At 36.4% G+C, this 72,089-nt stretch overlaps 4 protein-coding genes across 5 annotated transcripts in view; all 4 read right to left on the bottom strand.

The window, feature by feature from the left end:
- Positions 1 to 1,202, bottom strand: part of LOC149831291 (glutamine-dependent NAD(+) synthetase-like) — a 19,948-nt gene extending 18,746 nt beyond the window's left edge. The window contains exons 1-2 of the mRNA XM_090012984.1: positions 942 to 1,202; positions 128 to 658 (exon numbers count right to left, since the gene is read on the bottom strand). Coding sequence (XP_089869110.1) covers positions 128 to 658; positions 942 to 1,202 — 792 coding nt within the window. The remainder of the gene's footprint in view (positions 1 to 127; positions 659 to 941) is intronic.
- Positions 1,203 to 9,710: 8,508 nt separating this feature from the next.
- Positions 9,711 to 32,202, bottom strand: LOC149831290 (glutamine-dependent NAD(+) synthetase-like). Its single transcript, XM_090013800.1, has 13 exons — positions 31,834 to 32,202; positions 30,001 to 30,306; positions 28,869 to 29,092; positions 28,584 to 28,687; positions 25,366 to 25,500; positions 23,932 to 24,100; positions 23,211 to 23,346; positions 17,271 to 17,409; positions 15,631 to 15,807; positions 15,302 to 15,469; positions 10,863 to 10,958; positions 10,388 to 10,516; positions 9,711 to 10,060 (listed from the first exon to the last, which is right to left on the bottom strand). Exons 1-13 carry the CDS (start codon positions 32,025 to 32,027, stop codon positions 9,836 to 9,838), a joined length of 2,202 nt encoding a protein of 733 aa, XP_089869926.1. The 5' UTR covers positions 32,028 to 32,202; the 3' UTR covers positions 9,711 to 9,835.
- A 5,500-nt stretch (positions 32,203 to 37,702) lies between these two features.
- Positions 37,703 to 47,993, bottom strand: LOC149831289 (hyperosmolality-gated Ca2+ permeable channel 3.1-like). Its single transcript, XM_090012983.1, has 5 exons — positions 47,913 to 47,993; positions 40,544 to 40,819; positions 39,434 to 40,260; positions 39,075 to 39,330; positions 37,703 to 38,213 (listed from the first exon to the last, which is right to left on the bottom strand). Exons 1-5 carry the CDS (start codon positions 47,991 to 47,993, stop codon positions 37,863 to 37,865), a joined length of 1,791 nt encoding a protein of 596 aa, XP_089869109.1. The 3' UTR covers positions 37,703 to 37,862.
- A 1,303-nt stretch (positions 47,994 to 49,296) lies between these two features.
- LOC149831288 (glutamine-dependent NAD(+) synthetase-like) lies at positions 49,297 to 71,776 on the bottom strand. Of its 2 annotated transcripts, XM_090013798.1 has the most exons (13): positions 71,408 to 71,776; positions 69,575 to 69,880; positions 68,443 to 68,666; positions 68,158 to 68,261; positions 64,935 to 65,069; positions 63,516 to 63,684; positions 62,795 to 62,930; positions 56,860 to 56,998; positions 55,221 to 55,397; positions 54,892 to 55,059; positions 50,449 to 50,544; positions 49,974 to 50,102; positions 49,297 to 49,646 (listed from the first exon to the last, which is right to left on the bottom strand). In XM_090013798.1, the coding sequence occupies exons 1-13, from the start codon at positions 71,599 to 71,601 to the stop codon at positions 49,422 to 49,424; spliced, it is 2,202 nt and encodes a 733-aa protein (XP_089869924.1). In that variant the 5' UTR covers positions 71,602 to 71,776; the 3' UTR covers positions 49,297 to 49,421. The 2 variants fall into 2 exon arrangements, with proteins under 2 accessions (XP_089869924.1, XP_089869925.1); XM_090013799.1 differs by lacking the exon at positions 64,935 to 65,069 and having other exon boundaries at positions 71,408 to 71,775.
- Positions 71,777 to 72,089: the final 313 nt, after the last annotated feature.

Here is a 72,089-nt window from a genome sequence, read left to right as displayed (position 1 = left end):
ATTTAACCCCCTTTATATAGGCTATACAAGACTCAAAAGAGTAGTTGGGATGCTCCCAACAGCTATAATTATAGCAGTTGGGGAGGTCCCAACACTCCCAACGACTATATTGGATAAAGTCCAGCACCATCTTAATCGTCGGTTGGTCGACAATTGGCTTCAAGAAAGGCAAGTACTTCCTCAAATTCGAAAGAGTGGTGAATGCAGAGACAAATCCCATCGGTATCGTGTAGAAGAAGATGACGAGGAATACAATGCCATAGATCACATACTGCCTGATTTGCCTCATGAAATATGGGATGGATAGATTTTTCCACAGCAACTCACGAGGCTGAGGAGCTGCCGTCACCGTCCATTTTTCGACCATCTGTGCATGGATGGTCTGGGAGGCAGATACAGCGGCTCGCCAGCTGTTAAAGAACACAAGAGCAGAAGCGAGCTGCTTGTCCTTGACGGTGGTCTTCTGTTCGGCCTCTAACTTTGGAGCTAATTCTTTGATTTTCTGGTTGCAGTACTTGATCGTGTCAACTTTCTCACCAATGAGTCCCAGAAATCCAGTCCTGTGCTGCGGCCTAGTTTTCGGGTTTTCTGCAAACACGGCTTCTGAATGAGCAAGTTTCTTCTTGCAACTTTCCAGCTCTTGCCATATTTTGTTGGCCTGTAATAAATACTTGTCATTGCTTATTTACTAAAAATACATGTTTTGATTGAATATTCTGTCACTGTGAGACATGAGCTGTTGATTTTAAATCTCTTCAACAAATTTGAACCTGAATATACCTCATCTAATACATGTTTTTGTTTTCTACCGAGTAAACTATAATAAACACATCTAGAGGTTCAGATTGATCCGAAAAGGCAAAAACAACGGCAACTATGATTCTTAGCAAGATCCTAGTTTATACATATTCCATGTAGGAAGGAGCGAAGAAAAGTAGTACCTCTTTGTTGTCAGTGACCACCATAGATCTAAAGAAAGAATCGGGATGGAGCCTCCTGAAATATGAATCGACCTGCTCTTTACGTGTTTGTTCTGGAGGAAGAGAAGGCATATCTCTAACCAGTACTGCAAATCGTTCGGGCTTAGTTTCATCCGCTTCTAATCGTGCCGCTCTTAGCTCAGAGACATGTTTGTATGCTTTCCATAGTATGTAAAACGTAACAAACGACACCCAGTAAACTGCTAATAAATGTGCCCACATCCTGGAGCTTTTTGGCTGCGTATTGAACACACACCAGTTCACAACAAAGAAACATGATAGGAAAAAGTATTGCATTTGAATCATGTGATGATGACAAGTAATTAGGTTTTTAAAGGGTCCAAAAATCAACGGCTCAAAATGTGCCAAAATTTCTGTCACTCAAAAGATCACATTTTTACATTAGAAAAGCACAACCCAAGGCTTGATACTTGCAAACAAACCACGTTGAACACATTTATGTGTTTAGATTGAGTCGATACAACTTCACCTTATGATTTCTAGCTCATTAGTTCCTTATCTTCATTAGTAGCAAATATTATATATATATATATATATATATATATGAGAGAGAGAGATACATGGCTTTTATAAAGATTCATAAGTCCATAAATTTGTTACCTAAAAAAATTTAAAATTGATCTTACGGTTTTGATGCACATAATATATATATATATATATATATATATATATATATATATATATATATAGAGAGAGAGAGAGAGAGAGAGTCACTAGAACATGAGAACTAGAAATATGGGCATTTTCAATACTTTTTTGCAAATTCAACCATGTGCATGTGCTTGGCACGGTGAGTTGCTAGGAATCAACCATTGGATGGTGTATTTTTGATGAAAAAATATGATTTTTGAATACTTGAATATTTATGAAGATTATGAGCCACTGATTTTAAAGCCTTAAAACATCTGCTTTATGCATCAAAATAGAATGATTCAATAATGGGTTCTTATAAAACCATACATGTAGATCACATCCTTATGGTTAGATTCAAGAGAAGAGAACAAAAAATCCATAAAAATCATGGTTCACACATTAGTTGTCATATTCTAGTGTTTATATATATATATATATATATATATAGAGAGAGAGAGAGAGAGAGAGAGTTAACTTGCATTGCCTTTTATATAAAGATTCACGATCCATAAATTTGTAACCTCAAAAAATTAAAAAAATGATCTTATGGTTTTGACGTATTATCATCATTATAAGAAATTAGTTATTTTATTACAATATTATGGAAATATGCAACATTGTTTAGTGCATTTTTATTTAAATTTTTTATCAAAATGCTCATGATATAGACAACCGATGCATCAAAACTACCATTAACTTGAAAATGCATCAAGTGTATAATTTTGTGCTGGATATAAGTTTGTGGTGAACTTGTTCACAAAGGGCCATGAGAGAGAGAGTCTCGTTGCAAGGGCAAGTTTTTGTCTTGCATAGATTTCTTTTTTACATTCTATGTTTTTCCTTACATTTATGCACGAGTACCCTAAGAATTCTGTTGGTCACTTAATGAGGAAAAGAAAAAAGAAGAAAACATATAAAATATTTTCTCTGTTCCAATGAGTCATCTCTTCACAGTGCTCCTGTTGCTCCATTCCTAGTTTAACACATCTACCTTGTTAAAGAAAGTGTGGAGGATACGTGAGACCTCAAGAATCATGTGAAGGTGTCCATTGAAGGAAACAAGACATGTAATGAAGCTAATGAAGATAGAAATCTAGTTTCCCTTTCTAAATCTATTCATAATTGTGATAGGACTTTTACAATTGATAAGAGTCCTAAGAAAGAATCTTCTGGTGATTGTAAACCTCCTGTAAAATCAATGAAAACAAGGCCACCTCTCCATTGAGTGTGTGAGGTTTCCCACCGTGGATGTAGGTTCTCGAAAGGAACTGAACCACGTTAAGAGTTTGTGTCTGTTTCTCTTCTTCTCATGCAAGTCATTTATGATATCAGAGCTGTAGACGATATGAAGGAGATGGATCCTCCAAAGAATGATAACACTACCAATGGATCAGGTGCCTCACCAGCTTCTACAAATCTCCAATATTTTTTTACTACAAAATCATCGGATGATAATTTTCTGTTCTGGGAATCTTAATTCATCCCCTTGTTAAAGAGCTATGATCTCATTGGTTTTATCGGCGAATCTAATCCTTGCCAAAAAAAGAGGTTTAAACCGGCTGAACCTGAAAAAAACCTGCTTTAAACCATGCCTATATTCAATGACATCAGCAAGATCAACTTCTGTTAAGTTGGCTGGTCTCCTCTCTCAGTGAGACGGTTCATAGTTAGGTGATTGGCCTGACTACTTATGAGGTATGGATGGTTCTTAAGAAGTACTATGCTACTTGATCTAGAGCTCATGTTCAACAGTTAGAGAGGTCAGTTTCATTATCTTAAGAAAGGCAACGATAGTCCTATTTTCTAAAAGCAAAAGTGCTTGAATCTCAACTTGTACTTGCTTCCAAACCAGCCTCAAATGAGGACTTAATCATGCAGTTCTTGGTTGGTCTTGCTGTTGCAGAATATGGTTCTATTAGGACATCTACTGATACCCATTCAGATCTTGTTACTCTTGATGAACTGTTCAAACTTTTATTGACTCATGAAGCTGAACTTAGTGTGAATGAACAACATGAAGTTGTGACTCCTACTGTCCAATATACCCAAAGGCAATTCGGTAGGGGCCGCAGAAATAAATCTGGCGGTTGTTTTTACTAGAAGAAGCAAATCAATAAGGGTCGGTTCTCTAGAAATCGAGGTGGTGGTTATGATAACTGGTCGTTTAATGCTGGTGGACAAAATCTGTCTCAAAATCAGCATACCAGAGGTTCTTCTAATTCTATTTCTTGCTAAGCATGGTGACAAATCTAGCCATGGGCCCTTCAATGTAGGATTTTCAAGTTTTATAAAGGTCCTGAGGGCACATGGCTGCTCATGGTGGTGATTCGTTTTGCTAAAGCTCATAAGATGAATTTTCGTGGCGCTCAATATTTTTTCTTAGGATATAGTGCTCAGCATAAAGGATATTTGTGTTTAGATATGAAATTGAGCGTATGGTTGTTTTTTACAAGGAGAAGTTTCCCTTTCTTAAACCTATGGTATCTCCCATACTCCCCCACCTACCCCTTCAGTTGGTGTAGCGCCCTTGTCACCCTCACCCCCAGTTGTTTTGACTATGTCTCTGACTGCACCCGCTCCCACTCTCGTAGACCAGCCTTCATTGCCAACCCCTCCTCCTCCTCCCTCGTCGACACCTTCTTCCCAACCTGGTTCAATGCTTGATGAGCTTTTAAAGATTGATTCGTCAGTTTGCTCATCAAAGTAGTGGCAAGGATTGATTGATTGATTATGACTTTGTAACCATGTAATCTTAACTTCTTGTATGTGGTAAAATCTCCAAAAGGTGATTATCATGGGATTAAAAAAAAACCACCTTCAAACAGTGCGGATCCATGGTGATTGAAACCGCGAATGGCTTTGTTGGTACTAGCACTTTTTAATAGACAAAGTCTATTTACATTAGGGGTGTCAACGGGACCGGTTTAATTCGGATCCAAATGAAACCAGATTTGGATAAGATTTTCAGGTATGGTATCGGGTCCAAACCTGGGTCTAATCAGGTCCATTATAAGAAAAACCATATCTGGACCTAATAAGAACTACATGAACCAAACCCGGACCATACCTGGTAAACCATATTTTTTTTATCATTTTTACATTGAAAAATTATGGGTTTTAATTGGAGCTCGGGTTGGGCCTGTGTCTAGTATAAAATTTCACAAACTATAACCAGGTCCATGTATTAATCGGACCTTCGGATCTGAACTTGGGTCTTAATCAGGTCTTCTTATTTATCACCATACCTGGACCCTGTAGGGTTTGGTTTGTATCGGTTCTAGGTAAACCAGGCCCGTTGATGCCCCTAATTTACATAGTGAGGATGGTATTAGCTACCGTCGTGTATGGGTAAGGAACCCTATATATATATATATATATATATATATATAGAGAGAGAGAGAGAGAGAGAGAGAGAGAGACTGTTTTGACCAAATCTGCGTTTAACATGGTTCCAATAGTGGTAATAGGCCCTTGGATATAGTGTTTTAATGTAAAAAAAATTGTTTCTTTTCAGGTTTGAGAGAGAGAGAGGCTGTTTTGACCAAATCTGTAAAAAAAAGTTCTTTTGAGGTTTGAAATTTTGGTAGATTGCGTGGTGTTGATTTTTCAATCCTGGTAAAATCTGACGTACATAAAAAAAAAAAAACATGATCCAAACGCCAGTTTTTATTAAACTTAATACGTATTTCACATCCAGATGGTTTAATGTAAAAAAACCTTGGAAAAAAAAATAATGCATTTTTTTTACTAGGGGTTCCATACCCACAAGGTAGCAAACATTACCCTACATAATGTTCCCTAATAAGAAGTCTATGAGAGAGAGAGAGAGCATAAATGGAGTCACACACAAAAAGAGCATGAAGGGCATAAATAATCTCACGGGAAAATATTGGATACCCTCAGGTGTAACTCATTGGTAAAATGGATATTATCTATATGGCTTGTTTAGTAAAAACATCATGGTAAAAACAAATCTTTTGAGGGCTACAAAATACATTAGTCCACAACCAGTGATACATATTATCTTTTTTTGAAAAAAAAAAAACATGAAAAAACAGAAATTGGTTTAACATTTTAAACAATTTCTTGTGAGATTTCCAAAATAGTCGCCAACATTTCCATTCAACTATAAAATATCATGATGTTTACATTTTTAATGATTATTTTTCATGAAATATATGCATTTTTCATTTCATCACAAAGACTATATTTTTTGAAATTTAAATTATTTATTTTACCGATACTTTGCGGAAAAACATGAGAAATGTAAAACAATTGGATTTCCCATAAGATTTAGGCTGCCCAAATTTGATGAAAAGGTTAGGTGCAATATGATTGGACAAATATTTGTGCCTTAAGCACCTGATCACCCTCCATTTTGGGAACAGGGCAAAGCATGATGGAGGGCAATCAGGTGCTTAATGCACAAATTTTGTGCCAGTACCCGATCGGAACTCCCAAATTTGCTATGTTGTCAAGATTTTTTTATTAACAAAGTTATATGTTTATATCAAAACCACTCAATTCAAAGTGCATTTTTTAATAAATGAACCATGCTAAACACATCCACGTGGTCAATTAATCAAATAATGCTTCTACCTATGAGATTCACTATACAATGGTACTATAAACTGTAGCCAATTCGTTACATAACATGTTATCTTTGGTGATTGTCACATCAGGCAATGGTCATAAAGCTTGAACCAGTTTACAAAGTTCGCCCCCTTTTTCCTTTCGGTCTTCCTTAAACTTCTTATGAAGTTGAATGAAAGAAGTCCTGATGATACCACCACCACCACCACCTCCCCCACCTCCCCCACCCACCTACCCACCCCAATCCTGTTATAACCTTACCATATATAGAGAGTAGAATTTGGACTGCACAATAAGCCAAGCCATACCGGGCCGTCTATGACCAGTTGGAACTTGTCCAATTAAATAAATGAGCCAAGCTTGAGCAGGGCCTCATGCTCATCATAATTGGAAAACTCGGCCAGTCAACTCGTGACTCGCCCGAGTTGACTCAGATTGGAACCTAAAAAAGTAAAAAAAAGTTACATAACTCGGTTAGGACCAAACTTGGCTGAATCAGCTAACACTCGCTGAGTTTATCATTGACTGGGCTGAGTCTTAGCTACCATGTTGAAAATTAAAGGTTTTGCTAAAAATTCAAAACATTAACTAAAAGCATTAAAAAAGTTTGGGCCAATTAAAAAAGAACTAAATTTGAGAATCATATATATATATATATATATATATATATATATATATATTCTACAAACAATTATACCTACAGTCAAGTGGGAATGTCACGTGAGTTGTTTTGACTCAATCAAACCTCATAGACATGTTCAACATGCCAAATTTAGTAGAAATCAATGTGAGTTTTTTTTTATTCAATCTAACCTCATAGACATGTTCAACATGCCAAATTTAGTAGAAATCAACCCTTGGATCATGTTTTTTCGACAAAAAAATGTTATTTGCTAAGTTGATTGTAAATAGAATGGATTGTAGCAATATATAAATATATAATGGTACATGCTTGAGTTATATAGATTTAAGCTCCAAATGCAAAATCTAACCTTTGGATCATGTTTAACATGTTCTATTTGTTATTTCTATATGTTAAACTTGATTGAAATATGATGTTTGATGTCATTTCTAAACTATCCTTATTTTGGTGAATTGTGAGTCATCTATTTTCACTATAAAAAATAAGATCTATAAAGTATTAGGCACAATAAAACATGTTAATGTAGTAAATAAACCATCATTAGATCTATCATTTCGTGGCTAAATTCATACAAACACAAACAAGAGTGTGCACCACCATAAGGTATCATAGTACAAAACCATCATATATTTTTCACATACACATATAGGAAGGGTGTAATATTGGACGCTCATTTCATCTGATGTTATTAGACGCAGTTGTGCCACTAATGGCATGCGTAATCAGCAGTGCAAAAAAATTTTGCACAAAAGTGGCCTTTAGGTGCTGTCTTTTCTACCACTAGAGGCCCTTCAGTTGTAATGCTTGTTTTGCGCAAAATCAGCGTGCGCAGATCAACGGTGCATACTTGTCCAACGTCCGCATCCACTGTTACTCTCATATATATATATATATATATATATATATATATATATATATATATATATATATATATATATATATATATATATATATGTGGATTAATCTAACAATAAATTAATTGCTGTTAACAGTAGATGAATTCAATCATATTAAAATAACTAAAAAAAAAGCCTTAAAAATAATATTTTTTAATATATGATTGATTTTTTAAGTCAAAAAGGTAAATTTGATGGATTCATAAAGTTACTTTTTTGGGAAAGGAGTTTGACTTTTCAAATCCCTTAAGTTCAAAAAACTTTTCAATTCCCATGAAGATACATGGACTTTTTACACAGAATCAACATTGTTCTGATTCAACCCGTTACAACTCGCATCAAATTGAGGAGCCCCCAATCCAGCCCATAGGATTTTCACTGACCCGAGGTGACCCCAATCCAATCCCAAACCCTAATAAATAATAAATTACAAGAGAAACAAGTTCAAAGATCCAATAATCTATCATTCTTTACTTATTGATCAAACAGACCAACACAAAAAAAGATTCAAAGTTCCTAAGAAAAAAATTACGAAAAAGTGAACCAGCTGGGTAGACTCAGGATCAAACGGCTGGACCTGTAACATCGTAACCAATGCATCACGCCACGGCATCCTACAATACTGCAAACAGAAATATGCCTATGCACGTGGACCTTGCTGTCCTTGTGACCTATAAATGCTGGCAATGCTATTCACTGAAAGAATAACCGAATGAATGGGAGATTCAAGAAAAGCCTGCTTAGATTTCATAAGGAGGACGGATCAGGTGCAATGTGACCACACACTTTTGGTGTGCTCCGGAACCTGATCACACACCATCTGCTGTTGGGCCCCACAACTGATTGTCTCTTACCAAAGAAGGTGGGTGATCAGATGCAACAACACTACGGATGTAAATGGTTCAGATTCAGGTCGGATGTGGCCAATACCAAATTAGACTAATTGAATGTTGACTAAAAGTACTCGAATTCGGATTCAAATTGGGATGGTGAAAAGCTCATACCATATCCAGTTTTTTTACACATAATCAGATTCATATATCCATCAAATCTGGATATTTGTCAAATTAGGTAGGAAAAAAAATCAAAACCATATCCGCATTCAATTATAATTGAATATCAATTTAGCTTACCAAATCCTACTAAACAGAGTTGGATTAAAATTCAATCCATTGACATCTCTAAGCAGCACACTAGAAGTATTCAATCAGATTGCGCCTGATCATCCCTCATTTCAAAAAGAGAAAAGGAAAATTGGCATTTAATGATCAATCGAGAAAATGACAACAATAGCTCTTGTTCACACTCTGTCTGACTGTCAAATATCAAACATAAGCGACAAACAGTAGATTGGGCCAAAGGTCGTTTATCATCCAGCAAAAATACGGCATCATCATTAACTAAGATTGAAAAAATAGAAGCGTATATCATGCAATTTCACTGAAAGAAAAGCAATAAATTTGCTATCTTTCGTTACCTCGAGACACCTTGACCAAACTGTGAGTCGGTGGCAAATTTAGGCAATAAAAAAGCAAAAGCCACACAAAGACAACATTTACCAAAGAAAACAGTAACTAAATAAATGATATTGGCTTTTCCAGGGCTGGACTCCGACTAGAGACCTAAAATCTAGGATAATCTTAGAACTCAAGCGCATGTTCACAATCTCATTTCTATCAAGATGCCCTTCAACCATCTGATGCTGTATTTGCTAAGATTAACTTGCATCCATCTATCTTTAAATATACCAGCCAAACAAGTGCCTTAGCCACCACTATCCTTGGCATAAGGTTGTCATATCAGCTCCAACCAAAGTCCAAAGAGAAGGCTGAGAGAGAGAGAGAGAGAGAGAGAGAGAGAGAGAGAGAGAGAGAGAGAGAAGAAAAGAATAATCTATGCGTGGGAAAATATTCAGACACCAAAATCTTTTGAGAAAGAAACAGAGAAAGACCAAATGCAACTACCATGATATGAATTAGAAAGATAAGGGTCAACAACATGTTGCATGAATTACATCTTATTACCCCCATAAAAGCAGAGATATCAAAATACCTACCAAACTATTAAAATTACAAGCCAGTCCTCGGGTTTCCAGCGTCAGCTGCTGCAACCCCCATTCCAGTTGCATGGACCATGGAAACTTCCAAGTCTGTTGGCTCCTTAGGTTTTACCACAGGGATGCTGCCAGCTGCACCTTTCTGTACAAGTTCATCAATCTTGCGGAACTGATAAGGCCACCTTGTATTGTATAAAAACTGGCGAAGATCAAATCTATTGTCTTCTGGTGAATAACTCTGCAGGAAACAATGTTGTCTTTCTTAATTTTCCATGATTAGTGAAAGCCTTACTTAAAAATTCAAGAATAGAAAAAATAGGCAAATGTTTGAGCACAACCTGAAAAAATTTAAGTCGAATGAAATAAACAAAATGAAACCATATGGAGTTAAAGACATTGGAGGGTTGAAGGAAAAAAAAGAATAAGAATTTCTATTCCAAAAGATATTAGTTTCCACATTTTAAAAATAAGTCAAGTCTCTTATATCTAAGCTGAATATACTTCATAGAATGCAAGCATAGACAATTGAATAATTAGTCAGTCAAGATCTACATCATGAAAATACCTCAGCATGATATGATGGCGTTAGGACAGTCATCTTATGCCGATTCATTGAGTAGTACTTAAAGAAGTGCTTGACCTTTGCCGCAACCTCAGAAGGAGTAAGCCTACCATGCCACGTGTGAACAAGGTTCTAAAACATAAAAAATAAAGCTATAAATAACAGACATTAACCAAATTATAATGCTATGAACACCTTTCCATCAGGTACAGATCCACTGCAATGGATACCACACCAAGTTAGTCCACAGGAGTACTTGATCCCTTGATGTTTGCTACAGTTGATCGATTCCATGTCATAAATGCATGTGTGTGCTTACATGTGCACACATAATAAGAAAAAACAATAAGATAATTTCATCTCTCAAACAATCTGAGTATAATAAGTAAAAATAATATTATTTAACTATGTCATCATAAGAAGGGTTGTTGCACAACCTAGATAATAAACTGTGATAACCTGAGTTTATGAGAGTAACCTGAAACATTGAGACAGGGCCACATCGGAAAATCTTTCTAAGCCGTCCATAGAATGATAACTCCTCATATGTCATGCCCATATCCACTTCATCTAACTGTGCCACAAAGGCAGAACGTTAGACCATGAACTCACATTTTTTATTCAATCTTACTTATTGTCGAATTAGTTTTTTAAATAGAAAAAGCAAATTATTTCATTTCCATCAACTATCATGTTATCATGTCTTTGTATTTGTTGCGATCTGCATTGACAAGTTTAATGTAAATCCATCTACTAATTATGGGATCAGCTGATCCTTGATCTGCAACAATACAAATGTCATTCTAGTTGAAAACCATTTGAACAAACAGATGATAAAATAAAAACTATCCTGCATACAAAAAGTGTTTCCCTCTACCACAAAACAATATCATTGGATGTTCACAGGGCAATATAGATAAAGTTTGATACCAGTGGGGCCAATATGAGGCATATTGATAGCTTGCAAACCCATGCTTTTGAAATTCATTTGCAAGTAACTGATCTGCGGCTTGCACAGGTCAACAAATGAACCAGATAGGTCAATGTGTCCATGCAGTTAGATTAATCGCCTGTCTGAGTCAAGGCATCACTCAAGTTTATGTTCAGTCCAGGTTTGATCACATAAAGGGCATACAATATTGAACACAAGCATGGGCACATTTGATTGAAAATAAATTCCTCAGGCATGTGTGAAAAAATCAGACAAACAACTAAATAGTTGCTAAAACAGAAATCTGATGTATGCATCTTATAGGTACCATAAGTAGTGCAGGAATGTGTGAGAGCTTGCACTTTCCTCAGGCTATCTGGCTCTTCAGTTGCTACTTTCTCTTTTGTAAGCCCTCCATTTGAGGGCATTAATGCAGTTAGACTGTCACCTTCATCTGCAATTGAGTTTTGTCTGATGAAGATTTACTTCCAGCTCTTTGAGGACGAACATGAGAAAGCAATCACTAGAGACATATCTTTTTTTCTTATGCACATTATTGTAATTACAGATCTTAAGGAATTTTAATAAATTTTACTTCATATCTTTCATTGTTAACATAGTAAAAAATGAAATATATGAGTTTTTCATCAGTGGAAACTAATGAATAGTGAGGCCCACCATACTGCATCTTCATCCTTTTCTCTCACATTTTTACTTTGAGATGGCATCACTGGGGCTTGTATCATTTTAAGCTGCACATTGTAGGCATTCAAACTTACTTTATGTGAATGTATCACTCACCTAACATTCTAAGTAATGTACGGGCTGAGATTCTTACTAGTTTGGAAGTAAATAGAAGGGAATGGGCATGACTTGATGCACAGCCACCACAAGATGTTGCCCAGTTATCACAAGATTGTTAAATATGTGTATATGTTATTGTTCACATATATATAGTACATATATATATATATATGTGTGTGTGTGTGTGTTTCTTCTCTTGTAATAAGTAATACCCACTAGGGTTTCTTTTGCAATTCTGCATGTGTAATAGGTCCTGCCCATTAGGGGCAGATTTGATATTTTTTATTTCTTTTATTTTTCCTTTTTTGTCTTTCCTTTTTTATGTAAGGGCATTATGGTCTTTAGGCCATATACCTGTTGGGGCTCCACAACAGCTATATTTCTAGCTGTTGGGGCCTCCACAACAGCTATAATGGGCCCCCTTTAGTCCCTCTTTAGCCTAAAAGGACATCTTGTCCCCTTTGTGGGAATGCTTCTCTTGAGCATTTGTTAATATAATAAAATTATATGTTTTATGTCTTTGTGTTATGCCCATTAGTGGCTTGTGAGTTCTTGAGTGTTTGTTCTAGCCCTTAGTGGCTTATGTGCACCATCCCATAGTGGATTTGTGTGTGCACCTCTCTTTCTATTTCATTACAAAGATGTCATCCCTGATGGAGAACACTGAATACAACAAACAACAACAACAACAACTATGCCTTCATCCCAAAACAATTGGGGTCGGCGATATGAACCAACAAAGAAAATCATTCTGGGTCTTCCACATGAATCCTTCTCCTCCGATCATTTCTATCCAATGCCATGTTCTCGGTGAGGTTCAAAGCATTCATATCCTTTCTTATCATCTCCATCCAAGTCTTCTTAGGCCTACCCTGACCTCTTTTAACTAATATATTTTTCCATTTCACCATCCTTCTAATTGGAGCATCATTAGGCCTTCGCCGAATATGTCCAAGCCACCGTAAACGATTCTCTCTCATCTTATTTTCAATGGGTGCAACGCCTACCTTCTTACGCATCTCCTCGTTCTGAATCTTATCTTTTATTGTATTTCCACACATCCATCTAAGCATACGCATCTCAGCTACACTCATTTTTTGAATATGATGTCTTTTGGCAGCCCAACATTCCCTACCATATAGTAAAGCGGGCCTAATAGTCGTCCTATAAAACTTTCCCTTCAACCGCAATGGCATTCTACGATCGCACAACACTCCAGTTGCACTTTTTCATTTCATCCACCCAACCTTTATCCTATGATTTACATCTCCATCAATTTCTCCATACTTTTGAATGATAGATCCCAAATATTTGAAACAATCATCCACCGGTATTCGATGAATATTCGATGAAAATGACTGATGTATTTTATAATTTTATTATACAAGTTTATGTAATGAACTTTCATAACATTTATGTTTATGTAATGAAATTTACTTGATGTTAATGGCTTAATGCACATCTATGTTTAATTGATCTTAATGCTTAATTTTTTTTCCTATTGCATTTTTTTCTATTTTTCCTGATTTTTTAGTGTTTTTCTGTTTTTTTGTAATTTTGTAAATGTGTTTTTTCCTATATCTTATGATACAATATGATATAGTACGATATGCATGTCTTCCTTTCTGATACAGATTCCAAAACACTTTTTTCAACATTGGCATGCTGGAATTTTATTAGGCATCGTATTCTAAAGAACAGTGGAGACGTTTCATTTGGATTAAGGATCAGATACCTCATGAATCTTGGTTTGTTTATATCTTTATATAGCAGTTGCTAATAGGCTTCCAATTCTTGATAGACTTCAGAGAAGAGGTATATTTACGGCAAATGGATGCTACTTGTGTACAAGCTCGGAAGAAAATCATGATCATCTGCTTTTAAGTGTAATGTGGCTGTTAAAATCCATGGAAGGATGCTGTTAACAAGTTTGGAGTCAAGCGGGTTCTCAACTCAAATATTGGTTGCCAAATCAAGTGGTGGTTTTCCAAGAAATTCCAAGCTAGCTGGATGACTGGGAATCTTGCAAAGCTGTCTTCAATACTGTAATTTGGATATTATGATTTATTTGGAATAAAGTCGTGCATGATGACACAGGTTGGGAGATTGATAGCATTGAGGAAAATTTGGTTTTCCTATAAGGAAATTATATTGAAAATCAAGTGGCCATTGAACTAACTCCGGTTAAAATCTGGTTAAATGGACAACCAGTTATTGATCAATACATTGCTCCACCGTACGATTGTACTCGTTTGCAGTTAGCTGGTTGGGCGATGTCTTCTGGTAAAAGATTTGCTTTTGCAGTTCAGACACAGCAGTAGGTTCTATTCAAGGGTTTATGTTCAATTTCATTTTGACTGAAATAAAGTTTTTTCTTACGTTCCAAATCAAATCCAATCTACTAAGTTGCAGATTATTTCCAATTAGGAAATTGATGGCGTTTTAAAGACAGTTGGAAGGGCAAATGGAATAATTCATCTAGTATTTTGTCATGCCTATCCAAAATTTTGGATGTTTCTGTCTTTGTTAAGGGACCAGATTTGTTGATTTTTTATTTATTCTCTGTAGATATTGTGGTGGGGAATTTTATGTATTGGAAAAATAAGCCACCTGATCATCAGGCTGCTAGTGACTCTTTCCTCATGGATACTGTGTAAATGCCTTTTCAATGAACGGAAATTTTGGGGTAACCCCACAGCATTATTCATCAAAAAGGAAATGGGTAGGTGTGTATTATGCAGCTGTCAGAAGGTGTACTGTAGGTGTATACATGATTTGATACACAGAAGAGGATAGCTCAATACAAACACAAAACACAATCAAAATAACAAGTCTTTTTTCCTCGCTGACTGAGATCTTCAAAAGTATGTTTGAGTAAAATTCAAAATTATAAGCACAAGCATAATTAAGAAAAACTTCAGTCATTTAACAATAATGTCCACACACAACGCTTCCCTTAACACTTGTATGACACTTCAAACATGATAACAAAAACATTAATAAGGAATGGCTTGAGGAAAAGGTCCCCTCCCCCAGTTCATGAAATATGAAACCACAAATAATTAATCATGTCAGAAGTTTTATACGCTTTCCGAATAATGCATTACCCTTTCGTACTTAAGTGAAATGCCATGGGGAAATAGTAATAGTAACAATATCTTATAACCAGTCAAGAGAAAGACCTGGGAATAATTGGAACGGATAGGTTCCAACTCTGCAGTTGGAGGAGCTGCTTCGACTTCTGCCAAAGATGTATATCCAAGATTAACAGAAGCCCAGCGAAGGAATGCACGGAGATCCACTTTACTAATACTCCCAATTGGATTAATATCAGCCGAGCTACAATCATACTGCACCAGGAAATGAAAAATATCACACAAAAAACTCAATGACAGGAACAATGGAGACTCAATAAAGGAAAAAGAACGATGGAGACTTAATAAAGAAAAATACAACTGCCCCATCAAATGCATATTAGGGATGTATAACAAATGGTAGTAGAAATTCACACCTTGGTTAGGTACCCTCGCAATGCTTCATCAACATTTGAACTCCCAAGCACAAGATAAAAGCCAGATTTGTTATGAACCCAAGGCATGAGAGACGCTAGCATAAAAGATACGACCATTCTTACTCGAGCTTGAATATTTTGCAGTGCCAGGTTCTCCGTGTTTGAGCCACCATCAACCTTTAAAGAAGGCTTATGTTAATGCTGTGACCCAACTAGACTAGAAACAACACATTAAATGAAACACATTAATGTGCACACATGCAGAAAAGGAAAACAGACATGGACATGAAAGAAGTAAAGAATGTTATGGCCTGATAAGGGGTTGATTGACCCATGAAATACTCTAGCAACCACTAAAATCCATGTAGTCAAGAAAGAGCTCCAGCTTACCACTGGTTTAAGGTCGGGTATGGACTTGAATTGGACAGGGAAGAATAGAATAGTTTTGTAAGCAGTCTTTGGTTCTAGCTTCATAGCTGTCGCTGTTCTTGTATTTGGTTGTCCTACTTCCTTACTTTCTTAAGACAAGAGAGTGATACCTCATCATTTTTGGTAACGGTGTAATTCTTCCATCTTATTAATATACAATTTTCTTTCTTTAAAAAAAAAAACAGAAGACATGAGTTAGTTTATGGTCCAAATATCCTCTCTGTTGGCTTCTCCGTGTTCAATTATGACAACCCCATAGACACAGATGTCATCGATATGTTCAAAACACCATGGTCTTATATAATAGAAAAACAATTTATCATGATCTTTTCAAAATACCACCAATTTAAATATATTGCTTCATGATATTAACACGGTTTATCATGGTGTTTTCACAAGTTGTTTTTCAAACTTTTATACACCTAAAAATGATATTTTGAAAACTTTTCTAAAAATTAAGTTATTTTTCTTACACTGGATTGTTTATTATTATCATTTTTAAATGGAAAAAACTTCCTGAGCATTTCCCAAGATTTATAAGGAAATCCTAAATATCTTGAGAAACTGCCTCATTAAGATGTAACCAACACATTGATACTGGTGACTGGATGCGTACAGTAAGGAAAACACAGGGTGTTCTAGTTCTAGAGAAGCTGTTGTGAACAGGACCATAGTTTTGCAAGTTCAGGTCCTTTAGGCATGTCCTTAGTTCATTGAAACATGACATTACTAAAATTGGATTCAAATGGTACCAAAACTTGAGTTGGGTCAAAAAATCGCTGACAAAAGGCAGTCTTTAGCACAGGTTGAAGTTGAAATTTATTCGTCTGGATGATGTTGAAGAAAGTAGGGAGTACACGTATAGGCAAGGTATCCAAGGCAACCATGTCATATAAATGGACATATACCATTTTGCCAAGTTTCTGAACTGTTTCAAAGAGAGACTTCAAGAACCATCTTTTTAACAAACATCTCTTTTTTAGCTTATTCTAGCTCACATCAGTATCATTTTTAATAAAGAGAAGAAAATAAAAAGGAAATTGGAATCTCCTGTCAAATGATAGACTCAGTCAACAAATTACAACACTCATCAACAAGCGCTCACCATAAGCCCATAAAGGTAAGACAGAATGAACTTTTCATGTAAAGAGGACACCCCAAAAACTAAAAAGAAAAAAGAACTCAAAAATATAAAATATTCAGATTAGTACCTTATAACAGGGCCTCCTCCCAGAAAGTGTGTGAAACAAGGAGATCAATGCGGATATAACCATGTCAATCTTCATATCAATATGATATGAGCCAATTTCATCAGAGAGGACCTTTGCTCGCAGCCTAGTAGCCTCAGAACTGCATAGATGAAACAACTAAGTCTCAGAGGGCTCTTGTCTCATCCAAATCACAAGATAAACACTGGAGATCATGAGAAAAAAATTTCATGATCCACCTTAATTAGGAAGCTAGCCATTTGGAAAGCAGACACAGCACATGGAGAGAGAAAGAGATTTCCATCTGTTACATCCATGGTAACCTTGAAAAAAAAGAAGCGATACATTTGAAATGACCTCTTATTGGAAAATTATCACTCACAAAAAGGTAAGACGTGCAGCCATATGCACAGTAGTATGCAATTAAGACATGCAGCCATATGACCATCAGTATCAGTATGTCATCTATAACTATTGTAAATCAAATTAGATGAACTTGCTCAACTTGTAGTTACTATCTAGATATTATCTCTTAAAGAGTTAGTTATGTTTCAATAAAAGCAGATCGCTTAATTCATTGTATGAAAAAATATTTATTGATAAATCATGCATCTTATGTGCATTTCATCGATAATATCTCTCTCTCTCTCTCTATATATATATATATATATATATATATATATTAAGATTGTTGTTTGGTCCTTTGTGCTTAAACCCATTATAGGTTGTGTAAATGAATCCTAATGGGTTGTGATTTATGAGATTGTTCTCATTCATTATTATGTTCAATAAATATGCTTTAATTGCATGTTATATATATGTGTGTGTTTAATATTGATTATCTTGTTCACATTGTTGTATGCATGAATTTAATTAACTCCTCATTTCTTGAAGGATCTTTTGAATTGTTATATTTTATATGCATGTTGTCGTGTTTGCTTAGTATAGTTGATGATTTGTTATTTCATTTGAAGTGCTTTTCTAAAACTTTGAGATATTATTTATGCATGATTGTTTATCTCTTCTTGATAATTTATGTCTTTTAGTGATCAAATTCTCTTATGATTAATATTTATGTTTTCTTGAAAAATATGCTGATTTTTGGTATATGATTGTCTAAAATTTGATTTCATAAAAATTTATCTTTGAGGTATGCTCCTCTCATCATTCTTAATGATTGTCTAATGTTTCTAAAATCTTAAAATTATTGTTGTTTTGTTTTTATCTTTCTTAATGATTGTCTAATGTTTCTAAAATCTTAAAATTATTGCTGCTTTGTTTGAAAATTCTACTTGAGTATTATTCTTGTTCAAAATATATACTTGTTTTGAAACTTTATAACTATTTGGTTAAGATATCTTCTTTTGTGTAGTTGGAACCTTTGTTTTGTTCTCTCTGCAGCTTCTTAAAGATGATATGGGTTGAGAAAGAAATTTCATTTTTGATGCATCATGAAGATGAAGATAGTCGATGCAGGCATTTGGTGAAGATTATCATTGAAGACTTGGATCCTTCCTATTGATTCCTTTTGTATTTTCAAACTTCCGGTATATCACATCGTGAGTTTGAGGGGGAGTATTAAGTTGTATATATATATATATATATAGTTTCATATTGTACATATATATTTCTAATGATGTAATAGGTAATACCCTCTAGGGGTATTTTTGTCTTTTTTAATAGGTTGTGCCGATTAGGGGCACATCAATCCTTTTTCTTTTCTTGTATTTTTTTTGTTTTTGTTATTTTCTATGTCACATAGGTGTGGGTGCGGATACAGGTGAGGCGATGCAACACTTTAAAAAAACTTGGGTGCGAGGGTGCGGGGAGGGTATATATATAAATATAATTTTTAACAGTTTTAAGTTAAAACTATGTGCATGTTTGTGCATTTATGTATATATATAAAACTAGACTTGATTAGGTTTAATTGAACCTACTTTTGGATAAAAATGGACCTCAATGTGGTTGACTTCACCTGACATAAAGGAAGTCGTGCCCAAGTGTCACACCTGCATGGTTGTGGGTGCAGTGCCCTGTTAGAAGAGTTCATGTTATAATGATAACAAGTAATTTTACCCTTGTGTCCTCCTTTGTATCCTCCCCCATTATGTCCTCCATTGAATTTTCTTTCAAAGTGAGGTGATTTATAAGTTTTTACAAAATTTCCGGGTCTTGATACGGTAAGAACCTCGTCATTAGACTTGTGCATTCTAAGTCTTGTTTCTTCTTGACAAATTTGAATAAGAGCCTCACTTATAGAAGAAGTCGAAGTCCTATGAAACAAGGAAGACCTAACTTGCTCAAATTCTGATCGGAGACCATATAGAAAAGAGAAAAGGTTTTCTCTTTCAAGTTGTAATTTTCTCATCTCAATAGCCAAATCTTCTCATTTTGCTTCTAACATAACTAGTTCATCCCAAATGAATGTTTGGTATTATGTACCATAAAGGTCTCTTACACTTTTATCTCTTTGTTTGGTATTATGCACATTGCCTTGAAGATAATATAACCTAGACATATCTTTTTGAATGAATGTGCTCTTTAAGAAGATCCATGCATCACATGTCCTTTTAAATTTGATGATGTTAGTGGTGATCTTGAACTCCATGGTATTCATGAACCATGAAAGTATTTGAGCATTGCTAGCTTCTCGATCCTCCAACTTGTTTTGGTATTCTTGCAAAGCTTTCTCTTTTTGTCCTTCGGATAGAGCTTTGACTTGATCTCCTTTTCTTCTTGTTAATTTAAGTTGAGGTTTATTAGTAGCTCTACTAACAAACCCCCAAAGCTATTTACCTTTGATTGATTTTTCATTACGATAGCCCATATAAAATAGTTGCTTTCGTTAAGCTTGTAGGGGGTGATGGAGGCGAAATCTCTTTCTCCCATAACGAAGAAGGTTTGCGTTTGAAGACTAAAGATTGAAGATCACCACCACAAAGAGAGCAATCCCAAGATAATTTTCAACACTTCAAGAGCCATAAGCTCTGATACCATGTAATGAAACAAGATGTGCACAATCAGAATGCCAACAAAGGGCAAAACAAGTGCACAAATACAATATGATCTCTAATGGACCGATAACAATCTCATAAAAGAGATATACAAAAACACAAATTCCATGATAACACAATGGCACAACTTCCACACAAGCACAATGTAAAAAAACTAATTTTTATATAACGGCCAATAAGCTTAGAAAAGCTTGTATTACATAGAGTGGTATAGAGCCTCACGTATAATGAAAAGGAGGCAGTCCAACAGTCATATTGACTGACATACAAAAAACAGAAAATAAAAAAACAAAAAAGTCTCTACAGTCCCTATTGGACTGTACTATATTATATGTCATTAAATGACCAAAATACCCCTGATATATGTATATTGTATAAATATACGTATATCAGTTATGTATAAAAATATATACACTATATTTTAACAATGGAGACTTTCCATTTAGGTTCAAGGAGTGCCAACTTATCCCATAGAGAGGACAAAGTAGGGGTGGGCAACGGGTCGGGCCGCCTGATGGGCCAAGCCAACCCGGCCGACCATGGGTCGGGTTTAGGCCAAGATTTTAGGCCCGGACCAAAACTCGACCTGCTATATGCGTGGGCTGGGCCTGGGCCGGCCAACGGGCAACTGAGCAGGCATGATGGGCTTGAGTTATTTATTATTTTTTTAATAATATAAAAATTAACTATTTTCATAGTACCTTGGTAACTACTATTTACCTAATTAGTTATATTAATTTTATGAAAACTAGAAAGATAATTAATTGGATACATGGAAAGTTGAAAACTTATTAATTATTACTATTTACAAATGGATTTGGGTCGGGTCGGGCTGGACCCAACCCGCTTCACATTGGCCCATTGGGCCGGGCCATGGGTTGCTCTTCAAACCCGAGCCCATTAAGAATCGATCAATCTTTGTTCTGGGCCACACTTAAAGCCCGGTGGGCCAAGCTCTAAATGGGCCCAGGTCAGGCCAGGCTGGCTCGATGCCCACCCCTAGGACAAGGCACTAAAATAGTCCTAAACATTCATGACCTTTTGTTTAGTACTTCTAATCTTCAATTGCAAGAAATATTGTCTTGGTCCTTTTGGGGTTTTGGGTATACATACCCTTCATAAAGAACCATGCCTCATTTGCCTTTCTAAACTTGGCAATGTTAGCACAAGTCTTAATATCCACATTATTCATGAACCATGCTAAGATTTTAGCATGGTTGTTTTCTCAATCTTCTATCTTCATTTGATGTTCATAAATAGCTTTGGTTCGATCTTCTCTTTCAAGAGCCTTTTCTATGCCTCCTTCAAGTTTTGTGAGCTTCAGTAGAGGCTCGAGAGTAGTGCCCATCACGTACTCCTAAAGTTTTTCCTCTTTGAGGTGGTTCTCCATTACAACTGACCACATCATATAGTTAGTTCTATTGAGCTTAAAGGAGAGTTCACTCTTTGCTTCATGCTCCATGACGAGGATGATTGATCACCATGTTCCGAGGTCAAAGTACCCAAGAAGCTCTTATACTGAAACAAGCAGAAATGCAAAATACAATATGCTTAAGCACAAATACAAGTCCACTAAGGGACAACACAAATGCAAAGCCAATACAAAAGCACAAAAGTGCATACAAAGGCTTCAAAGAGCCAAACAAGAGACCAATATAAAAAAATATATTTATTCACTTAACAAATGCTTAGAAAAGCATTAAGATTACAAGGGGAAGTCCCCTATATATAAGCACAAAAGAGAGACAAAGGGGGCAGCCCAACTAGTCGTTGGGCTAGCCCCCAACGACTAGTTTGGCTGCTCCAACAATCATATGAATTACAAAATATAAAAAACAAAAAACAACAACAACAACTACGCCTTCATCCCAAAACAATTGGGGTCAGCGATATGAACCAAAAAAGAAATTCATTTTGAGTCTTCCACATGAATCCTTTTCCTCCAATCATTTATATCCAATGCCATGTCCTCGGTGAGGTTCAAAGCATTCATATCCTTTCCTATCATCTCCATCCAAGTCTTCCTAGGCCTACCCCGACCTCTTTTAACTAATATATTTTCCCATTTCTCCAACCTTCTAACTGGAGCATCATTAAGCCTTCGCCGAATATGTCCAAACCACCGTAAACGATTCTCTCGCATCTTATTTTCAATGGGTGCAATACCTACCTTCTTACGTATCTCCTCGTTCTGAATCTTATCTTTTATTGTATTTCCACACATCCATCTAAGCATCCGCATCTCAGCTACACTCATTTTTTGAATATGATGTCTCTTGGCAGCCCAACATTCCGTACCATATAGTAAAGCGGGTCTAATAGTCGTCCTAAAAAACAAAAAACAAAAAACAAAAGTACAAAACAGCCCCTACTAGGATGACCCTATTACAAAAGGGAAAATACCAAAATGTCCCTATATATATACACACACACATGAATATAGGGGAATGAAAACCTCCCCAATGGAAAATTTTTGGTATTTTTTTTCAAAATTCTGACCGTACAAATGTGTTCAGCATGATTGATTTACTATAAATCAACACTTGGATCATGAATTTTAGATAGAAAAAATGGTATTCGGAGCCTCAAAAGTTTATGAAAATTGTACGCCATTGATTTTGAAACTTATAAAAACCTATCCATGCATCAGAATCAAATGCTCCAAGAACTGATTCCGATAAAAACAAGCATATAGATCACATTTGCACGGCCAGAATTTTGAAAAAAACACCAAAAATCCAATAAAACGTCCATTGGGGAGGTTTGGGAGGGTTTTCCATTGGGGAGGTTTTCATTTCCCCATGAATATATATAACTATATTTTTATACAGATCTAACACAGATCACATTACCAAACATTTTAGAAGATGACATAAAATCATGATATCACTATTTTCAGTGTATTGCTAAAAAGTGCTAATCTTACCTGTTTTCTGTTCCCATGTAGACGGTATAAAAAATGCGCCTACTGAACTCTTTACTGTCATGAGGGAGCTCGCCATTATGGTATTGACCGACACGTATAGCATCAGCTTTAACTTGTTCATCTCCGTCCGCAATTGCTGCATGCATATGCAGTCATTGAGCTATAAGAGATATGGATAATAAATGTTTGCCAGCTGAGAAAGGTAACTATGGATTGCTCCCAACGAAAATTTTAACTATGAAAAACAGTAGGATAGAGTGTCATTGTAGAAGTGGCTAAAACTGACACAAGAAAGAATTAATGTCATAAAAAAAAGGAAAATAGAATGATTACCACATTTTCTGACTTGGGGAACCATCTCCCACTCCCGTTTTAACCTAGGTTGGGATTCACTTTCAAAGTTGGTACACAAGCCCTCAAAGCAATTCAACCAAAGAATTGAACATCTCATTTTTTTTTATCTTAGCCAGTTTCTAGGATATTCACATTTAGTGAGGGATTTGTTCTAAATGTAAAAATTGGTCTCACTAGATTCTACTAGCACATTGCAAAAGTACCCACCCCCTTAATAAGTTTTAAGTTGTGTTGCATAAGCCAATGCACTAATCCAAGAGAACGTGTCCCCTTGCTATATAATGCATGACGAAGTCTGGATATAAAGATAACAATGGTGAATGGTCTAGATAAACATGAGGATGTTAAATGCAAATATTCAGTGTACCTTTCATGATCAGCTGGCACATACATCCAATAATAGCTGCTACAGAAGAACTATCTGCTCCGCCTGAAAGTGGAAGCAAATATCCAGAAGCTCCACTCCTTCTCAAGTAGTCCCACAGCCAACAGCTAGGCCCTAAAGCTATCTCCTCCTCTGGCAAGTGGTACTTGACCTGCAAGGTCATAAAACTTTAGAACTTCGGATAGAAATGCAGAAAAAAGGCAACTTGCTGATAATTCTACACACAAGTTAGCCTTTGCTGGCAGAAAAAGAATTTTCAAAAAAATAAAATAGAATAAACAGAAAGGAGGTGTAGTCATTGCTGCAGTAAGGTTTGTTAACTATTTCCATGCACCTGGTTAGCATATTAAACAAACTTACCATAGAATTGACAAGTACTATCTTTTTCTTCTTTTTACTATCTTTGGGGTGTTTCTTTCATGCCCTTTGCTATGAAAGAGGCCCTTTTTCATAGGAAAGGAAGCCTCTTTCCCTAGAGGGGTAAAACAAACATCTTCGTAGGTTCTACATAATGAATGCAAAAAAACATCTTTCCTATCAAAGCCAGTTCACGCTTCCTCTCATGCTAAAGCACTTCCCTCCTGGGTTTCCCTCTCAAGAGAAAATGGTTTCGCTTGGGTGGGGATGCAACAAACGCCCCCTTCAAGTTCACAAATTTCCATAAGGTAGCATAATGGATTCCTTATATAGTAACTTTTCCTTTCAAAATAAAAAGTTGAGACAGCTTTTAAATTATTCAGTCTGACAATTATCATTAGAGATCTTGAACAATCATATCATCACTATGTCACAGGGGGCTAGCAGGGTGCCGCACCCGCGTCGACACGAGCACCGGGTGCGGTCAACACACCCAGGGTCATTTTGGTCCAATTTTCGAACTTAAAAAAATTGCCAAGAAAATTTTTTTGTCCTATATGTCACAGGGATTCTCCAACTAGGTGCCGCACCTGCACCCAATGCGGTCAACCTGACCCTGTGTGCAGTCAACGCACCCAGGGTCATTTATGTCCAACTTTATATATATATATATATATATATATATATATATATATATATATATATATATATATATATATATAATTTTCTATATTTTTGCCGCACCCCCGCACCCATGTGACATAGTATCATCATGAAGCAAAAGAGAGAACAATGGTATATAGCAGAGAAGCAGAGATGGCAAGAAAGAATCTGGGCACGACTTTAGTGTAACCATACTTTCCTATTTTAATGAATGCATGCCTAAACAAGTTTTCATTCAGAGCTTGGTTTGGAACCAAGCATAGGTTGCCAGCACATCTATCCATATACATAAACTAGGCTTGGTTTATTACTCTTTACTATATCTATAAATGTAAAATTAACCTAGAGAAGTGCATTCATAAGTGAAAAGCTATTTGTGACCAAGAAATAGCTCACCTCAATTGGCAGCGAAGGAAATTCTTGGAAATTGAAAGTTTGGCAGAGTTTATAATGAACTGCCACAGAAGGAACCTTAGGCTTGTAACTTGCTTGATCTCGCAAACTACTGATTGCTCCTCGATAGCTAACTACCTGATTATTAAGACAGATCAAGAAATGAGTTGTTAGACTGTCGAGAAAATATTAAGGATAATAAATAACAGAACAATCACAGAAGGAAATCCATGCCAAAATGTTTTGGCCTGGAATATACACATGAATATCACATGTACTAACCAAGGTTTCTACTAAACCAAGGCAACATTTTGGATTGCATCCCTTAAAGAATTATAAGCATAGAATAAAGTTTTTTCAGATGGAGAGTTACAGGTGCAAATTAGTAAACTTCCCTTCAAGTTTTGGTGGGCATGCACCCACAAATTCACTTCTTCAATTAATAAAGTAATGATGAACTAAACCCATTTATAAGTTATTCTGGATGGACCATCGACAAATCAACAGAACAAACTAGAAACTCGGACATCATGACTGGATCATTTCATTATTTGATCATCAATTTCTGACACCCGCAAAAACATCCACACAATAGGGAAGAATCCAACACTCCTTCCTATGTAGTTGCTCCACATGGTGCCTTTTAAAACTCAATGGACAAAATCCTTAAATGCTGACATCTGGACCATGGAGGGATCATGCTGCAATGGAGTACTGGGTCAAAGGTCAGAACAAGTATCATTTTGAAGTTTGTGTCTGTGGATTGAGGGATTTAAGGGACGTAATCTTGCATTAGTGGAACCAGCCATCTGAAGGCAAATAGGTGGGATTTAGACTGATGGTTAAGTTCAGATTTCTCAAAAGTAAGATGAAAGGATGATTGAAGGAGCATAGAGAATATAGTTTTCGCCTCATGAACACTTAAAAAGTGAAGCTCAGGGAATTTCAACTACAAAGGCGCAACGATGATGGATTGACAGAAATGCGGGGGTTGCATTCTCACATCAGTGACCTGATTTCACAAACTCAACGGCGTATCCATGAAGAAATCTGTTGGAGACAAAGATGACATGAAGAAATCTGTTGGAAATATTTTTAAAGGTTCCAATGCTTTTGATTTTCAAATTAGTTCCATCGATAGAAACAATATGAACTATAAAAGGGTTTAGTGCATTCAGATAAGAGAGATTCTAGAGGAGGCACCGAAATCAAGTATCGAAAACGTATCGGGAGGAGAGGATGTGGAGACGGTGACACTAAAAGTAAGTTGAAGATGTCTTAAGGAATTGTTGAAGTGCTTCCGTTAATTGGTTGATGGTATCCTTAAGGTCTCCTCCTTTCTTGTTTGCTTCTTCACCATTTTTGGATGATTCTTTAACAGTTGCCACCTTCTTCTTAAGCTTGAGACATTCTGGTTTGATATGTCCTGGTTCATTACAAAATGGCATATTATTCTCCTCACTCTACCATTGTTATTCCTCCCAAAATGAAGTCTATATGTTTTGACATAGTTGTTGGGTCTTGACACGACAAGGACTTCCTCACTTCCTTTGTTCATGCCAAGTCAAGTTTCAGCTTGGTATACCTCGACAAGGGCCTCGTTAAGTGAGATAGTAGTAATCCTATGCAAAATTGAGGACCTAATTTGCTCAAACTTGGGTCTCAACCTGAATAAGAACATAAAGAGTTGTTCCTTTTCCAATTACTTTCGCCTCATTTCAATGCACGTGCCTTCCCATTTAGGCTCAAGCAAGGCCAACTCATCTCAAAGAGGAGAGAGAGTTTCATAGTAATCTCTCACACTCTTATCTCCTTGTTTTATAGTTTGAACCTTCTCTTGAAGGAAATATTGTCGTGCCAAGTCTTTTTGCATGAACATGTTTTTTAGAAAGATCCATGCATCACAAGCTTTTTTAAACTTCACAATGTTGGTGGCTATCTTAAATTTCATGCTATTTAGGAACCAAGATAGGATTTGAGCGTTCTCGACTTCCTAATCCTCCACCTTAATATGATGTTTTTTAAGAATTTTTTCTCTTTCTTCATCATCAAGGGCTTTGATTTGATCTCCATCTTTTTTGGTGAGTATGAGATGTGGCTCACATGTAGTGACACTTTCGTACCCCTATAGTTTTTTGCCTTTAAGATGGTTCTCCATAGCAGCGGCCCACATTAGGTAATTTGAGTCATTTAGCTTGAATGTGACCACCGTCATGAGTTCTTTTTTGCCTATCTTTGGAGAGAAGAAATGAACTATCACGAACAAGTGTGGAGGAGAGAAATGAAGTATCACGAACAAATGCTTGAGGAAGATCCCTTCTTTGCCACAACCACGAACTTTGGAGAAGTATCACGCGATCCCAAGAGCCTATGGCTCTGATACCATGTAATGAAAGAAAGAGAAATACAAAAAGAGCCACCAAGGGCATACAAGAGTCAAAAGAGAGTGCTCAAACACAAGTCCACAAAGGGACAATACGCAAGCTAATCAATAGCAAATATAAAAGTTCACAATAGCAAATACAAGAACACACACTTAAAAATAATATGATCATTATTATGAGAAAATGCTTAAGAAAAAGCATTAATACAAGAGGGGATTTAACCCCCTTTATATAGGCTATACAAGACTCAAAAGAGTAGTTGGGATGCTCCCAACAGCTATAATTATAGCAGTTGGGGAGGTCCCAACACTCCCAACGACTATATTGGATAAAGTCCAATATACCCTCATGCAAGAGGGAAAAGACAGAATAAAAAATAAAATGAAAAAATATACACAAAGACAAAACTGCCCCTAATAGGCAGTACCTATTACATACATGTAAAAAGACTAAAATGTCCCTACATGGGCAAAACCTATTACAATGAGAAACAGTCAAATATATATATATATATATATATATATATAAGTGAATTTATATCAATACATCTTAACAGGCCTACCTTTTCTATTGTTCGAACAATTAGAGGACTGAGACTGGGTGATACCTCGCCATCTACCCCTTAAGATTGATTATATTCTGATCTTTAATTAACAGATATATTCCTTTCTTCTTAAAAAAAAAAATTTGCTTCCAGTGCCTTGAACTGGGAACAACTCGAAATACGATAAAAAAAAAAAGGCTTCAAGGGAAGGAACAACACACATATTTTTCACTATGAACAGAAGAAAGTGAAAAGAGCAACAGCAATAATATAAATGAGAGAGGAAAGCTCACAGCATCCAAATCAACTTGTGCAAATAAAACCTCTACATCCTTAAGTGAAAACTGGGAACCTTGGGCAACAACATCTCCATTCACAGCAACACAAGAACATCCATCTGCCTCAGGGAAACACCAAAATCATCATATTGAAGAATGCATACGAGCCTGAATGCTCAGGGTAAGTGTAAAGATTATAGAAAATGGAGACATTCAGCATTGAACACAATTCACAGAATGCAACAAATGCCAACACACAAATCTAGAAAAGCAAAAAGGAAAAAAGAATAAATGTCAAACCATAGTAAAGCCGGCCACCATCACACCCTTTATGATTGCTATATATATAAACACCGCCACATACAAATGTAGCATTCTTGATCCGGTCCATTCGGATGTTTAGCTTTCTCAATTGGTGATGACTACCACTTGCATTAACAAAGACTTCAACACCATTCAACGCAAGCTCAATTCGGGGTGCATCTGGAGTAAAAAGTTCCTCACATGTTTCAGCAGCAACCACTCTGATGAGAAAAGACAAATCAGAATGACTTACTAGTGTGGAAGTTAAGGACTCATGCTTGTCAAAAGCAAGAATATACACAGTTCTTTGCTTCAAAAACTCAAAATAATTAACTCACTGGATATATTCACGCCTTTTGACATATGTATATTTCATCATTCATTGCTTATGGCAATGTACAGAAAAAATCCTAAAAAGAAGACTGAGTCTACTGAGAGGACTGTGACCTTCATGAATCAGCCAAATCAATTAAGGCTCTCTTTGGGAGCTGGCGTTGGAGGGGAGATAAGAGAGCTGATGGGAGTGGAGAGGAAAATGGATGATGAGAGTTGAGTTGTCAACTACATCTTTTTTAGGATGTAGTTGAAATGGGGATATGGGAGACCATCTCCACCCTCCTCTTCACTCCCATCTCACAAATCTGGGTTACCAAAAAAAATGGGGGAATAGAGGATACAATGAATCCCTATTTCCCTCCCATCTCCATCTCAAATATGGCATCCAAACAGAGCATAAAGGCAAAAACCATTACATGTGAAACATTATTGAGTTGCAAAGTTGAAATCTAAAACTTCCGGCCATTGTATGAAATAATCTAAAAAAGTGGATGTGTGACTCTGCAGGAGATTCTCTGTATAACCAATGCCATGAGACAAACAGTGATTGCTTCAGATAGGGGGTTGCTAAGTTTGCCAGATGCAAAAATTTAAAATGAAAAATTGACATGGTGGCCCTTGTCAATGTTGCAGATTTTTGTACTAAGTAGAAGCAGGAAGCAAACTACAACAAAACCAAACTTTACCGGAACTAATCATACATGCGATACAGAAATACATTAACAAGCAGATTAAAAAGCATACAGATTTCTCTGTGTCTGAAAGTTTAAAGTGCTGAAGACAAGAGGCTTACGTGTCTGAGAATGTCAGATACCCATAACCAAAGGGAACTGTTTTTTGTGAAGTAATCTCATAGACATTGTGCGGGAGTTGAAAATCAATCAACTGGCCTCTATGCTTCCATGCTGAAAACCATCTTGGTTCCCTGTAATTTCCATCACCAGCAAGGCACATCTTTGGTCGAATCAAAAGGATCTTCCGGTCTAAACAGAATATTTGGCAGTTGTAAAGGGTGCTTCCTTCTCTAACTGGCATGCCGATACTACATAAAATGCCTTCCGTCCATTCTCCTGACAGAAGATCTGCCAAACAATCCCACCTACATTCATCATCAGTTCACTTTTTATAAACGAAAACACCAAAAATAATATCTAACTTAATAAGAAAGATTGCAATCCAGAAGCAACATTATGAAATTGGAAATGGCAACGAACAAAGACCAAAGTTCTTTAGCCTAATACTGAATTGTTACTGTGGATAGTGAATGACAAAACGCAAATGCGCATGCAGTTCATCTAATATAAGCAAGTAAAAACAAATGTCAATTAACTTTATGTGAAATTAAAAGAATTTAGGTTCAGATCATGAATTAGTCCCAAAAGGATTACATGAATTCCTTCACACATAAGCAGAAACTTCAAAAAAGAACAAAACCGTGTAAAATCCAACTGAAATTCTGAAATTCTACTCCATTTAACATATGAATTTAATTTCTTTAACAAACGAAATTAAACCCCTAGCATGCATAAATCAAATTAAAAAGAAAAAATAACTGGAAAAGAAAATTGTCTTTTTTCAAATTATCAATTCCAAATGAACGTGATAATAAATTTGTATCAGTTGCCCGATTTCAAAAAAATAAATCAAGCAGTAATAGAAAGTTCAGCAAACCAAACAAAATTAAGGAATCCTACTTTGTCTGAAGACATCTTTTCAACCCTTTTCTAGAGCTATTTCCTAACTTGAAAAAAGAAATAACGAAAGGAATCTAAAGAGAGAAAAAGTAAACCCAACATGGAAAAACAAAAAGAGCAGAACATAAAGCTCAACGATCACAAAGAACAGAAAAGGAAAGGAAGGAACTTATACTTTGTAAAAACAACGTATTCAACGATTTCCAAACCATACCGATTATGTAACATGCAAAAATCCACAAACCAATCCGAAATTAAAAGAGGCTCCCGATTCGAGCACAGATAGCAAAAGTTTACATCCTCAATCCGAATTGATTCAAAGATAGAACAGAAGCACCGGAATGGACAACTGCAAACCTCATCAAACTAAACCGAAATTACAAAAATCCTCCTTCGACGTGAATCAGCAAATTGAGTCCTCGACCAAACTAAACCAATTCACTACAACATAAAAACCACAAACAATTCCCAACAAATCGAAAAGGAAAAAAAATCATCTCATGCAACAAAAACAAAGAACTTCCATTCCTTCCAAGACGAAACTCACTCTAAGAAAACACACACCGACGATTCTAAACGAAGAACGAACGATCGATTAGAAGACAAATCGAACTGCAAAAAACTCACTCTAAGAAAACACACACCGACGATTCTAAACGAAGAAGAACGAACGAACGATCGATTAGAAGACAAATCGAACTGCAAAAGAATTGAATCCACCTGACAAAGGGCTAAAGAATCGAATTCGTCAAAAAAAAAGAGAAAGTAAAAAACAAAAGGAAATGAACTCGCAATCGAAGAATTTACTTCTTCATGCCACAACAAAACGAAACAAAGCGAACTTCGGATCAGGATTCTAAGACGGCTTCCGATGAACTAAAAGTCGACTAATTAAGTGAAAAAAAAGGAAAATCACAGAGGGTGAATTTTACGCGTGGGCGTGGGTATCAGGCTCCAAGAAATGATCCTCGCAACCGTAGCCGGTGATCTCGAGCTCGGGGCCGACCCTGACCCTCGCACCCATCTCCTTCGCCCTAGCGATCGACTCCTTCACGTTTCGCAGGTTCAGGTCGAAGTCCATCGCCCACTGGTTCAGGCTGCACGTCGCTACCTTCAGGAGCCTCATCCTTCCTTACTCACTCCAAACACAGAACCCTCACAGACAGAGAAGAAGAAGAAGAATTTAGGATATCGCCGCCTTCGTCTTCTTCGGATTTTTATTGGGCGGGAATTAAGCAGAAAGTTCCAAAAGAAGCAGAAAGTGGCGTAACGGAAATGCGGCCAGAAATGCGAGAGGAGCAAGAGGGTTAAAAACAGAAGTTGATTTATTAACGCGTTAATACATGGACGTCAATGAACCGGAATTTATTCTTTGACGAACCCATATTTTAAAAATTACAAAAGTGCCACTTCTTTTTATATAATCACTTAAAAGTGCCACTTACATGTCATCTTTATAATATGCTCAATAACTAAATACTTACCATTTTATTAGGTAACGATCAAATTGTAATAAAACTCTCTTTCTCTATTAGTCCCATATTAAAAACAAAAGAACAAGTAGTGACCATTTAGTTAAGGAACTATTCAAATGGGAAAACATGTTTTATATATATATATATATATATATATAACTGAAATATGTAAATCAGAATAATATGTAAACTGATATGCACCGATATTTTCATTAAGTTCTTTTTTATTTTCTTCTAAAATTTCACCTCACGGATGTAGTCTAGATGCTTGGTTTTATAGAATCAAACTCTTAGATCATCCGATTAAGATATATAAGAAGAATCTTTCAAGACTTCAAAATCAAGGGAGATTAGATTTTTTATAAATATTAAAACATGCAAAAATCACATTTTTTTATTCGATTTCAATGATCCAATAGTCAATTCCAAGCAAATGGACCACGCAGAATGCATCTGCAAGGTTAGATTTACAAAAAAAGAAAACTGATGAAAATCTCGGTTTATACTAGTTTACATATTTTGTTGGTTTACATAATTCAGTTTATATATATATATATATATATTATCTTTTTTAGAAAAAAATGCATCAGACACAAGCTAGAGGCCTGCATAAAACTTGATTCATTTGCACCTGGTTAGCTTTGGGAACCCAATTGGCTCTCAGAACTTGACCCAACAGGGTACGTTCCACTCACTTCCTTATTGTCACACTCACTTTCTAGATTTTTTTATATTAGGAAATAATAGCATTTCTATAACAAACTTGCTGCTTTCACCCGCACTTCATATTGCTTTCTAAGTGTTTCCTTTTCATTTTTCATGCATAATGGCTTCACAATTGTACCACGCTTCGCGCTTCATTCTCGCTTCCCCTTCACACATCTTCTCGTATCCATTTATGGTTGATAAATAAAAAAACAATAGGCAAGCACGTATCCCTTTCTATATCCTCACATGTTGCAGACCGGATGCTGTCTATCATATGGACCTTTGGTAAATCTTCAGTGGCTTGTTCCTACAATTTGTTTTTTTTTTTTTTTAATTCTTTATTGTCATGTGCTAGTCAACTTGCATGAGTTGGTGGGATTATGGATATGTATTCTTTTTTTCCTTTTTCTCGGTTAAGTTGGTGGTGAAGGTATCTTCTCATAAATTGTGATTTTTTTTAACAAAATAAAAAAATTTATTAAAATCATGCATCTGCAAGTAAGACTCTTAAATGAGTCGAATGGAACAGGTTTGGGCTTGGCTTTTTTACCAGAGAAAGCTCATGAGTCGGCTAGTGTTCTTGTTTAGCTGAGCCGAGCTCCGCTTGTCCTTGAATGAGGCAAGCCAAATATGAGCGGCTTCATATAAAAAAAAATCCATGTTATTTATTTATAGAATATATATATATATATATATATATATTGCATACTTCTCTTTATATATTACATTAAAAATATATATCACATAAAAAATATATATTTTTAATCTACATAAGCTCACTTGAGTGAAGCCGAGCCAAACGCCTTGTGTTCGGGCTCTACTCCTTTAAGTGGCTTCACTTGCCAGCTGTATGAGCCGGTCACGAACAAGCTCATGACGAGTCAAGTCGCCAGATGTTCGGTTCATTTACCAGACCTATCTGCAACTAAGGGCTGGTAAACAAGCCTAACTAACCAAAGAGGGCATGTTCGGGCTCGGCTCATTTACTAGTGGGTTGAGCTTGTGGCTTAGCTTGTATTCTTGTTTAGCCGAGCCGAGCTCATGATCTGGTTCGTGTAAAAACATTTCATGTTATTTATACAAAGTATATACATTTGTATATATTATACTTGAAAATATATATAATTTTCTATAAATTACACTTAATAACCCACATTTTATGTGTATATTTTTCATTCATCTTTCTTTTTTATATATATTTTATTCACAACAGAAAACATATAAAGTTTGTGACAGAAACAACAAAGAAATAATTGCAATAAAGCAATTCTGTTAAAGCTGATCCACTCAATGTTTTTGGATGCAATTCTATAGTAAATCCTTTATTCGGTTGGACCTGGGTCTGGCTTATGCAATTCTAGGTGAGGTCCGGCCTGTTGATATTCCTACTAAACGCTGTGTCAATGTTCGGATGAACACAACCATAGCAGCGTCGTGAAATGAATCGAGGCATCTCATTTCACTACTATCACATTCCCTCACAGGAACCACCAACTCTCTCATGCACTCGGCAACTCTACAAAAACCCAACTGCCTTTTGATCTACAGACACCGCCTCACCCTGAGCATCTCATCTCTCTACCATTTTGACACCCAACACCACCAAACGCCAATTTCCAAGCATCGGTTGTTTCCTTCAACTCCCTGATTACCAAACACGGGAAAAATGGCGATCTCGTTGATGCAAAGGTAGTCTTTGACAGCATGCCCTTCAGAAACGTCGTCTCCTGGACGGCATTGCTCACAGCTTATGCTGAGAATGATGAGATCGAGAATGCACGCAAAGTGTTCGATGGAATGCCTCATAGAAACTTGGTCTCCTGGAATGCTATGATCTCTGGTTGCGTATGTAATGGAAGGCTGGAGGATGCGTATGTGCTCTTTCGATCTATGCTGGAAAGGAATGCGGTTTCCTGGACTGCTATGATCACTGGGTTTGCTCACAAATGGTATGTTGGCTGAAGCTAAGAATCTGTTCGACCGGATGCCTGGAGAGAAGAATTTGATAGCTTCGAATGCAATGCTTACTGGATATGTGAAGAATGGCAAGATGGATAGTGCACGTTGATTTTTCGATCGGATGGACCGAAGAGATGTGGTCTCCTGGAGGGCTATGGTCGATGGGTACTCCCGAACAGGCTCAATTATGGAAGCTTGGCATCTGTTTGATAGAATGACTGAGAGAAATGTGGTTTCTTGGACGGCAATGATTGGTGGTTATTCACAGAATGGTATGTGGGATGAAGCGTTCAGTATGTTTTTGACTATTTGAAGGCAGGGTGTGATGATCAATTCAACTGCTTTGACTGTTGTTTGTGATGCCTGTGCTGAAGGTGGTAATATCAAAGAGGAAATTCAGGTTCATGCTTTAGTTTTTGTAATGGGTTTTGAATAAGATGCAATCGCGGGGAATGCTTTAATCACCATGTATTCAAGGAATGGAAAGGCAACCCATGCTTCTAAGATCTTTAATATCATGAAGAAGAAGGATGTAGCTGCATGGAATGCCATGATTACAGGATGTGTTCAAAATGGAAGAATTGATGAAGCCTACAGGTTGTTTATTAAAATGCCTAGAAAGGATGTCGTTTCCTGGACTACCATGGTTCTTGGATTATCAAACATTGGATGTATGCAGGACTCAATTTCTCTATATGAGAAGATGCCTGAGAGAGATGTGATAGCTTGGACTACTATGATTTCTAGTTTTGTACAAAATGGTGATTTCGATCCTGCATTTCTATGGTTCATTAGGATGCTTAGGGAAGGGGTTCAGCCAAACCCCGTGACTTTCAGCAGCTTGCTAAGTGCATCTTCCTGGTTAGCAGCATTGAACCAAGGGGAGCAGGTCCATGCGCAGGCCGTGAAGAGGAATTTCCAGTCAGAAATCTTGGTCTCAAACTTGCTAATCTCTATGTACTCAAAATGTGGGAGTATAGAAGATGCATATCAAGTTTTCAGAAGTACCAAAAACCATGATCTCGTGTCATGGAATTCGATGATTAGTGGTTTTGCTGCTCATGGCTGTGGAAACAAAGCATTAGGACTGTTCAATACAATGCAACTAGTTGGAGAGCAACCAAACTTTATTACGTTTCTTGGGGTGCTCACATCATGCATCCACGTGGGCCTAATAGACGAAGGATGGCACTACTTCTATCTGATGAGGTCTTCATATGGAATCAACCGTGGGCCTGATCATATACTTGTATGGTTGACCTTCTTGGTAGAGCTGGATTATTAGAAGAAGCATTCAACTTCACCAAGGCAATGCCATTAGAGCCTTATCCAGCTGCTTGGGGAGCTTTACTTGGTGCAAGTAAAACACATGTGAATCTCAAGCTCGCAAAGATAGCTGCACGTCAGCTTTTTGAACTAGAACCTGAGAGTGCAACTCCATACGTGGTCCTGTCAAAGATGTATGCCATGGCAGGTCAGAAGAAGGATGAGAAAAGACTTGGGATGGTCAAGAGGCTGAAAGATGTGAAGAAGAACAGAGGACATAGCTGGATCATTGTGAACTCTGAAGTTCACTTCTTCTTTGCTGGGTACCAATCTCATCCGCAGTTTTCAGGAATAGAGTCTATGCTGAGGAAAATCTAATTTAATATGGCTGATGTCTAAGAAGTTGGGATATGTGATCATGACCAGAATGCAGACTGTTCCATGGTGTGCTAACCAACCTCTATAAAACAAGGAACATTGAGATGATTGACATTTTTGGTTGCCTCAGCACATCCCCTACGGCATCTTGCCACTGAGCCTGATCAACTGTGGCTCTTGGATGTCGAATTAATGAGATAAGCAATGCTGGAGAAAGGTCACAAATCAATCACTATAAAACAAGGAACAGTGAGATTTCATATTTGGATGTCTAATGTCAATCTCTTGTGACAATCTTTTTCCCATTAATCCATTCATTTCTGCTACAATGGCCAGTGTATGAAAAACATCACAAGGCCACCTTAGATGGCAACAGATGATTAAACCACAAAAGCTCGCGTACGATGCTGCCACTGTAAATCAGAGAACAGTGACGAGATTTCCAATATTTGGATGGCTTTGTGTAATCCTTTACCACATGAAAGAAACCGAAGAACCATGGTCACCATGTAGAGAAGGATTATCATAATTTTCTTCAAGAGAAGAATAAAACATTTGCAGCAAAAGAGAAGCTGTTGCTTTCATCATCTTGTTGGGCAGCTCAGAGCTAAACAAAGCTTCCTGAACAAAAATTGGATAAAGTAGTACAAATGAAAATTGTATCACCATTACCACGAAATCCTGAAAAGATTATGACATTATTCATTGCTTAGAAATAAGACCAAATATTTCACTAACTAACAACTAAGATAAATCCTAATCGTTGTAATTACTGTGAATTTCCCAATAACATCTTGGCAGATGAATTAATGTTTTCTGATCCAGTTCCTGTTCACGGAAGATATGGGTTAATATATAGAGAGAGATAAAGCAAAAATGAGCCATTGGAGTTTCTCTAAATGACAATAATAAGAAGCCACAATTGAGACAACTTTCTTTATAACAATTTTGGTCATATGCCGACCACCGAAAGAAAGATAAAACTGACAAAGTTATAGATGTGGCAACCAAAATAGAATATCCACAAACAGAAATACAGCTTGGGTTCTTCTCGAAAGAAGCATAGAAAGTTTAAAAAAGGCAAAACATGAAAAATGCTCCTACACATTTACACAAGATGGTACTACAACTACACGGATGAATATATGCTTGGGCCTACTCTTGAGGGCTAGCTGTCAGCGAGCATCTCCACCTTGTTCCACATCTTCAAACTTGTCCATGCTCAAGCATGGTGGGACATAGGCCTCAAAAACTGCTTCCAGATTTGGTTCTTCCTCCAAATTCTGGCAGGCAACTTCCAGTGGAATGAAAGCAAACGATCGATAGAAGCGTTTATAGCAAACGTAGCCAAAGATTACACTCAGAATCGGAAGGGGTATAGCAAACGGTGCATAATTGAAGTGCTTTACTCCTAAGAAACCAATCATGGTTAATTGGAAAAGCAAAAGAGAGGCCAGAATTCGACTGTGAATGTGCGGCCACATGCGTCCATAGCTCTCATAGGAGGGTACATACACTTTCAAAGCCTGCATACATAGAAAGTTTTATGAATCAACTCTGCTCTGTGAATAGAAGTAACTAAATCTGTTCATAGCTGTCTTGATTTTCTGTGAAGTTTGTGGTATCAATGATTATATTTCAAACTTGAACGTGCTATAAGGCTTATTGTAGTTTTGGACATTAGTTATTTTCTGGACCATGCTTTAGTTTTAATAGTTGCGTTTTTTTAAGCCCTTTTGGAAGATTGATGATTCAGCCTTCAGACCCGAAGTGCTTTTTAGAGGCAATCCTAAGAACTAGAAGATTTTATTGTTATTTTTATTTAATGTTTGTTTCGTAGTCACTTGGTGAGGCTTTCCCTGAAAATATAAAAATAAATGGTTTTCCGTAAGAAATTCTCAGAGTTTCTTTAAAATAAAGTACAGTAAAAAAAAATGAATGAAGAATATCACAAACATATCATGATATTTTCAATTTGGAACTTTTTCAAAATATCATGATTCTTTTCTGTTTTTCTCAAAAACCTTTAGAACAGAATATATTCAATTATGATTTGGTCTGCTCAATGTTAGGACTTGGTAGAGCACTTTATTTATTATATTTCATGATAGAATATGTTTTTCCGTACTATAGTAGCATGTTTTTTTCAGTCAACAAAATCAAAGTCGGGTTTCCTCTGAGCTTCTTTTAGGAGAAGGCTAGGGACGTTGGTGAGCGTGGCAAGGTCCGACCTTGGTCAAAATCACAAATTTCAGTGGCCAAACACAACTTTTAGAAGTTACTGTTTGTATTTATTTCTAGATGCAGTGAAAAATATACTAATAATCACTATGATGAAAGTAAGAGAAAAAGGAAAGCAAAAACTCAGCAAAGATTTCAAGCCTTACCTGATTTCTGAACAAAAGCCATCCAATTGCAAAGTACACAACACCGAAGGGGAGTATCATTGGTGCAATTACCGAGTAGCATATCACAACTGTTGCTATCAGCATGTCATTGGGAACTCTAGCTACATAATTAAGATCCCCAGGAGCCCAAGCTTCCTTCAACTCGGCCTTGGTTTTGCAGAGGTACCTCCTCTTAAGATGGTAAAGGACCAATGGGACCAAGCGAGAGAGCTCAAGCCCATGGACAACAAAGAACCTGAAATAAAAAATGAACAAGCCACCATTAATTTTTTTATGCAGGAGCAGGAAATCGAAAATGAAATGGAAAAATCTGCGAGTTCAGAAAATGAAAATCTTACTTTAAGGCAACAAATGTAATAAAGAAGGTGGCGCTTTTAGGAAGAGATTTCCCAAGTGTGGGAACAATTTTGTCAGTGTGTGTGGTGAAGTCCTTAAATGAGGTAAGCAGGGTAGAGCCCAGTGTCACCCCAATGAAGACATTAAGCACTGTGAAGTAGAAATACTTGGTAGACGCTGATCTGGCCGCATGGCTCCGTGAAGGGATCCCTTCAGCCTTTGACAAAATCATGAAAATCGTTGGCAGGATAGCCAACAACACCAACAAGGCAATTTGAGGCAGGAAAGCCTCCAGCACCATCTTAATCGTCGGTTGGTCGACAATTGGCTTCAAGAAAGGCAAGTACTTCCTCAAATTCGAAAGAGTGGTGAATGCAGAGACAAATCCCATCGGTATCGTGTAGAAGAAGATGACGAGGAATACAATGCCATAGATCACATACTGCCTGATTTGCCTCATGAAATATGGGATGGATAGATTTTTCCACAGCAACTCACGAGGCTGAGGAGCTGCCGTCACCGTCCATTTTTCGACCATCTGTGCATGGATGGTCTGGGAGGCAGATACAGCGGCTCGCCAGCTGTTAAAGAACACAAGAGCAGAAGCGAGCTGCTTGTCCTTGACGGTGGTCTTCTGTTCGGCCTCTAACTTTGGAGCTAATTCTTTGATTTTCTGGTTGCAGTACTTGATCGTGTCAACTTTCTCACCAATGAGTCCCAGAAATCCAGTCCTGTGCTGCGGCCTAGTTTTCGGGTTTTCTGCAAACACGGCTTCTGAATGAGCAAGTTTCTTCTTGCAACTTTCCAGCTCTTGCCATATTTTGTTGGCCTGTAATAAATACTTGTCATTGCTTATTTACTAAAAATACATGTTTTGATTGAATATTCTGTCACTGTGAGACATGAGCTGTTGATTTTAAATCTCTTCAACAAATTTGAACCTGAATATACCTCATCTAATACATGTTTTTGTTTTCTACCGAGTAAACTATAATAAACACATCTAGAGGTTCAGATTGATCCGAAAAGGCAAAAACAACGGCAACTATGATTCTTAGCAAGATCCTAGTTTATACATATTCCATGTAGGAAGGAGCGAAGAAAAGTAGTACCTCTTTGTTGTCAGTGACCACCATAGATCTAAAGAAAGAATCGGGATGGAGCCTCCTGAAATATGAATCGACCTGCTCTTTACGTGTTTGTTCTGGAGGAAGAGAAGGCATATCTCTAACCAGTACTGCAAATCGTTCGGGCTTAGTTTCATCCGCTTCTAATCGTGCCGCTCTTAGCTCAGAGACATGTTTGTATGCTTTCCATAGTATGTAAAACGTAACAAACGACACCCAGTAAACTGCTAATAAATGTGCCCACATCCTGGAGCTTTTTGGCTGCGTATTGAACACACACCAGTTCACAACAAAGAAACATGATAGGAAAAAGTATTGCATTTGAATCATGTGATGATGACAAGTAATTAGGTTTTTAAAGGGTCCAAAAATCAACGGCTCAAAATGTGCCAAAATTTCTGTCACTCAAAAGATCACATTTTTACATTAGAAAAGCACAACCCAAGGCTTGATACTTGCAAACAAACCACGTTGAACACATTTATGTGTTTAGATTGAGTCGATACAACTTCACCTTATGATTTCTAGCTCATTAGTTCCTTATCTTCATTAGTAGCAAATATTATATATATATATATATATATATGAGAGAGAGAGATACATGGCTTTTATAAAGATTCATAAGTCCACAAATTTGTTACCTAAAAAAATTTAAAATTGATCTTACGGTTTTGATGCACATAATATATATATATATATATATATATATATATATATATATTGATATATATATATATATAGAGAGAGAGAGAGAGAGAGAGAGAGTCACTAGAACATGAGAACTAGAAATATGGGCATTTTCAATACTTTTTTGCAAATTCAACCATGTGCATGTGCTTGGCACGGTGAGTTGCTAGGAATCAACCATTGGATGGTGTATTTTTGATGAAAAAATATGATTTTTGAATACTTGAATATTTATGAAGATTATGAGCCACTGATTTTAAAGCCTTAAAACATCTGCTTTATGCATCAAAATAGAATGATTCAATAATGGGTTCTTATAAAACCATACATGTAGATCACATCCTTATGGTTAGATTCAAGAGAAGAGAACAAAAAATCCATAAAAATCATGGTTCACACATTAGTTGTCATATTCTAGTGTTTATATATATATATATATATATATATATATATATATATATATATATATATATATAGAGAGAGAGAGAGAGAGAGAGAGTTAACTTGCATTGCCTTTTATATAAAGATTCACGATCCATAAATTTGTAACCTCAAAAAATTAAAAAAATGATCTTATGGTTTTGACGTATTATCATCATTATAAGAAATTAGTTATTTTATTACAATATTATGGAAATATGCAACATTGTTTAGTGCATTTTTATTTAAATTTTTTATCAAAATGCTCATGATATAGACAACCGATGCATCAAAACTACCATTAACTTGAAAATGCATCAAGTGTATAATTTTGTGCTGGATATAAGTTTGTGGTGAACTTGTTCACAAAGGGCCATGAGAGAGAGAGTCTCGTTGCAAGGGCAAGTTTTTGTCTTGCATAGATTTCTTTTTTACATTCTATGTTTTTCCTTACATTTATGCACGAGTACCCTAAGAATTCTGTTGGTCACTTAATGAGGAAAAGAAAAAAGAAGAAAACATATAAAATATTTTCTCTGTTCCAATGAGTCATCTCTTCACAGTGCTCCTGTTGCTCCATTCCTAGTTTAACACATCTACCTTGTTAAAGAAAGTGTGGAGGATACGTGAGACCTCAAGAATCATGTGAAGGTGTCCATTGAAGGAAACAAGACATGTAATGAAGCTAATGAAGATAGAAATCTAGTTTCCCTTTCTAAATCTATTCATAATTGTGATAGGACTTTTACAATTGATAAGAGTCCTAAGAAAGAATCTTCTGGTGATTGTAAACCTCCTGTAAAATCAATGAAAACAAGGCCACCTCTCCATTGAGTGTGTGAGGTTTCCCACCGTGGATGTAGGTTCTCGAAAGGAACTGAACCACGTTAAGAGTTTGTGTCTGTTTCTCTTCTTCTCATGCAAGTCATTTATGATATCAGAGCTGTAGACGATATGAAGGAGATGGATCCTCCAAAGAATGATAACACTACCAATGGATCAGGTGCCTCACCAGCTTCTACAAATCTCCAATATTTTTTTACTACAAAATCATCGGATGATAATTTTCTGTTCTGGGAATCTTAATTCATCCCCTTGTTAAAGAGCTATGATCTCATTGGTTTTATCGGCGAATCTAATCCTTGCCAAAAAAAGAGGTTTAAACCGGCTGAACCTGAAAAAAACCTGCTTTAAACCATGCCTATATTCAATGACATCAGCAAGATCAACTTCTGTTAAGTTGGCTGGTCTCCTCTCTCAGTGAGACGGTTCATAGTTAGGTGATTGGCCTGACTACTTATGAGGTATGGATGGTTCTTAAGAAGTACTATGCTACTTGATCTAGAGCTCATGTTCAACAGTTAGAGAGGTCAGTTTCATTATCTTAAGAAAGGCAACGATAGTCCTATTTTCTAAAAGCAAAAGTGCTTGAATCTCAACTTGTACTTGCTTCCAAACCAGCCTCAAATGAGGACTTAATCATGCAGTTCTTGGTTGGTCTTGCTGTTGCAGAATATGGTTCTATTAGGACATCTACTGATACCCATTCAGATCTTGTTACTCTTGATGAACTGTTCAAACTTTTATTGACTCATGAAGCTGAACTTAGTGTGAATGAACAACATGAAGTTGTGACTCCTACTGTCCAATATACCCAAAGGCAATTCGGTAGGGGCCGCAGAAATAAATCTGGCGGTTGTTTTTACTAGAAGAAGCAAATCAATAAGGGTCGGTTCTCTAGAAATCGAGGTGGTGGTTATGATAACTGGTCGTTTAATGCTGGTGGACAAAATCTGTCTCAAAATCAGCATACCAGAGGTTCTTCTAATTCTATTTCTTGCTAAGCATGGTGACAAATCTAGCCATGGGCCCTTCAATGTAGGATTTTCAAGTTTTATAAAGGTCCTGAGGGCACATGGCTGCTCATGGTGGTGATTCGTTTTGCTAAAGCTCATAAGATGAATTTTCGTGGCGCTCAATATTTTTTCTTAGGATATAGTGCTCAGCATAAAGGATATTTGTGTTTAGATATGAAATTGAGCGTATGGTTGTTTTTTACAAGGAGAAGTTTCCCTTTCTTAAACCTATGGTATCTCCCATACTCCCCCACCTACCCCTTCAGTTGGTGTAGCGCCCTTGTCACCCTCACCCCCAGTTGTTTTGACTATGTCTCTGACTGCACCCGCTCCCACTCTCGTAGACCAGCCTTCATTGCCAACCCCTCCTCCTCCTCCCTCGTCGACACCTTCTTCCCAACCTGGTTCAATGCTTGATGAGCTTTTAAAGATTGATTCGTCAGTTTGCTCATCAAAGTAGTGGCAAGGATTGATTGATTGATTATGACTTTGTAACCATGTAATCTTAACTTCTTGTATGTGGTAAAATCTCCAAAAGGTGATTATCATGGGATTAAAAAAAAACCACCTTCAAACAGTGCGGATCCATGGTGATTGAAACCGCGAATGGCTTTGTTGGTACTAGCACTTTTTAATAGACAAAGTCTATTTACATTAGGGGTGTCAACGGGACCGGTTTAATTCGGATCCAAATGAAACCAGATTTGGATAAGATTTTCAGGTATGGTATCGGGTCCAAACCTGGGTCTAATCAGGTCCATTATAAGAAAAACCATATCTGGACCTAATAAGAACTACATGAACCAAACCCGGACCATACCTGGTAAACCATATTTTTTTTATCATTTTTACATTGAAAAATTATGGGTTTTAATTGGAGCTCGGGTTGGGCCTGTGTCTAGTATAAAATTTCACAAACTATAACCAGGTCCATGTATTAATCGGACCTTCGGATCTGAACTTGGGTCTTAATCAGGTCTTCTTATTTATCACCATACCTGGACCCTGTAGGGTTTGGTTTGTATCGGTTCTAGGTAAACCAGGCCCGTTGATGCCCCTAATTTACATAGTGAGGATGGTATTAGCTACCGTCGTGTATGGGTAAGGAACCCTATATATATATATATATATATATATAGAGAGAGAGAGAGAGAGAGAGAGAGAGAGACTGTTTTGACCAAATCTGCGTTTAACATGGTTCCAATAGTGGTAATAGGCCCTTGGATATAGTGTTTTAATGTAAAAAAAAATGTTTCTTTTCAGGTTTGAGAGAGAGAGAGGCTGTTTTGACCAAATCTGTAAAAAAAAGTTCTTTTGAGGTTTGAAATTTTGGTAGATTGCGTGGTGTTGATTTTTCAATCCTGGTAAAATCTGACGTACATAAAAAAAAAAAAACATGATCCAAACGCCAGTTTTTATTAAACTTAATACGTATTTCACATCCAGATGGTTTAATGTAAAAAAACCTTTGGAAAAAAAAATAATGCATTTTTTTTACTAGGGGTTCCATACCCACAAGGTAGCAAACATTACCCTACATAATGTTCCCTAATAAGAAGTCTATGAGAGAGAGAGAGCATAAATGGAGTCACACACAAAAAGAGCATGAAGGGCATAAATAATCTCACGGGAAAATATTGGATACCCTCAGGTGTAACTCATTGGTAAAATGGATATTATCTATATGGCTTGTTTAGTAAAAACATCATGGTAAAAACAAATCTTTTGAGGGCTACAAAATACATTAGTCCACAACCAGTGATACATATTATCTTTTTTTGAAAAAAAAAAAACATGAAAAAACAGAAATTGGTTTAACATTTTAAACAATTTCTTGTGAGATTTCCAAAATAGTCGCCAACATTTCCATTCAACTATAAAATATCATGATGTTTACATTTTTAATGATTATTTTTCATGAAATATATGCATTTTTCATTTCATCACAAAGACTATATTTTTTGAAATTTAAATTATTTATTTTACCGATACTTTGCGGAAAAACATGAGAAATGTAAAACAATTGGATTTCCCATAAGATTTAGGCTGCCCAAATTTGATGAAAAGGTTAGGTGCAATATGATTGGACAAATATTTGTGCCTTAAGCACCTGATCACCCTCCATTTTGGGAACAGGGCAAAGCATGATGGAGGGCAATCAGGTGCTTAATGCACAAATTTTGTGCCAGTACCCGATCGGAACTCCCAAATTTGCTATGTTGTCAAGATTTTTTTATTAACAAAGTTATATGTTTATATCAAAACCACTCAATTCAAAGTGCATTTTTTAATAAATGAACCATGCTAAACACATCCACGTGGTCAATTAATCAAATAATGCTTCTACCTATGAGATTCACTATACAATGGTACTATAAACTGTAGCCAATTCGTTACATAACATGTTATCTTTGGTGATTGTCACATCAGGCAATGGTCATAAAGCTTGAACCAGTTTACAAAGTTCGCCCCCTTTTTCCTTTCGGTCTTCCTTAAACTTCTTATGAAGTTGAATGAAAGAAGTCCTGATGATACCACCACCACCACCACCTCCCCCACCCACCTACCCACCTCAATCCTGTTATAACCTTACCATATATAGAGAGTAGAATTTGGACTGCACAATAAGCCAAGCCATACCGGGCCGTCTATGACCAGTTGGAACTTGTCCAATTAAATAAATGAGCCAAGCTTGAGCAGGGCCTCATGCTCATCATAATTGGAAAACTCGGCCAGTCAACTCGTGACTCGCCCGAGTTGACTCAGATTGGAACCTAAAAAAGTAAAAAAAAGTTACATAACTCGGTTAGGACCAAACTTGGCTGAATCAGCTAACACTCGCTGAGTTTATCATTGACTGGGCTGAGTCTTAGCTACCATGTTGAAAATTAAAGGTTTTGCTAAAAATTCAAAACATTAACTAAAAGCATTAAAAAAGTTTGGGCCAATTAAAAAAGAACTAAATTTGAGAATCATATATATATATATATATATATATTCTACAAACAATTATACCTACAGTCAAGTGGGAATGTCACGTGAGTTGTTTTGACTCAATCAAACCTCATAGACATGTTCAACATGCCAAATTTAGTAGAAATCAATGTGAGTTTTTTTTTATTCAATCTAACCTCATAGACATGTTCAACATGCCAAATTTAGTAGAAATCAACCCTTGGATCATGTTTTTTCGACAAAAAAATGTTATTTGCTAAGTTGATTGTAAATAGAATGGATTGTAGCAATATATAAATATATAATGGTACATGCTTGAGTTATATAGATTTAAGCTCCAAATGCAAAATCTAACCTTTGGATCATGTTTAACATGTTCTATTTGTTATTTCTATATGTTAAACTTGATTGAAATATGATGTTTGATGTCATTTCTAAACTATCCTTATTTTGGTGAATTGTGAGTCATCTATTTTCACTATAAAAAATAAGATCTATAAAGTATTAGGCACAATAAAACATGTTAATGTAGTAAATAAACCATCATTAGATCTATCATTTCGTGGCTAAATTCATACAAACACAAACAAGAGTGTGCACCACCATAAGGTATCATAGTACAAAACCATCATATATTTTTCACATACACATATAGGAAGGGTGTAATATTGGACGCTCATTTCATCTGATGTTATTAGACGCAGTTGTGCCACTAATGGCATGCGTAATCAGCAGTGCAAAAAAATTTTACACAAAAGTGGCCTTTAGGTGCTGTCTTTTCTACCACTAGAGGCCCTTCAGTTGTAATGCTTGTTTTGCGCAAAATCAGCGTGCGCAGATCAACGGTGCATACTTGTCCAACGTCCGCATCCACTGTTACTCTCATATATATATATATATATATATATATATATATATATATATATATATATATATATATATATATATATATATATATATATGTGGATTAATCTAACAATAAATTAATTGCTGTTAACAGTAGATGAATTCAATCATATTAAAATAACTAAAAAAAAAGCCTTAAAAATAATATTTTTTAATATATGATTGATTTTTTAAGTCAAAAAGGTAAATTTGATGGATTCATAAAGTTACTTTTTTGGGAAAGGAGTTTGACTTTTCAAATCCCTTAAGTTCAAAAAACTTTTCAATTCCCATGAAGATACATGGACTTTTTACACAGAATCAACATTGTTCTGATTCAACCCGTTACAACTCGCATCAAATTGAGGAGCCCCCAATCCAGCCCATAGGATTTTCACTGACCCGAGGTGACCCCAATCCAATCCCAAACCCTAATAAATAATAAATTACAAGAGAAACAAGTTCAAAGATCCAATAATCTATCATTCTTTACTTATTGATCAAACAGACCAACACAAAAAAAGATTCAAAGTTCCTAAGAAAAAAATTACGAAAAAGTGAACCAGCTGGGTAGACTCAGGATCAAACGGCTGGACCTGTAACATCGTAACCAATGCATCACGCCACGGCATCCTACAATACTGCAAACAGAAATATGCCTATGCACGTGGACCTTGCTGTCCTTGTGACCTATAAATGCTGGCAATGCTATTCACTGAAAGAATAACCGAATGAATGGGAGATTCAAGAAAAGCCTGCTTAGATTTCATAAGGAGGACGGATCAGGTGCAATGTGACCACACACTTTTGGTGTGCTCCGGAACCTGATCACACACCATCTGCTGTTGGGCCCCACAACTGATTGTCTCTTACCAAAGAAGGTGGGTGATCAGATGCAACAACACTACGGATGTAAATGGTTCAGATTCAGGTCGGATGTGGCCAATACCAAATTAGACTAATTGAATGTTGACTAAAAGTACTCGAATTCGGATTCAAATTGGGATGGTGAAAAGCTCATACCATATCCAGTTTTTTTACACATAATCAGATTCATATATCCATCAAATCTGGATATTTGTCAAATTAGGTAGGAAAAAAAATCAAAACCATATCCGCATTCAATTATAATTGAATATCAATTTAGCTTACCAAATCCTACTAAACAGAGTTGGATTAAAATTCAATCCATTGACATCTCTAAGCAGCACACTAGAAGTATTCAATCAGATTGCGCCTGATCATCCCTCATTTCAAAAAGAGAAAAGGAAAATTGGCATTTAATGATCAATCGAGAAAATGACAACAATAGCTCTTGTTCACACTCTGTCTGACTGTCAAATATCAAACATAAGCGACAAACAGTAGATTGGGCCAAAGGTCGTTTATCATCCAGCAAAAATACGGCATCATTATTAACTAAGATTGAAAAAATAGAAGCGTATATCATGCAATTTCACTGAAAGAAAAGCAATAAATTTGCTATCTTTCGTTACCTCGAGACACCTTGACCAAACTGTGAGTCGGTGGCAAATTTAGGCAATAAAAAAGCAAAAGCCACACAAAGACAACATTTACCAAAGAAAACAGTAACTAAATAAATGATATTGGCTTTTCCAGGGCTGGACTCCGACTAGAGACCTAAAATCTAGGATAATCTTAGAACTCAAGCGCATGTTCACAATCTCATTTCTATCAAGATGCCCTTCAACCATCTGATGCTGTATTTGCTAAGATTAACTTGCATCCATCTATCTTTAAATATACCAGCCAAACAAGTGCCTTAGCCACCACTATCCTTGGCATAAGGTTGTCATATCAGCTCCAACCAAAGTCCAAAGAGAAGGCTGAGAGAGAGAGAGAGAGAGAGAAGAAAAGAATAATCTATGCGTGGGAAAATATTCAGACACCAAAATCTTTTGAGAAAGAAACAGAGAAAGACCAAATGCAACTACCATGATATGAATTAGAAAGATAAGGGTCAACAACATGTTGCATGAATTACATCTTATTACCCCCATAAAAGCAGAGATATCAAAATACCTACCAAACTATTAAAATTACAAGCCAGTCCTCGGGTTTCCAGCGTCAGCTGCTGCAACCCCCATTCCAGTTGCATGGACCATGGAAACTTCCAAGTCTGTTGGCTCCTTAGGTTTTACCACAGGGATGCTGCCAGCTGCACCTTTCTGTACAAGTTCATCAATCTTGCGGAACTGATAAGGCCACCTTGTATTGTATAAAAACTGGCGAAGATCAAATCTATTGTCTTCTGGTGAATAACTCTGCAGGAAACAATGTTGTCTTTCTTAATTTTCCATGATTAGTGAAAGCCTTACTTAAAAATTCAAGAATAGAAAAAATAGGCAAATGTTTGAGCACAACCTGAAAAAATTTAAGTCGAATGAAATAAACAAAATGAAACCATATGGAGTTAAAGACATTGGAGGGTTGAAGGAAAAAAAAGAATAAGAATTTCTATTCCAAAAGATATTAGTTTCCACATTTTAAAAATAAGTCAAGTCTCTTATATCTAAGCTGAATATACTTCATAGAATGCAAGCATAGACAATTGAATAATTAGTCAGTCAAGATCTACATCATGAAAATACCTCAGCATGATATGATGGCGTTAGGACAGTCATCTTATGCCGATTCATTGAGTAGTACTTAAAGAAGTGCTTGACCTTTGCCGCAACCTCAGAAGGAGTAAGCCTACCATGCCACGTGTGAACAAGGTTCTAAAACATAAAAAATAAAGCTATAAATAACAGACATTAACCAAATTATAATGCTATGAACACCTTTCCATCAGGTACAGATCCACTGCAATGGATACCACACCAAGTTAGTCCACAGGAGTACTTGATCCCTTGATGTTTGCTACAGTTGATCGATTCCATGTCATAAATGCATGTGTGTGCTTACATGTGCACACATAATAAGAAAAAACAATAAGATAATTTCATCTCTCAAACAATCTGAGTATAATAAGTAAAAATAATATTATTTAACTATGTCATCATAAGAAGGGTTGTTGCACAACCTAGATAATAAACTGTGATAACCTGAGTTTATGAGAGTAACCTGAAACATTGAGACAGGGCCACATCGGAAAATCTTTCTAAGCCGTCCATAGAATGATAACTCCTCATATGTCATGCCCATATCCACTTCATCTAACTGTGCCACAAAGGCAGAACGTTAGACCATGAACTCACATTTTTTATTCAATCTTACTTATTGTCGAATTAGTTTTTTAAATAGAAAAAGCAAATTATTTCATTTCCATCAACTATCATGTTATCATGTCTTTGTATTTGTTGCGATCTGCATTGACAAGTTTAATGTAAATCCATCTACTAATTATGGGATCAGCTGATCCTTGATCTGCAACAATACAAATGTCATTCTAGTTGAAAACCATTTGAACAAACAGATGATAAAATAAAAACTATCCTGCATACAAAAAGTGTTTCCCTCTACCACAAAACAATATCATTGGATGTTCACAGGGCAATATAGATAAAGTTTGATACCAGTGGGGCCAATATGAGGCATATTGATAGCTTGCAAACCCATGCTTTTGAAATTCATTTGCAAGTAACTGATCTGCGGCTTGCACAGGTCAACAAATGAACCAGATAGGTCAATGTGTCCATGCAGTTAGATTAATCGCCTGTCTGAGTCAAGGCATCACTCAAGTTTATGTTCAGTCCAGGTTTGATCACATAAAGGGCATACAATATTGAACACAAGCATGGGCACATTTGATTGAAAATAAATTCCTCAGGCATGTGTGAAAAAATCAGACAAACAACTAAATAGTTGCTAAAACAGAAATCTGATGTATGCATCTTATAGGTACCATAAGTAGTGCAGGAATGTGTGAGAGCTTGCACTTTCCTCAGGCTATCTGGCTCTTCAGTTGCTACTTTCTCTTTTGTAAGCCCTCCATTTGAGGGCATTAATGCAGTTAGACTGTCACCTTCATCTGCAATTGAGTTTTGTCTGATGAAGATTTACTTCCAGCTCTTTGAGGACGAACATGAGAAAGCAATCACTAGAGACATATCTTTTTTTCTTATGCACATTATTGTAATTACAGATCTTAAGGAATTTTAATAAATTTTACTTCATATCTTTCATTGTTAACATAGTAAAAAATGAAATATATGAGTTTTTCATCAGTGGAAACTAATGAATAGTGAGGCCCACCATACTGCATCTTCATCCTTTTCTCTCACATTTTTACTTTGAGATGGCATCACTGGGGCTTGTATCATTTTAAGCTGCACATTGTAGGCATTCAAACTTACTTTATGTGAATGTATCACTCACCTAACATTCTAAGTAATGTACGGGCTGAGATTCTTACTAGTTTGGAAGTAAATAGAAGGGAATGGGCATGACTTGATGCACAGCCACCACAAGATGTTGCCCAGTTATCACAAGATTGTTAAATATGTGTATATGTTATTGTTCACATATATATAGTACATATATATATATATATATATGTGTGTGTGTGTGTGTTTCTTCTCTTGTAATAAGTAATACCCACTAGGGTTTCTTTTGCAATTCTGCATGTGTAATAGGTCCTGCCCATTAGGGGCAGATTTGATATTTTTTATTTCTTTTATTTTTCCTTTTTTGTCTTTCCTTTTTTATGTAAGGGCATTATGGTCTTTAGGCCATATACCTGTTGGGGCTCCCCAACAGCTATATTTCTAGCTGTTGGGGCCTCCACAACAGCTATAATGGGCCCCCTTTAGTCCCTCTTTAGCCTAAAAGGACATCTTGTCCCCTTTGTGGGAATGCTTCTCTTGAGCATTTGTTAATATAATAAAATTATATGTTTTATGTCTTTGTGTTATGCCCATTAGTGGCTTGTGAGTTCTTGAGTGTTTGTTCTAGCCCTTAGTGGCTTATGTGCACCATCCCATAGTGGATTTGTGTGTGCACCTCTCTTTCTATTTCATTACAAAGATGTCATCCCTGATGGAGAACACTGAATACAACAAACAACAACAACAACAACTATGCCTTCATCCCAAAACAATTGGGGTCGGCGATATGAACCAACAAAGAAAATCATTCTGGGTCTTCCACATGAATCCTTCTCCTCCGATCATTTCTATCCAATGCCATGTTCTCGGTGAGGTTCAAAGCATTCATATCCTTTCTTATCATCTCCATCCAAGTCTTCTTAGGCCTACCTTGACCTCTTTTAACTAATATATTTTTCCATTTCACCATCCTTCTAATTGGAGCATCATTAGGCCTTCGCCGAATATGTCCAAGCCACCGTAAACGATTCTCTCTCATCTTATTTTCAATGGGTGCAACGCCTACCTTCTTACGCATCTCTTCGTTCTGAATCTTATCTTTTATTGTATTTCCACACATCCATCTAAGCATACGCATCTCAGCTACACTCATTTTTTGAATATGATGTCTTTTGGCAGCCCAACATTCCCTACCATATAGTAAAGCGGGCCTAATAGTCGTCCTATAAAACTTTCCCTTCAACCGCAATGGCATTCTACGATCGCACAACACTCCAGTTGCACTTTTTCATTTCATCCACCCAACCTTTATCCTATGATTTACATCTCCATCAATTTCTCCATACTTTTGAATGATAGATCCCAAATATTTGAAACAATCATCCACCGGTATTCGATGAATATTCGATGAAAATGACTGATGTATTTTATAATTTTATTATACAAGTTTATGTAATGAACTTTCATAACATTTATGTTTATGTAATGAAATTTACTTGATGTTAATGGCTTAATGCACATCTATGTTTAATTGATCTTAATGCTTAATTTTTTTTCCTATTGCATTTTTTTCTATTTTTCCTGATTTTTTAGTGTTTTTCTGTTTTTTTGTAATTTTGTAAATGTGTTTTTTCCTATATCTTATGATACAATATGATATAGTACGATATGCCTGTCTTCCTTTCTGATACAGATTCCAAAACACTTTTTTCAACATTGGCATGCTGGAATTTTATTAGGCATCGTATTCTAAAGAACAGTGGAGACGTTTCATTTGGATTAAGGATCAGATACCTCATGAATCTTGGTTTGTTTATATCTTTATATAGCAGTTGCTAATAGGCTTCCAATTCTTGATAGACTTCAGAGAAGAGGTATATTTACGGCAAATGGATGCTACTTGTGTACAAGCTCGGAAGAAAATCATGATCATCTGCTTTTAAGTATAATGTGGCTGTTAAAATCCATGGAAGGATGCTGTTAACAAGTTTGGAGTCAAGCGGGTTCTCAACTCAAATATTGGTTGCCAAATCAAGTGGTGGTTTTCCAAGAAATTCCAAGCTAGCTGGATGACTGGGAATCTTGCAAAGCTGTCTTCAATACTGTAATTTGGATATTATGATTTATTTGGAATAAAGTCGTGCATGATGACACAGGTTGGGAGATTGATAGCATTGAGGAAAATTTGGTTTTCCTATAAGGAAATTATATTGAAAATCAAGTGGCCATTGAACTAACTCCGGTTAAAATCTGGTTAAATGGACAACCAGTTATTGATCAATACATTGCTCCACCGTACGATTGTACTCGTTTGCAGTTAGCTGGTTGGGCGATGTCTTCTGGTAAAAGATTTGCTTTTGCAGTTCAGACACAGCAGTAGGTTCTATTCAAGGGTTTATGTTCAATTTCATTTTGACTGAAATAAAGTTTTTTCTTACGTTCCAAATCAAATCCAATCTACTAAGTTGCAGATTATTTCCAATTAGGAAATTGATGGCGTTTTAAAGACAGTTGGAAGGGCAAATGGAATAATTCATCTAGTATTTTGTCATGCCTATCCAAAATTTTGGATGTTTCTGTCTTTGTTAAGGGACCAGATTTGTTGATTTTTTATTTATTCTCTGTAGATATTGTGGTGGGGAATTTTATGTATTGGAAAAATAAGCCACCTGATCATCAGGCTGCTAGTGACTCTTTCCTCATGGATACTGTGTAAATGCCTTTTCAATGAACGGAAATTTTGGGGTAACCCCACAGCATTATTCATCAAAAAGGAAATGGGTAGGTGTGTATTATGCAGCTGTCAGAAGGTGTACTGTAGGTGTATACATGATTTGATACACAGAAGAGGATAGCTCAATACAAACACAAAACACAATCAAAATAACAAGTCTTTTTTCCTCGCTGACTGAGATCTTCAAAAGTATGTTTGAGTAAAATTCAAAATTATAAGCACAAGCATAATTAAGAAAAACTTCAGTCATTTAACAATAATGTCCACACACAACGCTTCCCTTAACACTTGTATGACACTTCAAACATGATAACAAAAACATTAATAAGGAATGGCTTGAGGAAAAGGTCCCCTCCCCCAGTTCATGAAATATGAAACCACAAATAATTAATCATGTCAGAAGTTTTATACGCTTTCCGAATAATGCATTACCCTTTCGTACTTAAGTGAAATGCCATGGGGAAATAGTAATAGTAACAATATCTTATAACCAGTCAAGAGAAAGACCTGGGAATAATTGGAACGGATAGGTTCCAACTCTGCAGTTGGAGGAGCTGCTTCGACTTCTGCCAAAGATGTATATCCAAGATTAACAGAAGCCCAGCGAAGGAATGCACGGAGATCCACTTTACTAATACTCCCAATTGGATTAATATCAGCCGAGCTACAATCATACTGCACCAGGAAATGAAAAATATCACACAAAAAACTCAATGACAGGAACAATGGAGACTCAATAAAGGAAAAAGAACGATGGAGACTTAATAAAGAAAAATACAACTGCCCCATCAAATGCATATTAGGGATGTATAACAAATGGTAGTAGAAATTCACACCTTGGTTAGGTACCCTCGCAATGCTTCATCAACATTTGAACTCCCAAGCACAAGATAAAAGCCAGATTTGTTATGAACCCAAGGCATGAGAGACGCTAGCATAAAAGATACGACCATTCTTACTCGAGCTTGAATATTTTGCAGTGCCAGGTTCTCCGTGTTTGAGCCACCATCAACCTTTAAAGAAGGCTTATGTTAATGTTGTGACCCAACTAGACTAGAAACAACACATTAAATGAAACACATTAATGTGCACACATGCAGAAAAGGAAAACAGACATGGACATGAAAGAAGTAAAGAATGTTATGGCCTGATAAGGGGTTGATTGACCCATGAAATACTCTAGCAACCACTAAAATCCATGTAGTCAAGAAAGAGCTCCAGCTTACCACTGGTTTAAGGCCGGGTATGGACTTGAATTGGACAGGGAAGAATAGAATAGTTTTGTAAGCAGTCTTTGGTTCTAGCTTCATAGCTGTCGCTGTTCTTGTATTTGGTTGTCCTACTTCCTTACTTTCTTAAGACAAGAGAGTGATACCTCATCATTTTTGGTAATGGTGTAATTCTTCCATCTTATTAATATACAATTTTCTTTCTTTAAAAAAAAAACAGAAGACATGAGTTAGTTTATGGTCCAAATATCCTCTCTGTTGGCTTCTCCGTGTTCAATTATGACAACCCCATAGACACAGATGTCATCGATATGTTCAAAACACCATGGTCTTATATAATAGAAAAACAATTTATCATGATCTTTTCAAAATACCACCAATTTAAATATATTGCTTCATGATATTAACACGGTTTATCATGGTGTTTTCACAAGTTGTTTTTCAAACTTTTATACACCTAAAAATGATATTTTGAAAACTTTTCTAAAAATTAAGTTATTTTTCTTACACTGGATTGTTTATTATTATCATTTTTAAATGGAAAAAACTTCCTGAGCATTTCCCAAGATTTATAAGGAAATCCTAAATATCTTGAGAAACTGCCTCATTAAGATGTAACCAACACATTGATACTGGTGACTGGATGCGTACAGTAAGGAAAACACAGGGTGTTCTAGTTCTAGAGAAGCTGTTGTGAACAGGACCATAGTTTTGCAAGTTCAGGTCCTTTAGGCATGTCCTTAGTTCATTGAAACATGACATTACTAAAATTGGATTCAAATGGTACCAAAACTTGACTTGGGTCAAAAAATCGCTGACAAAAGGCAGTCTTTAGCACAGGTTGAAGTTGAAATTTATTCGTCTGGATGATGTTGAAGAAAGTAGGGAGTACACGTATAGGCAAGGTATCCAAGGCAACCATGTCATATAAATGGACATATACCATTTTGCCAAGTTTCTGAACTGTTTCAAAGAGAGACTTCAAGAACCATCTTTTTAACAAACATCTCTTTTTTAGCTTATTCTAGCTCACATCAGTATCATTTTTAATAAAGAGAAGAAAATAAAAAGGAAATTGGAATCTCCTGTCAAATGATAGACTCAGTCAACAAATTACAGCACTCATCAACAAGCGCTCACCATAAGCCCATAAAGGTAAGACAGAATGAACTTTTCATGTAAAGAGGACACCCCAAAAACTAAAAAGAAAAAAGAACTCAAAAATATAAAATATTCAGATTAGTACCTTATAACAGGGCCTCCTCCCAGAAAGTGTGTGAAACAAGGAGATCAATGCGGATATAACCATGTCAATCTTCATATCAATATGATATGAGCCAATTTCATCAGAGAGGACCTTTGCTCGCAGCCTAGTAGCCTCAGAACTGCATAGATGAAACAACTAAGTCTCAGAGGGCTCTTGTCTCATCCAAATCACAAGATAAACACTGGAGATCATGAGAAAAAAATTTCATGATCCACCTTAATTAGGAAGCTAGCCATTTGGAAAGCAGAGACACAGCACATGGAGAGAGAAAGAGATTTCCATCTGTTACATCCATGGTAACCTTGAAAAAAAAGAAGCGATACATTTGAAATGACCTCTTATTGGAAAATTATCACTCACAAAAAGGTAAGACATGCAGCCATATGCACAGTAGTATGCAATTAAGACATGCAGCCATATGACCATCAGTATCAGTATGTCATCTATAACTATTGTAAATCAAATTAGATGAACTTGCTCAACTTGTAGTTACTATCTAGATATTATCTCTTAAAGAGTTAGTTATGTTTCAATAAAAGCAGATCGCTTAATTCATTGTATGAAAAAATATTTATTGATAAATCATGCATCTTATGTGCATTTCATCGATAATATCTCTCTCTCTCTCTCTCTCTATATATATATATATATATATATTAAGATTGTTGTTTGGTCCTTTGTGCTTAAACCCATTATAGGTTGTGTAAATGAATCCTAATGGGTTGTGATTTATGAGATTGTTCTCATTCATTATTATGTTCAATAAATATGCTTTAATTGCATGTTATATATATGTGTGTGTTTAATATTGATTATCTTGTTCACATTGTTGTATGCATGAATTTAATTAACTCCTCATTTCTTGAAGGATCTTTTGAATTGTTATATTTTATATGCATGTTGTCGTGTTTGCTTAGTATAGTTGATGATTTGTTATTTCATTTGAAGTGCTTTTCTAAAACTTTGAGATATTATTTATGCATGATTGTTTATCTCTTCTTGATAATTTATGTCTTTTAGTGATCAAATTCTCTTATGATTAATATTTATGTTTTCTTGAAAAATATGCTGATTTTTGGTATATGATTGTCTAAAATTTGATTTCATAAAAATTTATCTTTGAGGTATGCTCCTCTCATCATTCTTAATGATTGTCTAATGTTTCTAAAATCTTAAAATTATTGTTGTTTTGTTTTTATCTTTCTTAATGATTGTCTAATGTTTCTAAAATCTTAAAATTATTGCTGCTTTGTTTGAAAATTCTACTTGAGTATTATTCTTGTTCAAAATATATACTTGTTTTGAAACTTTATAACTATTTGGTTAAGATATCTTCTTTTGTGTAGTTGGAACCTTTGTTTTGTTCTCTCTGCAGCTTCTTAAAGATGATATGGGTTGAGAAAGAAATTTCATTTTTGATGCATCATGAAGATGAAGATAGTCGATGCAGGCATTTGGTGAAGATTATCATTGAAGACTTGGATCCTTCCTATTGATTCCTTTTGTATTTTCAAACTTCCGGTATATCACATCGTAAGTTTGAGGGGGAGTATTAAGTTGTATATATATATATATATATAGTTTCATATTGTACATATATATTTCTAATGATGTAATAGGTAATACCCTCTAGGGGTATTTTTGTCTTTTTTAATAGGTTGTGCCGATTAGGGGCACATCAATCCTTTTTCTTTTCTTGTATTTTTTTTGTTTTTGTTATTTTCTATGTCACATAGGTGTGGGTGCGGATACGGGTGAGGCGATGCAACACTTTAAAAAAACTTGGGTGCGAGGGTGCGGGGAGGGTATATATATAAATATAATTTTTAACAGTTTTAAGTTAAAACTATGTGCATGTTTGTGCATTTATGTATATATATAAAACTAGACTTGATTAGGTTTAATTGAACCTACTTTTGGATAAAAATGGACCTCAATGTGGTTGACTTCACCTGACATAAAGGAAGTCGTGCCCAAGTGTCACACCTGCATGGTTGTGGGTGCAGTGCCCTGTTAGAAGAGTTCATGTTATAATGATGACAAGTAATTTTACCCTTGTGTCCTCCTTTGTATCCTCCCCCATTATGTCCTTCATTGAATTTTCTTTCAAAGTGAGGTGATTTATAAGTTTTTACAAAATTTCCGGGTCTTGATACGGTAAGAACCTCGTCATTAGACTTGTGCATTCTAAGTCTTGTTTCTTCTTGACAAATTTGAATAAGAGCCTCACTTATAGAAGAAGTCGAAGTCCTATGAAACAAGGAAGACCTAACTTGCTCAAATTCTGATCGGAGACCATATAGAAAAGAGAAAAGGTTTTCTCTTTCAAGTTGTAATTTTCTCATCTCAATAGCCAAATCTTCTCATTTTGCTTCTAACATAACTAGTTCATCCCAAATGAATGTTTGGTATTATGTACCATAAAGGTCTCTTACACTTTTATCTCTTTGTTTGGTATTATGCACATTGCCTTGAAGATAATATAACCTAGCCATATCTTTTTGAATGAATGTGCTCTTTAAGAAGATCCATGCATCACATGTCCTTTTAAATTTGATGATGTTAGTGGTGATCTTGAACTCCATGGTATTCATGAACCATGAAAGTATTTGAGCATTGCTAGCTTCTCGATCCTCCAACTTGTTTTGGTATTCTTGCAAAGCTTTCTCTTTTTGTCCTTCGGATAGAGCTTTGACTTGATCTCCTTTTCTTCTTGTTAATTTAAGTTGAGGTTTATTAGTAGTTCTACTAACAAACCCCCAAAGCTATTTACCTTTGATTGATTTTTCATTACGATAGCCCATATAAAATAGTTGCTTTCGTTAAGCTTGTAGGAGGTGATGGAGGCGAAATCTCTTTCTCCCATAACGAAGAAGGTTTGCGTTTGAAGACTAAAGATTGAAGATCACCACCACAAAGAGAGCAATCCCAAGATAATTTTCAACACTTCAAGAGCCATAAGCTCTGATACCATGTAATGAAACAAGATGTGCACAATCAGAATGCCAACAAAGGGCAAAACAAGTGCACAAATACAATATGATCTCTAATGGACCGATAACAATCTCATAAAAGAGATATACAAAAACACAAATTCCATGATAACACAATGGCACAACTTCCACACAAGCACAATGTAAAAAAACTAATTTTTATATAACGGCCAATAAGCTTAGAAAAGCTTGTATTACATAGAGTGGTATAGAGCCTCACGTATAATGAAAAGGAGGCAGTCCAACAGTCATATTGACTGACATACAAAAAATAGAAAATAAAAAAACAAAAAAGTCTCTACAGTCCCTATTGGACTGTACTATATTATATGTCATTAAATGACCAAAATACCCCTGATATATGTATATTGTATAAATATACGTATATCAGTTATGTATAAAAATATATACACTATATTTTAACAATGGAGACTTTCCATTTAGGTTCAAGGAGTGCCAACTTATCCCATAGAGAGGACAAAGTAGGGGTGGGCAACGGGTCGGGCCGCCTGATGGGCCAAGCCAACCCGGCCGACCATGGGTCGGGTTTAGGCCAAGATTTTAGGCCCGGACCAAAACTCGACCTGCTATATGCGTGGGCTGGGCCTGGGCCGGCCAACGGGCAACTGAGCAGGCATGATGGGCTTGAGTTATTTATTATTTTTTTAATAATATAAAAATTAACTATTTTCATAGTACCTTGGTAACTACTATTTACCTAATTAGTTATATTAATTTTATGAAAACTAGAAAGATAATTAATTGGATACATGGAAAGTTGAAAACTTATTAATTATTACTATTTACAAATGGATTTGGGTCGGGTCGGGCTGGACCCAACCCGCTTCACATTGGGCCATTGGGCCGGGCCATGGGTTGCTCTTCAAACCCGAGCCCATTAAGAATCGATCAATCTTTGTTCTGGGCCACACTTAAAGCCCGGTGGGCCAAGCTCTAAATGGGCCCAGGTCAGGCCAGGCTGGCTCGATGCCCACCCCTAGGACAAGGCACTAAAATAGTCCTAAACATTCATGACCTTTTGTTTAGTACTTCTAATCTTCAATTGCAAGAAATATTGTCTTGGTCCTTTTGGGGTTTTGGGTATACATACCCTTCATAAAGAACCATGCCTCATTTGCCTTTCTAAACTTGGCAATGTTAGCACAAGTCTTAATATCCACATTATTCATGAACCATGCTAAGATTTTAGCATGGTTGTTTTCTCAATCTTCTATCTTCATTTGATGTTCATAAATAGCTTTGGTTCGATCTTCTCTTTCAAGAGCCTTTTCTATGCCTCCTTCAAGTTTTGTGAGCTTCAGTAGAGGCTCGGGAGTAGTGCCCATCACGTACTCCTAAAGTTTTTCCTCTTTGAGGTGGTTCTCCATTACAACTGACCACATCATATAGTTAGTTCTATTGAGCTTAAAGGAGAGTTCACTCTTTGCTTCATGCTCCATGACGAGGATGATTGATCACCATGTTCCGAGGTCAAAGTACCCAAGAAGCTCTTATACTGAAACAAGCAGAAATGCAAAATACAATATGCTTAAGCACAAATACAAGTCCACTAAGGGACAACACAAATGCAAAGCCAATACAAAAGCACAAAAGTGCATACAAAGGCTTCAAAGAGCCAAACAAGAGACCAATATAAAAAAATATATTTATTCACTTAACAAATGCTTAGAAAAGCATTAAGATTACAAGGGGAAGTCCCCTATATATAAGCACAAAAGAGAGACAAAGGGGGCAGCCCAACTAGTCGTTGGGCTAGCCCCCAACGACTAGTTTGGCTGCTCCAACAATCATATGTATTACAAAATATAAAAAACAAAAAACAACAACAACAACTACGCCTTCATCCCAAAACAATTGGGGTCAGCGATATGAACCAAAAAAGAAATTCATTTTGAGTCTTCCACATGAATCCTTTTCCTCCAATCATTTATATCCAATGCCATGTCCTCGGTGAGGTTCAAAGCATTCATATCCTTTCCTATCATCTCCATCCAAGTCTTCCTAGGCCTACCCCGACCTCTTTTAACTAATATATTTTCCCATTTCTCCAACCTTCTAACTGGAGCATCATTAGGCCTTCGCCGAATATGTCCAAACCACCGTAAACGATTCTCTCGCATCTTATTTTCAATGGGTGCAATACCTACCTTCTTACGTATCTCCTCGTTCTGAATCTTATCTTTTATTGTATTTCCACACATCCATCTAAGCATCCGCATCTCAGCTACACTCATTTTTTGAATATGATGTCTCTTGGCAGCCCAACATTCCGTACCATATAGTAAAGCGGGTCTAATAGTTGTCCTAAAAAACAAAAAACAAAAAACAAAAGTACAAAACAGCCCTACTAGGATGACCCTATTACAAAAGGGAAAATACCAAAATGTCCCTATATATATACACACACATGAATATAGGGGAATGAAAACCTCCCCAATGGAAAATTTTTGGTATTTTTTTTCAAAATTCTGACCGTACAAATGTGTTCAGCATGATTGATTTACTATAAATCAACACTTGGATCATGAATTTTAGATAGAAAAAATGGTATTCGGAGCCTCAAAAGTTTATGAAAATTGTACGCCATTGATTTTGAAACTTATAAAAACCTATCCATGCATCAGAATCAAATGCTCCAAGAACTGATTCCGATAAAAACAAGCATATAGATCACATTTGCACGGCCAGAATTTTGAAAAAAACACCAAAAATCCAATAAAACGTCCATTGGGGAGGTTTGGGAGGGTTTTCCATTGGGGAGGTTTTCATTTCTCCATGAATATATATAACTATATTTTTATACAGATCTAACACATATCACATTACCAAACATTTTAGAAGATGACATAAAATCATGATATCACTATTTTCAGTGTATTGCTAAAAAGTGCTAATCTTACCTGTTTTCTGTTCCCATGTAGACGGTATAAAAAATGCGCCTACTGAACTCTTTACTGTCATGAGGGAGCTCGCCATTATGGTATTGACCGACACGTATAGCATCAGCTTTAACTTGTTCATCTCCGTCCGCAATTGCTGCATGCATATGCAGTCATTGAGCTATAAGAGATATGGATAATAAATGTTTGCCAGCTGAGAAAGGTAACTATGGATTGCTCCCAACGAAAATTTTAACTATGAAAAACAGTAGGATAGAGTGTCATTGTAGAAGTGGCTAAAACTGACACAAGAAAGAATTAATGTCATAAAAAAAAGGAAAATAGAATGATTACCACATTTTCTGACTTGGGGAACCATCTCCCACTCCCGTTTTAACCTAGGTTGGGATTCACTTTCAAAGTTGGTACACAAGCCCTCAAAGCAATTCAACCAAAGAATTGAACATCTCATTTTTTTTTATCTTAGCCAGTTTCTAGGATATTCACATTTAGTGAGGGATTTGTTCTAAATGTAAAAATTGGTCTCACTAGATTCTACTAGCACATTGCAAAAGTACCCACCCCCTTAATAAGTTTTAAGTTGTGTTGCATAAGCCAATGCACTAATCCAAGAGAACGTGTCCCCTTGCTATATAATGCATGACGAAGTCTGGATATAAAGATAACAATGGTGAATGGTCTAGATAAACATGAGGATGTTAAATGCAAATATTCAGTGTACCTTTCATGATCAGCTGGCACATACATCCAACAATAGCTGCTACAGAAGAACTATCTGCTCCGCCTGAAAGTGGAAGCAAATATCCAGAAGCTCCACTCCTTCTCAAGTAGTCCCACAGCCAACAGCTAGGCCCTAAAGCTATCTCCTCCTCTGGCAAGTGGTACTTGACCTGCAAGGTCATAAAACTTTAGAACTTCGGATAGAAATGCAGAAAAAAGGCAACTTGCTGATAATTCTACACACAAGTTAGCCTTTGCTGGCAAAAAAAGAATTTTCAAAAAAATAAAATAGAATAAACAGAAAGGAGGTGTAGTCATTGCTGCAGTAAGGTTTGTTAACTATTTCCATGCACCTGGTTAGCATATTAAACAAACTTACCATAGAATTGACAAGTACTATCTTTTTCTTCTTTTTACTATCTTTGGGGTGTTTCTTTCATGCCCTTTGCTATGAAAGAGGCCCTTTTTCATAGAAAAGGAAGCCTCTTTCCCTAGAGGGGTAAAACAAACATCTTCGTAGGGTCTACATAATGAATGCAAAAAAACATCTTTCCTATCAAAGCCAGTTCACGCTTCCTCTCATGCTAAAGCACTTTCCCTCCTGGGTTTCCCTCTCAAGAGAAAATGGTTTCGCTTGGGTGGGGATGCAACAAACGCCCCCTTCAAGTTCACAAATTTCCATAAGGTAGCATAATGGATTCCTTATATAGTAACTTTTCCTTTCAAAATAAAAAGTTGAGACAGCTTTTAAATTATTCAGTCTGACAATTATCATTAGAGATCTTGAACAATCATATCATCACTATGTCACAGGGGGCTAGCAGGGTGCCGCACCCGCGTCGACACGAGCACCGGGTGCGGTCAACACACCCAGGGTCATTTTGGTCCAATTTTCGGACTTAAAAAAATTGCCAAGAAATTTTTTTTGTCCTATATGTCACAGGGATTCTCCAACTAGGTGCCGCACCTGCACCCAATGCGGTCAACCTGACCCTGTGTGCAGTCAACGCACCCAGGGTCATTTATGTCCAACTTTATATATATATATATATATATATATATATATATATATATATATATATAATTTTCTATATTTTTGCCGCACCCCCGCACCCATGTGACATAGTATCATCATGAAGCAAAAGAGAGAACAATGGTATATAGCAGAGAAGCAGAGATGGCAAGAAAGAATCTGGGCACGACTTTAGTGTAACCATACTTTCCTATTTTAATGAATGCATGCCTAAACAAGTTTTCATTCAGAGCTTGGTTTGGAACCAAGCATAGGTTGCCAGCACATCTATCCATATACATAAACTAGGCTTGGTTTATTACTCTTTACTATATCTATAAATGTAAAATTAACCTAGAGAAGTGCATTCATAAGTGAAAAGCTATTTGTGACCAAGAAATAGCTCACCTCAATTGGCAGCGAAGGAAATTCTTGGAAATTGAAAGTTTGGCAGAGTTTATAATGAACTGCCACAGAAGGAACCTTAGGCTTGTAACTTGCTTGATCTCGCAAACTACTGATTGCTCCTCGATAGCTAACTACCTGATTATTAAGACAGATCAAGAAATGAGTTGTTAGACTGTCGAGAAAATATTAAGGATAATAAATAACAGAACAATCACAGAAGGAAATCCATGCCAAAATGTTTTGGCCTGGAATATACACATGAATATCACATGTACTAACCAAGGTTTCTACTAAACCAAGGCAACATTTTGGATTGCATCCCTTAAAGAATTATAAGCATAGAATAAAGTTTTTTCAGATGGAGAGTTACAGGTGCAAATTAGTAAACTTCCCTTCAAGTTTTGGTGGGCATGCACCCACAAATTCACTTCTTCAATTAATAAAGTAATGATGAACTAAACCCATTTATAAGTTATTCTGGATGGACCATCGACAAATCAACAGAACAAACTAGAAACTCGGACATCATGACTGGATCATTTCATTATTTGATCATCAATTTCTGACACCCGCAAAAACATCCACACAATAGGGAAGAATCCAACACTCCTTCCTATGTAGTTGCTCCACATGGTGCCTTTTAAAACTCAATGGACAAAATCCTTAAATGCTGACATCTGGACCATGGAGGGATCATGCTGCAATGGAGTACTGGGTCAAAGGTCAGAACAAGTATCATTTTGAAGTTTGTGTCTGTGGATTGAGGGATTTAAGGGACGTAATCTTGCATTAGTGGAACCAGCCATCTGAAGGCAAATAGGTGGGATTTAGACTGATGGTTAAGTTCAGATTTCTCAAAAGTAAGATGAAAGGATGATTGAAGGAGCATAGAGAATATAGTTTTCGCCTCATGAACACTTAAAAAGTGAAGCTCTGGGAATTTCAACTACAAAGGCGCAACGATGATGGATTGACAGAAATGCGGGGGTTGCATTCTCACATCAGTGACCTGATTTCACAAACTCAATGGCGTATCCATGAAGAAATCTGTTGGAGACAAAGATGACATGAAGAAATCTGTTGGAAATATTTTTAAAGGTTCCAATGCTTTTGATTTTCAAATTAGTTCCATCGGCGATAGAAACAATATGAACTATAAAAGGGTTTAGTGCATTCAGATAAGAGAGATTCTAGAGGAGGCACCGAAATCAAGTATCGAAAACGTATCGGGAGGAGAGGATGTGGAGACGGTGACACTAAAAGTAAGTTGAAGATGTCTTAAGGAATTGTTGAAGTGCTTCCGTTAATTGGTTGATGGTATCCTTAAGGTCTCCTCCTTTCTTGTTTGCTTCTTCACCATTTTTGGATGATTCTTTAACAGTTGCCACCTTCTTCTTAAGCTTGAGACATTCTGGTTTGATATGTCCTGGTTCATTACAAAATGGCATATTATTCTCCTCACTCTACCATTGTTATTCCTCCCAAAATGAAGTCTATATGTTTTGACATAGTTGTTGGGTCTTGACACGACAAGGACTTCCTCACTTCCTTTGTTCATGCCAAGTCAAGTTTCAGCTTGGTATACCTCGACAAGGGCCTCGTTAAGTGAGATAGTAGTAATCCTATGCAAAATTGAGGACCTAATTTGCTCAAACTTGGGTCTCAACCTGAATAAGAACATAAAGAGTTGTTCCTTTTCCAATTACTTTCGCCTCATTTCAATGCACGTGCCTTCCCATTTAGGCTCAAGCAAGGCCAACTCATCTCAAAGAGGAGAGAGAGTTTCATAGTAATCTCTCACACTCTTATCTCCTTGTTTTATAGTTTGAACCTTCTCTTGAAGGAAATATTGTCGTGCCAAGTCTTTTTGCATGAACATGTTTTTTAGAAAGATCCATGCATCACAAGCTTTTTTAAACTTCACAATGTTGGTGGCTATCTTAAATTTCATGCTATTTAGGAACCAAGATAGGATTTGAGCGTTCTCGACTTCCTAATCCTCCACCTTAATATGATGTTTTTTAAGAATTTTTTCTCTTTCTTCATCATCAAGGGCTTTGATTTGATCTCCATCTTTTTTGGTGAGTATGAGATGTGGCTCACATGTAGTGACACTTTCGTACCCCTATAGTTTTTTGCCTTTAAGATGGTTCTCCATAGCAGCGGCCCACATTAGGTAATTTGAGTCATTTAGCTTGAATGTGACCACCGTCATGAGTTCTTTTTTGCCTATCTTTGGAGAGAAGAAATGAACTATCACGAACAAGTGTGGAGGAGAGAAATGAAGTATCACGAACAAATGCTTGAGGAAGATCCCTTCTTTGCCACAACCACGAACTTTGGAGAAGTATCACGCGATCCCAAGAGCCTATGGCTCTGATACCATGTAATGAAAGAAAGAGAAATACAAAAAGAGCCACCAAGGGCATACAAGAGTCAAAAGAGAGTGCTCAAACACAAGTCCACAAAGGGACAATACGCAAGCTAATCAATAGCAAATATAAAAGTTCACAATAGCAAATACAAGAACACACACTTAAAAATAATATGATCATTATTATGAGAAAATGCTTAAGAAAAAGCATTAATACAAGAGGGGATTTAACCCCCTTTATATAGGCTATACAAGACTCAAAAGAGTAGTTGGGATGCTCCCAACAGCTATAATTATAGCAGTTGGGGAGGTCCCAACACTCCCAACGACTATATTGGATAAAGTCCAATATACCCTCATGCAAGAGGGAAAAGACAGAATAAAAAATAAAATGAAAAAATATACACAAAGACAAAACTGCCCCTAATAGGCAGTACCTATTACATACATGTAAAAAGACTAAAATGTCCCTACATGGGCAAAACCTATTACAATGAGAAACAGTCAAATATATATATATATATATATATATATATATAAGTGAATTTATATCAATACATCTTAACAGGCCTACCTTTTCTATTGTTCGAACAATTAGAGGACTGAGACTGGGTGATACCTCGCCATCTACCCCTTAAGATTGATTATATTCTGATCTTTAATTAACAGATATATTCCTTTCTTCTTAAAAAAAAAAATTTGCTTCCAGTGCCTTGAACTGGGAACAACTCGAAATACGATAAAAAAAAAAAGGCTTCAAGGGAAGGAACAACACACATATTTTTCACTATGAACAGAAGAAAGTGAAAAGAGCAACAGCAATAATATAAATGAGAGAGGAAAGCTCACAGCATCCAAATCAACTTGTGCAAATAAAACCTCTACATCCTTAAGTGAAAACTGGGAACCTTGGGCAACAACATCTCCATTCACAGCAACACAAGAACATCCATCTGCCTCAGGGAAACACCAAAATCATCATATTGAAGAATGCATACGAGCCTGAATGCTCAGGGTAAGTGTAAAGATTATAGAAAATGGAGACATTCAGCATTGAACACAATTCACAGAATGCAACAAATGCCAACACACAAATCTAGAAAAGCAAAAAGGAAAAAAGAATAAATGTCAAACCATAGTAAAGCCGGCCACCATCACACCCTTTATGATTGCTATATATATAAACACCGCCACATACAAATGTAGCATTCTTGATCCGGTCCATTCGGATGTTTAGCTTTCTCAATTGGTGATGACTACCACTTGCATTAACAAAGACTTCAACACCATTCAACGCAAGCTCAATTCGGGGTGCATCTGGAGTAAAAAGTTCCTCACATGTTTCAGCAGCAACCACTCTGATGAGAAAAGACAAATCAGAATGACTTACTAGTGTGGAAGTTAAGGACTCATGCTTGTCAAAAGCAAGAATATACACAGTTCTTTGCTTCAAAAACTCAAAATAATTAACTCACTGGATATATTCACGCCTTTTGACATATGTATATTTCATCATTCATTGCTTATGGCAATGTACAGAAAAAATCCTAAAAAGAAGACTGAGTCTACTGAGAGGACTGTGACCTTCATGAATCAGCCAAATCAATTAAGGCTCTCTTTGGGAGCTGGCGTTGGAGGGGAGATAAGAGAGCTGATGGGAGTGGAGAGGAAAATGGATGATGAGAGTTGAGTTGTCAACTACATCTTTTTTAGGATGTAGTTGAAATGGGGATATGGGAGACCATCTCCACCCTCCTCTTCACTCCCATCTCACAAATCTGGGTTACCAAAAAAAATGGGGGAATAGAGGATACAATGAATCCCTATTTCCCTCCCATCTCCATCTCAAATATGGCATCCAAACAGAGCATAAAGGCAAAAACCATTACATGTGAAACATTATTGAGTTGCAAAGTTGAAATCTAAAACTTCCGGCCATTGTATGAAATAATCTAAAAAAGTGGATGTGTGACTCTGCAGGAGATTCTCTGTATAACCAATGCCATGAGACAAACAGTGATTGCTTCAGATAGGGGGTTGCTAAGTTTGCCAGATGCAAAAATTTAAAATGAAAAATTGACATGGTGGCCCTTGTCAATGTTGCAGATTTTTGTACTAAGTAGAAGCAGGAAGCAAACTACAACAAAACCAAACTTTACCGGAACTAATCATACATGCGATACAGAAATACATTAACAAGCAGATTAAAAAGCATACAGATTTCTCTGTGTCTGAAAGTTTAAAGTGCTGAAGACAAGAGGCTTACGTGTCTGAGAATGTCAGATACCCATAACCAAAGGGAACTGTTTTTTGTGAAGTAATCTCATAGACATTGTGCGGGAGTTGAAAATCAATCAACTGGCCTCTATGCTTCCATGCTGAAAACCATCTTGGTTCCCTGTAATTTCCATCACCAGCAAGGCACATCTTTGGTCGAATCAAAAGGATCTTCCGGTCTAAACAGAATATTTGGCAGTTGTAAAGGGTGCTTCCTTCTCTAACTGGCATGCCGATACTACATAAAATGCCTTCCGTCCATTCTCCTGACAGAAGATCTGCCAAACAATCCCACCTACATTCATCATCAGTTCACTTTTTATAAACGAAAACACCAAAAATAATATCTAACTTAATAAGAAAGATTGCAATCCAGAAGCAACATTATGAAATTGGAAATGGCAACGAACAAAGACCAAAGTTCTTTAGCCTAATACTGAATTGTTACTGTGGATAGTGAATGACAAAACGCAAATGCGCATGCAGTTCATCTAATATAAGCAAGTAAAAACAAATGTCAATTAACTTTATGTGAAATTAAAAGAATTTAGGTTCAGATCATGAATTAGTCCCAAAAGGATTACATGAATTCCTTCACACATAAGCAGAAACTTCAAAAAAGAACAAAACCGTGTAAAATCCAACTGAAATTCTGAAATTCTACTCCATTTAACATATGAATTTAATTTCTTTAACAAACGAAATTAAACCCCTAGCATGCATAAATCAAATTAAAAAGAAAAAATAACTGGAAAAGAAAATTGTCTTTTTTCAAATTATCAATTCCAAATGAACGTGATAATAAATTTGTATCAGTTGCCCGATTTCAAAAAAATAAATCAAGCAGTAATAGAAAGTTCAGCAAACCAAACAAAATTAAGGAATCCTACTTTGTCTGAAGACATCTTTTCAACCCTTTTCTAGAGCTATTTCCTAACTTGAAAAAAGAAATAACGAAAGGAATCTAAAGAGAGAAAAAGTAAACCCAACATGGAAAAACAAAAAGAGCAGAACATAAAGCTCAACGATCACAAAGAACAGAAAAGGAAAGGAAGGAACTTATACTTTGTAAAAACAACGTATTCAACGATTTCCAAACCATACCGATTATGTAACATGCAAAAATCCACAAACCAATCCGAAATTAAAAGAGGCTCCCGATTCGAGCACAGATAGCAAAAGTTTACATCCTCAATCCGAATTGATTCAAAGATAGAACAGAAGCACCGGAATGGACAACTGCAAACCTCATCAAACTAAACCGAAATTACAAAAATCCTCCTTCGACGTGAATCAGCAAATTGAGTCCTCGACCAAACTAAACCAATTCACTACAACATAAAAACCACAAACAATTCCCAACAAATCGAAAAGGAAAAAAAATCATCTCATGCAACAAAAACAAAGAACTTCCATTCCTTCCAAGACGAAACTCACTCTAAGAAAACACACACCGACGATTCTAAACGAAGAACGAACGATCGATTAGAAGACAAATCGAACTGCAAAAAACTCACTCTAAGAAAACACACACCGACGATTCTAAACGAAGAAGAACGAACGAACGATCGATTAGAAGACAAATCGAACTGCAAAAGAATTGAATCCACCTGACAAAGGGCTAAAGAATCGAATTCGTCAAAAAAAAAGAGAAAGTAAAAAACAAAAGGAAATGAACTCGCAATCGAAGAATTTACTTCTTCATGCCACAACAAAACGAAACAAAGCGAACTTCGGATCAGGATTCTAAGACGGCTTCCGATGAACTAAAAGTCGACTAATTAAGTGAAAAAAAAGGAAAATCACAGAGGGTGAATTTTACGCGTGGGCGTGGGTATCAGGCTCCAAGAAATGATCCTCGCAACCGTAGCCGGTGATCTCGAGCTCGGGGCCGACCCTGACCCTCGCACCCATCTCCTTCGCCCTAGCGATCGACTCCTTCACGTTTCGCAGGTTCAGGTCGAAGTCCATCGCCCACTGGTTCAGGCTGCACGTCGCTACCTTCAGGAGCCTCATCCTTCCTTACTCACTCCAAACACAGAACCCTCACAGACAGAGAAGAAGAAGAAGAATTTAGGATATCGCCGCCTTCGTCTTCTTCGGATTTTTATTGGGCGGGAATTAAGCAGAAAGTTCCAAAAGAAGCAGAAAGTGGCGTAACGGAAATGCGGCCAGAAATGCGAGAGGAGCAAGAGGGTTAAAAACAGAAGTTGATTTATTAACGCGTTAATACATGGACGTCAATGAACCGGAATTTATTCTTTGACGAACCCATATTTTAAAAATTACAAAAGTGCCACTTCTTTTTATATAATCACTTAAAAGTGCCACTTACATGTCATCTTTATAATATGCTCAATAACTAAATACTTACCATTTTATTAGGTAACGATCAAATTGTAATAAAACTCTCTTTCTCTATTAGTCCCATATTAAAAACAAAAGAACAAGTAGTGACCATTTAGTTAAGGAACTATTCAAATGGGAAAACATGTTTTATATAT

Source organism: Nuphar pumila, chromosome 7 (assembly GCF_984573655.1).
Source record: "Nuphar pumila chromosome 7, dmNupPumi1.hap1.1, whole genome shotgun sequence".
NCBI lineage: Eukaryota > Viridiplantae > Streptophyta > Magnoliopsida > Nymphaeales > Nymphaeaceae > Nuphar > Nuphar pumila.
This window is presented reverse-complemented; position numbering and strand designations above follow the sequence as displayed.

Excerpts from the sequence above, each read along its gene's own strand:
- LOC149831290 (XM_090013800.1), bottom strand. The coding sequence starts at position 32,027 with ATGAGGCTCCTGAAGGTAGCGACGTGCAGCCTGAACCAGTGGGCGATG. Across the intron at positions 15,808-17,270 it reads GGAGGAGGCCCTGTTATAAG|GTTGATGGTGGCTCAAACAC; the intron begins GTACTAATCTGA and ends CCTTCTTTAAAG. Across the intron at positions 10,959-15,301 it reads TCCGTTCCAATTATTCCCAG|TTAGATGAAGTGGATATGGG; the intron begins GTCTTTCTCTTG and ends TTTGTGGCACAG.
- LOC149831289 (XM_090012983.1), bottom strand. The coding sequence starts at position 47,993 with ATGCCGTGGCGTGATGCATTGGTTACGATGTTACAGGTCCAGCCGTTT. Across the intron at positions 40,820-47,912 it reads CCCAGCTGGTTCACTTTTTC|CCAAAAAGCTCCAGGATGTG; the intron begins GTAATTTTTTTC and ends TTCAATACGCAG. Across the intron at positions 38,214-39,074 it reads GGCTTTTGTTCAGAAATCAG|GCTTTGAAAGTGTATGTACC; the intron begins GTAAGGCTTGAA and ends CTATGTATGCAG.
- LOC149831288 (XM_090013798.1), bottom strand. The coding sequence starts at position 71,601 with ATGAGGCTCCTGAAGGTAGCGACGTGCAGCCTGAACCAGTGGGCGATG. Across the intron at positions 62,931-63,515 it reads GTGCCAGCTGATCATGAAAG|CAATTGCGGACGGAGATGAA; the intron begins GTACACTGAATA and ends ATATGCATGCAG. Across the intron at positions 50,103-50,448 it reads GCCCTGTCTCAATGTTTCAG|AACCTTGTTCACACGTGGCA; the intron begins GTTACTCTCATA and ends TTTATGTTTTAG.